Source organism: Colossoma macropomum, unplaced genomic scaffold (assembly GCF_904425465.1).
Source record: "Colossoma macropomum unplaced genomic scaffold, Colossoma_macropomum, whole genome shotgun sequence".
NCBI lineage: Eukaryota > Metazoa > Chordata > Actinopteri > Characiformes > Serrasalmidae > Colossoma > Colossoma macropomum.
This window is the reverse complement of record NW_023494795.1, coordinates 24,452,042-24,524,130: the sequence shown is the minus strand read 5'-3', so window position 1 is coordinate 24,524,130 and position 72,089 is coordinate 24,452,042. Positions and strand designations below refer to the sequence as shown.

The window sequence follows — 72,089 nt, the reverse complement described above, 5'->3', positions numbered from 1 at the left end:
CTTAACTGAACAATAACTACACCATGCATGATCTCCAAAATATTTTATTGGAAAAGATTAAAAAAAGTCTCAATTTAAAAAGATACAAAAATATTATGACTGCAAAAATGTCCATAAGGTTTCTTTTTACTAAAAAGAAAGCAGTAGAATTTAAAATGCACATTATTGCCCTGTAACTTGCAGTGCTGATTCTTTGAGGAGGTAAATTTTAATCTATTTTATATTTAATTTAATTCTGTAATTGAGTTTGAGTAATTGTGACAGCCCTATAGAGCAGTAAGTAAATAAAAGACTGGCTCACAGTTTGCAAATTAAAGCAATCATGTACCATTATAGTAAATAATAATAATAAATAGCTAAATAGTAATAGTAATAGTAAATAGCTGCATATTTAAAGATAATACTGTAACGATTTCAATACAGTATTGAAAAATAAAATAATAAAAAAGAATATTTGGAACAGCGTAACAAGATTTAAAACCATATCACTGATACGCCCCTTTGGTCTCTTCCAAGCGACTTTTCCTTAATGGAAACCACCATCAATGATCAAAACTAGGCGTTTGAGTGCATCCAGAGCAAAGTGGGAGGGGAGAGGAAGGGGCTTACGCTATGCACACACAGTGTTGAGTTGTAACCAAATGTAAGTATTTGGAATCTGTATTCAAAATACAGAAATAAAGTATCTGTATTCAGTCCAACCTGTTTTGAAAAGACCCAGTGTTCTCAGTGTTCTGCCCAACTGTGTTCACACACTCATGCTTAAATGTCACTTGTAGCAATTGTGATTTTTAAGTTTTAAAAATCAAAATTTAAGTTTGTTAAGAGTGCATTTAAATTTGAGCATAATAGTTTAACAACCTGGAGAGAAAATGCCTGCTTTACGGTTAAATAACCAATACTTATCAATATCTTCTATAATACCAATAATATGAATTGAAATAGAAAATAACTATTGGATGTACTTATTTTACATGCACATTGGTATAAACAAATGCTGGAGTCACTATTTATACAATATTCTACCGTCTAAAAAACACCAAAACATTTTGATTATTTAACATTTTATTCTTTTCATTCAGCGTAATTTTAACTTTGGTCTGTAGGGGGAGTAGGATTCACTCGCGGTTCACCTAACAGCTACTGCTATTGGGTCACGAGCTGACATGCTGTAATTTTACTGGCTCCCTACCAAAACATATGTATGAATAAGGGCATGTAAATGAGTTGTAAATGAAGTACTGGTAGGCCGGGGCTTGATTTCATGCACAGAAGTTGATTTTTCATTTGTGCTTGTTTTGTATGAAAGCTTTCAGACACAGAATTGTTTGAACGTCATTAACGGCGGTCAAATCTGTGCTCTTTGTTTACACCATTTTGATGACAAAGGGCCAGTGCGTCTTCTTTTTTGCAGATGTGTTGATTTTCTCTATAGGAAGTCTAAACAGACATATGAACCCAGTTCTTTTTTTAAAGCTAGGCATAATACCAGCAGTGACTGTCAACTCTCTGAAAAATCTTCGTTCCTGAGATGAAATGAAAGAGCGAGCCCTTCCTTTTTACACTTCACTCTTCACACTGTGCAGAAGTGCAGCATGAAAGAACCCAGACTGACCCGAGAAAGAAAAGTTTTCTAGCTGTTTAATGCTGTGGCTGAACTCCCAGGCGACTGGATGAGGATAGAACAGGAAAGGGCAGGTTCACATGAAATGTCCCCTGGCACTCTCCAAATGCCATTCTAAACAGTGGAGAGGTTACATCTGCAGCTTCACAGTATCACACTACTGTTCAACCTCTTCACAGATTAAAAAGCCTGTAAAAACTGCAGCACTCCCATAAACTGATTTCTAACCAATTTGGCTGTGTCCCTACAGAAAAAAAGAATATTCAATCATAAAATTAATATTAGCCCACCTGGACTGTCATCTGTCTCCTCTGTTTGAATCCTCTAAACTCACTGACCTCAGCTGTTGCTGTGAATTTAGCAGATGTAAAGCTAATATTTTGCATTTATTATTACTAGACCCATAAAATTTGGCACTTGTAGTCTGGGGCTCTTTAGAGAGAGAAGTATAAAAAAGGAGCACTTCTGTTTTTGAGAATAACAATCCTGATTTGGTACTGAATTGGACTTCATATAAGATGATAACTGTAAATTAGGCCTGAGCACCACAATACTGCACCAATGGTATTGTTTTCCCCATATCACTTTTTATGTCGTCTCATGCTTCAAATTATTTTTGTTAACAGATTGTGCTACAAGATATACATTACTGTTCAAAAGATTGTAATCATATTAATAATTAAGTGATTTTCATTTATTTCATTTCTAGTCAAAACAGCCATTAAGTAGAACTTAAGCAGAAAACATATTTAACAAAAAACCTCCACAACTAAATATCAGTTGCCTCAGCAACTAAATATAACATCACATTTTTCAGTATTTAGTGTGTCCACTCTTTGCCTTTAATACGGCTTCCATTCTTTTCAGGAGACCTGATTTCTGAAATCTGCAGGGACATTTTTCTAAACTTCTGAAGTTCAGTTTTAGAAGTTGGCTGCATTTTCTGCTTCTCTTCATGGATTGTGGATCCAAGTATTCCCAAACATATTCAGGGATGTTGAGGTCTGGACTCTGGGCTGGTCAGTCCATTCTTCCGAAAACAACAGCAGCTTCTTTGGTTTGCAAATGTTGTCCTTTCTTGTCTATTTCCTTGCCTCATTAACAGTTTCAGCTACACATCCTTTCATACTTATAGCGTTTAGTTGTCATCTCACAGTGAAAGGATGGACAGAAACACATGTGGATGTTTTCAGATCTGAAGTAAGAGTGGAGCTTGATTTTCTCCTCTCTCTCAAAGATGAAAGCGTTAAGTGCTGTTTATCTGATGGGAACAGTTTTGGTGGTCTATTTACTCTATTTTCTTTTGACTTGCCTCTTCCTTATGCAAGTGGATTATCTTATATCTAATCACATCAGAAATATCTCATTTATTCATTTTAGATGTGCTTGAGAAAGAAATCTAAAGGTAGCTAAGGTGAGTTTGGGTTTGCGTGTGTGAATGTTAGAGTCTCTTTGAAGGGGAACATATTGTCAGTGACTCCTTTGGGAACAGCTTTTGTTGGGAGGACACAGCTGTAACTGGCTGGCTTTAATATTGGAAGGATAGAAGAGGTAGAATGGCAGTAGGGGCACAAAAGCAGTGGGAATTAAATAAATGAAAGGCTAGTCTCTGACTGTTGAACAATTTAAGAAAGCTTTTTAAATACAGACTCATTGTACTTTTTATATACAATAACTTCTACATTGTAGATTTAAAATACATTGCTTTCCCACACACTCATCACTGCTGTCCACAGACCCTCCACAGTGGTTGGATTTTTCTTCTCCAGACAACTCTTTATGTAGCCTCTCAATGTCATAATGAGTTTTAAATTGTGCTATATTTCACCTAAAGAACTGTGTGGCATCTTGCATTGTCTTGTTGGAATATGCATCATTTGTTGTGGTTTTCCTCCTTTAAGCTGCTCAGTCACTGTGTGACATACGCCCAAGTGAGCACTTCCTTTTGACTGTCAGTGTATTGTAACCTAGACACCAAAAAGTATTTTAGATGCTTAATATTTTGAGTATATTTTGGAATAACAAAAAGAAATAATACACTATAATTATACATTTACAACTGTCAAGTTGTATGAGTCAAGATTTGATCACCACTTTCGAAATATGAGGCAGTCCAGATTCTCAGTGTTATGCAGCTTCCTCAGGCATTGCAGAATCATCCACAACTCCATCATTATTCTAGACATATTTTAATATTTGAAACTTGTGAAGTTGGTTAGAATATTAAAACAATTTTAAACCTTCATCTGCAACCAAATTGCTTTTATATTGCTGCTATATTGGTTTACTTGTTGTACAATTTACAGGGTTTTTCCTAAGACTCTACTAGCTTATGAGAACAATGTTCAACACTAGTGTAAGCTCATTACAAATAACATCAGTTCTTTGCATCTTATAGTCTGTATATCTATGGTATTTTGTTCTGTAAGCCTGAGACCAAATCCCCTGGCAAAACACAACTTCAGAATAGGCACTGGTCCTCAAAGCCCAGAGATTAGTAGATTAATGTGGGAGATGAACATGCCTGTCCAGGTGCAATTTACATCATCACCCCACAGAAAAAAAAGACCTGAAAATATCCCATCACTGGCTCTCATTCGAATAATCTAGAGTTTCCGGTCTGAGAACATGGCAAAAGGAAACAAATATTATAATGTGCAACAACCATAAAAGGCCCATATCTTAAATGTTTCTTGGATTGTATTTTTTCCCAGAAAAAAAAACACACGTGCACATGGTGGTTTTATGTACCCAAAACAATCCTAATTCATTCTTACCTGACCGTTTTCTAATCTCTTACACAGTTTGTTTTTATTACTGTCTTTTTGACTTATAGTCTTATGCAGAGCTTTGAACACCCCTGGACAAATTACACGTTTTGTTGATTTTCTTAATGAAAATAGATTAACACGTCTTCTACTGAGAACATGCTTAAATATGGCATCTGCAAATTTTAGTGCACAATTTCTATTTTTGCTGACTTTAACATTAGAAAAACATAAAACATGAAATATAAAATGTATAACTTCTGCACAGGCCACATTTTATGTTTTTTTGCCCATATATGTTAAATTCTGCAAATTACAACACATACCAACAATAATTATGCATCACATTGTGCAGAAATGTGTTCTCTGTAGAAGATGTGTACTTATTCTCACTTAGAAAATCAACAAAACAGGTGACCGGGGCGCACACACTTTTGCATACAACTGTATGTACACAAAGGAGCTCTGTTCTGATTGGCTGCCCTGTATTATGTCTTCAAAAAGCAGCCCAGTATGAAACACTCCTTGTAACATCAATGAGAGTGGGTGGGGCTAAACTCCTGTAGGCTGAATAGGTGGATATCTGTAAATGTGTTGGTTTTTGTGACATCACAAAATGAATTCAAAGCTTTGTTTCTATATGTAGACTGTATGAACTGGGGAGTGAATGGTACATTTTAAAAGGGCCCATATCCTTCATTTTTCTTGCACTTATTTCTCCCTCTGAGGTCCACTTACAGCGTTAAGTGTGATTTTTATGTACCAAAAATAGTCATAAGTAATTTTCACATTTTTACATGACTGTTCTCCAACCTGTGTTTGGCCCTCAGAATTAAACATGGCACTTTTGTTACTGTGCCTTTAAGAATGTTATATGTAAATGAGCTCTGTTCTGATTGGCTGCCCTGTAAGGTGCCTTAGAAAAAAAGCAGTCTGGGCTTAAACACTATAACATCAGCATGAATGGGCAGATATATGTAAATGTGTTGGTTTTGTGGCATCAAAGAAACAATGAATTCAAAACAGGCAGTTTTTGCAGCTTAGTTTACATATATGGAATTGAACAAGGTTTATTTATTACAAAGATATGAGTAAAATTTAGTTTTCCATACTACATCATAGTACATAGTACATACATATATACCATTTACATACTACATTAAACTCTTTAATTTTAATGAAGTGAGGAAAATTTGACTTTCCATGATATGGGCCCTTCAATTTGATGTTTTAAAATGGCATATGAGGAGTGCATGGAAAATTGCTATTTTCTCTTCTAGTCACATTCTTTCTTCCTCTTTTAGGAATGTCGATGTGAAAATTTCTAAGCACTGCATTCTGGATCTCACCATGAATACAAATTAATGAATGAATAAGGGTTTATGACTCCAGGAAATCATGTTCAGAGATTATGAGATCCTCAGGCTGAGATTGCCTGCTGAGAATAAATGTATGTGAAGAGATGAATGTATAGGTCTGTGAATTTAAGCCTTACAAGCCTTTTTACACCTCCACTCGTCGTCTCCTCACCCTTAAAGAGCTGAGCATGGAATGGCTTGACTTTTCTTGTGCTCTATCTTGTGTTACAAAATTGAAATGCCTGAAACAAAAATCTGAAATAAACTAATCTTGTGTTATTTCATTCGAATGCGTAACACCACTCTGCAAATGGAACCAGAGGCAGGGAAGATACCAGCAAACTGAAATGAAATGCCATCAAAAGAGCTGATGAGCTGGGATGAACCATAAGCATGGCAATGCAGGATAGAATACGAACGTTAGGCAAAGGGATTGAATTCGATGATGCGTGTGATTTGAGTCAAGGTCATCCACAAAGATGAGCCCTGGTGACGCACAAAGATTTAATCTCATCAAATAACCCAAAAAGCCATTCATGATTACTATCAGCTCTCCTCAGGCAGGACAAACAGGTTTACTAAGTCTGCTTTTGGTATTTGTGTCCTGTAAAAAGGTATGCACTTTTGGTCACCTTCTTGACATGCAGTATGTTTTTTTTTACCACAATTCAAGATTGACAGTGATAACTCAGTGAATCTCATGTGCATTCTGGAATAAATGATCAAAATATGCACTCTGTTCATGCAAATTATATATTTTTTTTCCTCTCTGTTGTTGGAGGTCACATGTTCATGATGTGATATATTATGTCAATAATAACCTCAAATCAATTACTTGTTTTCTCACGATCTGCTGCGTCAAAATGATAAGTTATTATTCTTGGTGAAAGTATAATTTTTCAAGATAATTATTTCAGGAGTCACTGGTTTGAGAAAAATAAGTCATTGTATCAAACAAACTCTCATAAACACATATGCAAAACTTTAGTAGATGTGTCTCAAGACTGCATACAGCAACAGGTGGAATCTGTAGGTCTAGACTGGTTTGATCTATGTTTATGTTAAGAAATACAGAAAGGTATGTTTTGTGTGGTTATTTTTTGGCTATAGACTGAATACTGTGTCTTTGTAAATCTGATTCACATTCCTGTCATTAGTCAGTGGTAAGGCCAAATTTTATACACACACACACACACACACACACATACATATATATATATATATATATATATATATATATATATACACACACCATCTTAGACTCTTGGGTAAATGCATTTTTGTAGTTTAACAGTAGCTTACTTGCAAAAAAGTGAAAAAAAAAACATTACAAACAAATCCGAACAACATATAAATAAGCCTATGTCAATATTGCTTTCAAACAAAACTGGTGCTAAATGCTGTATCACATCTGAATTTCTACAAGACTGAAGTTAGCTGCTAATCTAGATTTTACATTACATCTTAAACGGAGCAGCAGTTACATTCTTTGTCCCATACACTTGTGCCTCCAACCGTCAAACACTGTTGGAATTTGTAAGACAGTACATTCACGCCATCAGTATCAGCTGATCTGTGGCTTGTTGCACAGACAAGCCTGGGAGACTGAGATATTGACCGAGTCAGGTGACTCTTGATCCAGGCCTCGTTGCTCTTGTGACTATGTTAGAATAAGGATAAACCCAAAAGACTGGCCATTCTTTTATATCTGCTGCCTTAAAAATGGTTTACTTCAGATGTAACAGATTATACAGAAGGAGGTGATTAAAGGTTTGCTGCAATTTCATTTGAAACATGACAAAACATCCCTGACTCAGCCATGCAGTTAAACTGGCTAACACTAGTGTGGTTTGCACTGTATGTACTCTGTGTTATCTGTGGCATACTGGTATAGCAGTTATGACAAAACTCATACTAAATTTTCATGTATACTAGATACTAGATGTTGCAATTTTTATTTTTACATCAACAAGCTTATTTTCTCTGTTAACTCTGCCTTGATTGCCAATGCATGTCTAAATATTGCTGCCAACATGAATTTGCATGTTCGTAGTATGTGACTAAACCCAGCACTCTCAAACATGACAGATTTCTGAACATTTATGGTGATTACACATTCTACGCAGCATGTTTTGCATGGAGTTTTGTGTCAAAGGCAGATGGCATGGGAATTTGCCATGTGATATTTTAAGGCTTGTTTGTGGTTGTCTTGTTCAACTGTACCATTTGCTGTTGTTCTACTGGTCTCATCTGAAAACCTTTAAAAAGAAGGCTTTACATAGTCATACGCAATGGAGAAACTAAAACAACTAAGACATCATTGTAAATTCATAATTTATAAATTTACACATTGGTCAGACAAAATGGACTTGGAACCTCACAGAGATCCATTTACAAGGCAGACAGTTAACACAGTGTTGCCTTTTAAAATATTTATTATCGATTTCTTGCAGAAGTAGTGCTGCTAATAGCAGAGTGGTAACATCATTATCCCATATTCAATTCCAAACAGAGGAGATCCGTGCTTAACAAATAAAGCCTCAATTAAGTATATGAAAGGCTTAGTAGAAAATAACCTAATTACAACTGTAAAAGCTGCAAAGATGCAACAACCCCAAAAAGTGGAAAAAGAAAATATTCACAATGAACATAACAGTGTAGAATTTCAATTGAAGCTGGGCTCTTCATGTCACATGGAGCGCTAGTGGTCAGTAAGTCCATAATCGTGATGTCATCATGTACACTGTCCTGTCCATCTCCTCTGACAAGTGGACTCTGAGGTTCAGGTACAATCTCTTTGCAGGCTGAGAGAGGAAAAAAAAAAGAAACTCTGGAAGAAAGCTCAAAACTCTGAGCCTTACAGTGCCTGAACTTAAATGGGTATTCCTTTTAAGACATCTGTCATGACCTTCATGTAATGCATCCACTGTGTTGTGACTAGGAGTGCAACAATACAACGTATCATACTGTTCAATATGAGCCTCTCAATGCAATACACATGGGTATCACACAATGCAGATTGGAACAAATAAAGCACTCCCTTTAATACTGATATTGCATGAAGTTTATTACAAATGAAACAGCAAGCCCACAATGAGGGCAGACTCTCAAGTCCTATAAAATATCACTTCCTCTTTACCTCAAAATTGAGAGCAGGGAGGAAAAGCACATTCCTATGCCTATATTAGCCTGTGGATTGTGCATTATTCTAAAATATTATACTTCTATCATGTTGAATGCTCTAATCAACTGAAAATATTATTATAAGGCAGATTGTCTGGCACTCTTTTGTGCTCTATAAAATATTACTGAATTAAAACTATATCATACTGAATTGGATCAAATTCTGAATCTTGTGAACCCAGTAGTTTCTTCAGCTTGTGCCACAGTGCAAGCATGCTTTGTGTTGCATATCCCCATGAGGCTGTGTACATAAGCAGAATAAACTACACCTTTTAAAACTTTCTAACAGGACCTCAGATTCATATTTGTTTCTAATTTGCTCCACAAGACAAATGTTGACCAAGAACTAGCAATGCATATCAGAGATAAGGCTTGTTCATGATTTGGAAGACATTTTCCACTGGGGACATGGAAAACAACACAGAGATTATGCAACTGACTGTCCCTTATCTGCACTCCTATAAATAAACATGCCAAAAGGGCTCTTTGCTATAAAAGAAACACTTCCTTAAAAAAACATTAAATTGTTTTTTTGTAATCGTGATGTGCAGGTGTTAAGAATCTTTTATTTTTATTTTTAAGGGACCCCCACATAATGTAAAGACTCTTTTTGTTGGTTATAGCTCCATAATACCACCATGCTGTTGTCTCTGGCAAACAGCAAGCAGTGTACAGGAATACAGGTAACACATTAGTACTGTATGCATCCGGACAAAACTGCAATGTTTGTTGCTTCTAAAGAGTGTTGCATTTTGGCTGTTAGAGCAAAACTTTATAATAAACTGTTTTGGACTAGTATAGGACAGATACATTATTCAAAGCCCTTTATCCAGCTATAGATCAAGTAAACCCATCATTTACTTTGACTTCACTTTCAAGTGTAAACTTTTACATTTCAGTGGTCAAGAGAGTGTGACAGAAGGATGAAAAATGCCATGTATATTTTCAACCAACACATAAGAGGTGACCATTCTTTAAGCTCTAATTCTTCCCAAAAAATATCAGAATCAGTTTCATCTACATAAATTCAATAGAGAGGAAAGACAGCAGAAGAAAATGACAGCTAATCAGAAATGAGATGAATAATAAAGTAAACTAATGGAGACGACATGGGTAATTGACAGGAGAAAAGCTTTGGGCCATCACTGTAAAGCAGTGCTCAAAGCCAAAGATGAACCAAAGCACCAAAGAGACCAGACCGGTAAGTTCGTGACAGAGAGTGGGAGGAGAACTGGACCTTTCATCAATCAGGGTCGGCCTGTGCTTCTCCATAAAAGAGCAGACACCCACATGCCTGACAAAAAAGGTCTGTCTTTAGGATATTACATTAAGAAGACACAGCAAAGAGCAGATAAAACACTGCAGGAGCACATCGGCCATGAACACAGACACACCACTGCTTCCCTTGGAACATGTAATTAGAGATAATAGAGGGTAAGAAATTTAATTAGCTGGGTGTGCCGGAAAAGTGAGGATAAATATCCAGTGGATGCTTCAGATAAGACTGCTTCACATTAAAGAAAAATAATCTTGTAAATGGTATTTTGCTTAGAGGGAAGATTTTCAATAATAAACAAATACAAAAATATACGTCCATGCAACCACTGAATTGTGAGAAAAAAAGACCAATTACATCTTTATATTATTTTGTACAGAACCGTTCTCTTCACCTCATAGAGACTTAGAAACACCACATCCCCTCACTCCAGTATTAAGGTGTGTTTGTGTAGAGTTAATAACCCTAATTGCCTCAGGATAAGTGCTGTATTAAAACATTGTTTTAGCAGCAGTGTACCTGCCTCTTTACAGCTGCATGACATCACTGATGAAAACCTTGTATCTCCAAACTGCTAACTTTACAGGAAGGAAAAATGTTCTTAACTTGTAATGGAAGTTAATGTAACAAGATTTTTCCAAGTAACTGCGGATCATTTCTGTTTGTCTATTCTTGAACTTCAAACACAATGCAAAGATTTCAAATTATGCAAAAAAAGTACAAAACAACAAAAATGGAGATACAAGGTTTTTGCATGACAAAAACGATACACTGTGCCTTCTTAGGAACCACCACTACAACATGTGCACATTTGTTCACACACCTTAAAACACACCATTTCCCCACATACAGCTCTGTGCAAAAGTCAAAGACCACCCTTCATGTGTTTAACCCCGAGTCTTAATGGCCATACAGTATTCATTTTTCAAGTGAAAAAAATTAAGTTTCTAAAACTAGAATTTAAAAAGTGATTAAAAGAAATAGAGAAAACGGGGCTCTGACAACAGTGCAAAACCCGGTAGAGCACCAACAGTACTTAAACAGTACTTAAAGCTTTAATCTTTGAGAGAAGAAAAAAAAAACAAGTCTTGCTTTAGATCTATCTGAAAAAGACAGTTATTTTTATATTATTTTAATATATTTAGTTGTTGAGACTTCTGTGTGATTTTCTGATAAATATATATTTTTTTCCTAGACATGTTAAAAATGAATAATGTGTACTTAATGGCTGTTTTCAGTACAAATTAAATAAATGAAAGGTGGTCTCTGACTTTTGCACAGTACTGTACTTTGTAACCAGAGGACCTAAACCTGGGCACATAAAAGTCTTATGTAAAAAGGGATGTTAATACAAATTCAAAGTAGTATTTAAAGAGACAATATAAAACTATAAAAATATCACTTACTTATCTGATATGACGGCATTCAATGATTTATTATGTATGAATGTTGAAAGTTCATCGAAAGAACTAAAGAATTTGAAAAAAATCATAATAGAACTCAAACTGATTTGTTGGACTGGAGCATCTTCGTTGCAGTAACTGTTGTCAACGTTGGCTTATTTCCATATTGACCATAATTAGGTGTATATATAGGAAATCAGTCTCCTCAGAGGTGGGGATACACACTACCACATGTGCAGTGTTTGACCAATATTCTCAAGCTCCTGTTCAGTGATTATTACTGATCTTAACTCATTGCTTTATGTGTAAAACCAAAGACTGCTTCTATGGTCTTACTTACTAAAGCAATAAGCCACACGAGGCTTTGCGTTACTGTGATTTTATCATGGGGTAAGGGTGTTCTTAGGCACGACGTGAAGTGGCTTTTATAAAATGGTGGCCAATGTAAAATATGATAAAATACACAATTTTTCAGAAAATAATCAACATAAACAAGTATTCCACCAAGAAATGTAGCTCCTTTAGAGTACAGTATGTTGCCAAGCAACCATGGACTGCTGAATGAGGAGAAGAACTCAGTTGCCCATCACTGTGTACTGCGGTCATTTCATGAACTTTTTAACTTTTTGCCATATAACAACGAACATATAACATATGATACAACATATGATAACACAACACTGTGTAATGCAAAAAGATTTGCTTTATAAGTACTTTTTAGTCACCAAATTACCACAGCGAGTCTTATATAGCACCAATCCAACAGCGCCCCTTTTCTCACGCTGTGGCTCAATCTCAAATGGCTCCCTGCTTCCTACATAGTGCACTAGGTATTTAAATAATGGATCCTGCACCCCAACACTGCTATTTATGGCTAAAAAAATCGTCATTTGGGCCACATCCATACTCAATAAATAGTGCACTATTTGGCTGTAGAGGCTAGACTTTCTAAACTTCCATAGCTAGCACACTATTTAGGGAGTACAGAGCCATTTGGGATTCAGCCTGGGTTTGATGCTACTTCTGACTGAAACACAGACATCTGTGTGTAATCCATTAAAGAGCCATTCTTTAGACCTTTATACTGCCGTTTTACAGTGAATCATATTGTAAGTACTTTAATTCAAGCCTGTGATATTAATGATAGAGTTGTTTAGGCTGTTAGCTATCTTTTAGCCTGTTAGCTAGTTAGCTAGCTAGCTGACCAGCCTTGTTCTAGTTGTCAGCCCCTCAGTTTAAACAAAATGGTCCATGCGAATAGCATTTGTCAAAGATTATTCCATTAACAGCAGTAATACAGAGTTCAGTTGCTCTCAGGTGGTCACAGGGGTTTGTTTATTATGTGTTTTACAACTACTTTGAATGCAGCTCAGCCAATCAGATGTTAAGACCAGAACTATCTGTTTTATAAAGCATATTAAGCACTTCAATACAAAAGATTCATCGTCATATAGTACGGTCACTATTACGGTTACGACTTCTGCAAACTATCTTTTATCTTTTTTAATCTAGTTATCTTTACCGAACAGAGGTGACAGAAAACAGTGTTGGGGTGCTCCTATATTCAGCCAAAAACAACTGTTTCTGATGCTCTAGAATAACCTGTTTCCTGTCTAGTCTAGAATCCAGAATCACATTATCTGATTTTACTCTCCAACTGTAGTACAACCTGAACTACAAGATCAAGAATAGTTACAGAAAGGCTGATAAATGGCTCTTGCATCCTGCTGTTTACAAATGCACATCATTTGAACACACAGGCAATAATCTGATTCATCTTTCTGTCGCTTTTCCCTCAGGCACTAACATCTGTCCAGCACCTATTCATCACTTTTATTACCATGACATTTATTTGAATTTAGTCTGAATTAAAAAGATCCTTTGCATAATGACAGTGCAATCTAGAGTAAAAAATAAATGTGAGTAAACTAATCACTTATAAATCAAGAGACCATTTCATATAATAACAATCACAATAACAAAGTACACTGTCTAATCCTGTAAATAAACCTACAAGACATCTAAAATGAATTAAATGGCCATTTCATGATTACTGTTCATAACAATAGTCTTTGCTTGTGAATGAGGGACACAGACCAGAATGAAACGATGCCACCAAGTGGACAATCATGAAACAGCATTATTACTTGCAATCAAACACGTACCAAACCTGTGTTTCCCCTCACACAGGCTATACTTGAGTGGCCCTCCCAAGATTATTGACAGCCACCCAAGTATATTTTGTCCTATTTTAACAATTTCTAAAATACTTTTTATCAACATGAATATAAAAACAGAAAAAGACAATGGGCACACTTCAGCTGCTTGTATTTTGACTTCCTGAAGTTTCGTTCTGCACACATAGTACAGAGCTTACATTACAAAATTACAAGATAATGCAACTTATTTTTTTCCCCAAACCATACATGCCTTGCAAACCATACATGCAATTGAGTAGGAAGAATATATATATATATATATATATATATATATATATATATATATATACACACATATATTTTATCATTATTGGCACTCTCCATGGAAATGAGCTCTCAAATGAACTATCAGTTTATTAAATAAGCTGCATGTTTTTTATTTTTAAATAAAGTTTTCTTTAGTAACACGATGTTTTTTGAAGACGAAATGAATTTAAAAACAATGGCACCCCCACTTTTAATTTTTGGTGAAGCCTCCCCTAGGGAGGATAACAGCACTGAACAACACAAGTGGAGAACACTTGTTGAGGGAACTTGGACCTCTCCTTAATGCTATGCAGAACATTTACAGTTCCTTTATATTTTTGAGTCTTCACTTCTTTTCCAACCTCTTCAGTAAACACCACAGGTTTTTAACAAGGTTCAAATCTGGAGACAACATTGCAAATGCAACCATTTCTGTGTGGATTTTGATGTGCGTTTGGGGTCATAATATTACTGAAAGACAAAAAATGTCTTTGGTTTTATTTAAAATATTCTTTAGCTGTGCTAATAATTTTGTCCCACATGTATTGTTTATTTCATACAGTTGTTTTTGTGGGGTGACAATAATTCTGAAGTTGGCTGTATCACAATACCATCCACCTCAATGCTCCTTCCACAAGTTTATTTCAGACTTGAGCAAAACACTGTTGGCAATACTGCACTAAAGCAATGGCTGGTAGCGGAATATTGAAGAAATAAGAGATTCGTGGTGATTATATTAGCAGTACTACAGACATAACTACACTGTGAAGTACACTAGTGTTTAAAGGTCTGGAATCATTTGGTATGTTAATAAGAACTGTTATTTTATTCAATTTCAGCTTCTACATTGTAGATTGAAATACTTTAGGCTGTTATTTTATTCATTTTTATTTCATCCAGCAGGTATTATAAGGTGTTTTATTTAATATTTTGGGAACACCAAGAAGTTATTTATTGCTAAATTATATAGTGTAATTAAACTAAATGCCAATTCCTTGATATGTTATCTCTCTTAGGTTTGATCACTATGTTTCAAATGTAAGACATTCTGGAGGAACTTAATTCTCAATGTTGTTCAGCTTTCTCAGTCATTTTAGAATCATCTACAGCTCTGGTCATCATTCTGGATTCATCTAACGTTGCTGCCGTTTTTCAGTTGTAGAGTAGTAGCATCCTAATGGAAGCATTTCATGCATTTATTTGTGACCTTATTATTTATTTTACTGAAAACAGTGATATCTAACTTTCGAATAATGATTCCAACCTTTTGAATGCCAACGTGCATGTTTTGCTTTATAGGGTTTCATTTTTCTTTCCCACACTCACCACACATGTGAGAGTTAAGTCTTAGTAATTATATAGTAATTATTTAGTGTGTGAGCCAGCTGAGCTAGCTTACAGTTTATGGATTTCAAATAATATGAATTAAAATGTTATAGATAGTGGTTGTCTTAGTTAAAGTGTACTTTTTTTTAGAAAATACATTGACAAACCATTTAAGTTGTATGGTTAATTTGGTACACTAATATTATTAAAATGAACAGGCTAAAGAAACAAAGCATGTTCATTTCATAATTAAATCCAATATATATAATTGAATATACCCACTTCACACATTTAAAATCAACCCATATTTTGCCAAGATTCAGACTTGGCACCCAGCTCAGGCTTTCTCTCGTAGTGACCTACAAGACTTTTTTATCTATCAATCAAGTGTTGATTTCTGCTGTTGCCACAACTGAAAATTTTGCCAAAAACAGAACCATGTTAAGTGAACCATCTCTTTAAAAACGCAAAAACCTTTAGATTGAGTTACACCTGTTTGGCAGTGGACAGTGACTCACTATGACACAAACATGAACACTAGTATTTTTACTACTGAACAAGGTTTCCTGTAATTGTTTCAAAATGCATCAACCTCCACTAACAAGTACTTTCTAGCAGAAGGTCTCATTCAACTGATCTTTTCCCTTAGCAAATAACCCTTTACTCTTTAAACAGAGGGTGCCTCTGAGCATGTGAGGCTAGAAAGTTTGCCAACATCATCACTCTCTTTCAGTGTGGTAGATGTATGCCTGTATGCGTCACACTGACCACCACAAGAGCTTTCCAGGGATTCCAAGGTGGTTTTGAAAGCCACGGGGTCGTTAGCTATACAGGAAAGCAGCGCAGCTGCAAGAACGCTGCGGTACTAAAGAGCTGCTGATTAACTGTGCAGCTGAGAGGAGCAGACAGATGCCATCCTGTCCTCTAGATTATTTTGTCTGTTTTCAGACACTGGGTAAAGATGAAAAGTGCACGTGATGCATACTTGGTCTGATTTGATTTAGGATGTTTAGAATCATTTTGAATATGCCACTTCAGTAAAAATTTTAAAGGCCAATCCTCAATGAAAGTGTTTCTTGCGCGGTTTAGTCATCCTTTCGATGGAACAAATCCACCTTCATTTTAACCAAGTGTTTCAATCTTCACACATCTTATGGCCATCAAACTGCAGCCCATTCTATTCTGCTTGAATTCTTTTGTTTCCCACTTGAGTGCATGAGTGCAGTGTAAACTCCACTAGCATCCAATAAAATCGCATGCTCCCACTTACTACTGAGTTGTGAACTATATTTAAAATCATACTCCACTACAAAATCTCTGTAGGCTACTATAATGATAATATCTAGGCCTTTTACCTGACACCAAACAATCAGAAGTTTGTGCCATATGAAATCTGCAGTAAAACTGTTTGACCCCTTTTCACATTTGCCATAAGTTGCTATTTGGAAATGGCCATTAGGAGGGCTGCAGAAACGGGTTAATAAGAAAAGAAGAGCTGAAGTCTAGTGGAACTGAGCTACATTGGACAGATGGTCACTTATTTTTCATTGTCAATGCACTTGTGTCACTGATGAACAACAACTACTACTACTACCATCCTGATTTCTAAATATTGGGAGTTAAAGATCCTACCGTTAATCCAGTATCTGAAGAAATGAATACCCTCCTCTGTTTACCCCGTCTACATTTCCCAGTGCCAGGCTGCGTTCGTCTCCTGCTTTGGGTGGCATGACAAGCATCTCTCTGCAATAAGAACAAAAATTGAGTGTGTAGTGCTAAGCTGATGACCGCCAGGTCCCAAACTATTACAGCACATACAACAATGTAAGATGAAAAAGAAAGAATCATTTTAAAAACTCTCTGTATCAGTTAACGTGATGTTAATAAAACAAAGCTTACTCAGCCAGGACTTTTGCTACCATCTTACTACTGTACTATGAGAATACCTTGAGAATCTTTTGTGCACTTAAGGAGAAACATTCTCAGCAAGAACAACTTATCATGTTACATAAGTGCTTCCTTGGAATTAAAAATGGTTAGATGTTCTAACCACTCACTACTACACTGCTTTAAGTGAAAAAATATGAATATTACCCCATCAACAACTTTCCCAACGTGAAGTTACTGTAAACATTATGAAGCCCAATTATAGAGGAATACTGATTTTTTAATAATGTCTGACAGGACACAACACAATATTGTCAGCAATTTCTCAGGGAAAACAGAAACACAACTCAATTCCTGCCTACCTCTGGCATTTAACCATATAGTTAGGATTTTATAATGGTGTACATATAACACAACACTTTGACTTCCGACTGTATGACTGCAGTAAGTGCTTTGCTATGTGTGGAAGAAATAAATGTAATTTTCTGCTAGTGTGAACAGAACCAAAATCTCTGCTCATGGCACTGACCTGTGGGCGCCTAAGGATGGAGCTGCTGAGCTGTTTCTTTTGGCTTGGCAGGGCAGCGCCTGCTTCCTCAGCTCTCTTCTTGTCTTCTTCCACCTCCTTTAGAGGCCACAATACAAGAATGAAGCCCAAAATTGTCATAGCAAGAGCAAAACAAGAAAAATATTAGACCACTATTTAACAAGTGTTCACAGATCAATGCTCAATTTTTAAACAAAGCTGCTTTTTATAAAATGCACAAATCCAAAACTAAAATCTCACTACAGTGAGCACAAAACCTAAAAGTGCACTCGTAAAACAAGCAAAACTGCAGTGTTTTAGTCACACTGTCCTTTGACCTCTATAGACAAGCCAGAACAGCATCCTTACTCTAAATTCTTGTGGATGTGGATCTAGTACACTAATGCAGTGGGAAAAAGCAGTGTCATTTTAGAATTTAGTATTCTTTTCTGCAAAACATGTTTATGTCAGTAAAGGCCTTAAATACACCTCATATGACTGTCTTATTGATGCATTAATCAAAGATTCCTTTACAAAGAATAAAAACCAACCCCTTATCAGTTAACATGTCCAATTCATCTGCTGATGGGTATTCCAATGATTTTATCTACTCTGTCTTGGTAGATACTTACTAAAAATCTTGCCAGCAGCAGCTTGTTCTTCACCTTCATTAGGTCAAAATGATCTTGCTCTATAGTTATAGTGAGCAAGTCCTTTGGGGTCTGTAACAGGGAAGGAAGTATATTTAAAGCATGTTTTAAACATAACTTACGTATGAACTAACTAAACAACCAACCAGCCAGTCAGAGAAATCACAAAACTGGTTTTGGTGAATGGGTGGCTAAGACCGTCACTGCTGTATACGGCAGTAAACTGTAAATATAGTTGTAAATATTGAACATGCATGTAGTGTGGAGTATAGTTTAGGCAATTAAAATGCATTTGACTGGCAAAAGTCTGAGTTAATGACCAGCATCCAGCGCCAATTACACAGAGCCAAGATATCAGAATTCCCTTTCAAGCCGCAATAAAAAAAGAAGCAGTCAAGCTCTGAGGATTGTAAATGGAGAATACGGTCTCCATTCACTGAGCCCATTTGGCTTAAAGGGGAATTCCACCAATTTTTCTAAATTTCTGCATAATTCAGTGCTTAAGATAAACACAAAGTCATTTAAAATTGTTTTTTTGTGAAACAATTAATTTGTAGAGAAACTTACCTACTCAGATTTCTTTACAGTGGTGGTGACAGGAACCGGGTGTCCCGATGTCTAGAATGCAAATATAGCCATTTTATTTAGGCTACTATCCGAAGCCACCAGTAAACCTACAGAAGTCATCTGAGTTTATATATGTAATGCTGATGATGGTAAAATAATGGCTATTTTACCTTAGAACACCCTTCATGTACACCTCTACCATGAATGGATTCAAATAAATTGATTAAAATACGTTTTAGACCAAATACTTTATCACAAAATTACCATAAAAAGTGTCTCAGACATCAGGCTTCATAATCTTTCATAATCTTTTCATATTATAGATTCTGTGAAGGAGCTTTTAGAGGCATTAAACACTTCGGATATCTGGTTCCCATCACCACCACTGAGAACAATTCTGACTCAGTTTCTCTAGAACGAAGCATTTCACACCAAACCACTCTGAATGATTTTGTTGACACGTTAACTATTATGCAGAATTGAGAGTTGACATTTAAGCTGAATCTCAATGCAGAGATCCCTTGGTTTCCATACGAAAACCACTTAAATCCCCTCATTCTTGCCTGTTTTCTACCAGCCTAGCTGACTTCCGTCACCTCTACAGAAGGGAGTCCTCCGTCCAAACCAACGGCATTAGCCTCTTCAGCGTTTTCGGCACAGAAACAGTCTCCAAAGCTGCAGTCTGCATCATGCATCACCACGTCCTCCTCAAAACTAGAGTTTTTCTGATTTATCATACATACACATGGTTTTCGCTGAGGGTAGGCTTCTGCTACGAAAGACAAACGGTCAGGCTAACGCTATCGTTAACTGGATAGCATTGTAGTCAACTTAAAAGTGGAGTGCGTGAGTTTATTCTCAAGTCAAACATCTGATAATGCACCATAGTTAACCCTTAATAATAAAACATAACTAACTAATAAGGGTATTTTTAAATTATCAAATCTCTCCTACTGCACTGTTTCTTGTGGGGCTGGTAAGCTAACGTGAGTTAGCGCGTAGATTAGCTAGCTAATGCTAGTTAGCTAAGAAGCAAAACATAAGGTTACATCCCAAATTAACTTCAAATACATCAAATGATTACATTATTAGTCCCATAGAACAGTAGCTTCCATATGAGCCCTGTCAACTAGCTACCTTTCTTTCGGCTAGCCATTTTAGAGAACTGGAGCCAAGACGATATGGTCAAATTTAAGTTAGCTACAGAGAAGTTAACGCTAGAGAAGCTATCAGACTAGGTTCCTAAGTAACGTTAAAGCGGTTAACCCCTTGAACCCCGGACACATTGCTGTTCTGAACCCTAAAACTTATAATAAAGATTAAATATGAATATAAAAGCAATGATATATACGTATTACTTAATTTCGTATTGCCTGAATTCTATTAATTATTTGATAACTACTATAAAACATGTATGTTATGCAGTTATGAGAATGGGCCACCACTTTCTCTAAGGATAGTATGAGGAACACTATTCCTTGATTAATAAATCTCTATCAAATACTTATTTGCAGAATTGTTCACACAGAAAACGCGGCAAAACTCCCTCTATTATAGTGTCGTTTTCATGGACAGGGATTAAGCCTTTTACATTTTCCTTTCAGAGTGCTGTACTGTCCTGGACTAGGCTTAATCCCTGGCTGGGAAACTGACACATAGAGTCTATACCCAGATAGCAAGCATATATCAGTCTGCTGGCATAAAAGGCTGGCACCCAGGCCACCCAGGTTATTGTCCTGCATACAAGGTCTAATTAGTTTTTAATCTCATCAAATACATTGTTCATGCACATAGTTTGTTTTCCAAAATAAAAGGCTAAGACAAATATTACAAACTACTGAAAGAAAAATCATTCATGACTAGGCCTGGGCTGCCAGCTTCGCCATAAGCAGGCCCACAGTGGCCCACTGTCCTCTTAATGTCTGGGTAGTCACTTGTAAATATTGCAGAATGTAACATCATTTAACATTATTCATCTCTAATGTTGAACTTTTGATTATTAGTCTAGGTCTGGACAGTGTCAACTTTAGATCACAAGCATATACAGCGCTTGAAATTAAACCACTGTTAGCTCATGTAACTACCGCAGCTGTAGCAAGTCTAAACAACCTCCACTCAGCTACATATGGGAGTGAATGTCACGTGTTAATTTGCCTAATAATGTCTGATGATTTACATTATCACGAATCATGCTTTTTGTTCCTCATGTAATACTCTGTTATTTTTCTTCTTGTCAAATCTTCATCATAAACATTTGACTACTACTGCTATTCCTGTTTAATACTACTAATAATGTTTAGAATAAAGAAAACAAACATACTGAGAGTTACAACTTACTTTATCTCAAATCTTTCTCATCTGAACAGCACACTTGAAAGTTAAATACATTTTTAATAACAGATGTGGTTATAAGAAAACCACCACTAAACTTAACAGTTCACATTTACCAAAGGAAAATGCAATGGATCTGCAGTATGTTATACATGCCTAATGGCTGGAATTACTTGTGTGTCAGTAATGTCCAGATTAAAAAAAAAAACACACAATTCTTTAATTTGTGTGGTCAATATGTAATAATAATAATAAAAATGCATGTGAACATGTGAACCTGACTTATATGGGTCATTCTAACGAAGTGGTTCAAAACTAATTGTAAAAATGCATAAATAGGCAACTGAGACATTTTACAAAGGGTAAAACTTAGAACAGCAATGCATATATCATATATATATATATATATATATATATATATATAAACAGAATATGATCATTGCATCATGCCTAACCCCTAAATCACAAACTTTTGCCAATTTTTAAAAGTTTTTTTCTCCTAATATACATTTTTAATTTATACTGACATTAAATGGAAATGCAATAACCATATGCTGTCTGTAATTTTCACGTCACTACAGAAACACACACAGATAACCTCTGAAATTTATTAACGTTTGGCTACACCCATATACAAGCAAACCAATGAGAAATATTAAACTTTTCCTCTTTTACCTGAGTAGATGTTGTTTAACATCTAAATCTTTATTTTATCTTTGTTTTAAATCAAAGTGTTTCAAAGTCAGAGGATTTATATGTGCTTTCTTTAAGTGTCACTTAGTCACCTTTCATGTCTTACAAAATACAATGCTATGTACACATTTGAAGCAAAATTAACTTGGATTGTCACAAACAGTCACAACAGAAAACAGACATGTCACTACCAAAACAAAATGCCTCCTCTGCATTGATATATGGGTTTTAGAAGTGACTTTTAGTTGTATTTTCTTATAAAGTCAAATATGCCCAAAAGTACAGCCGGTTACCTTTTTTTCCCCTAAATTTAACTGAAAATAACATGACTATTCATCAAATTTCAGAAAGAAACAGAATTGATATCTATGTTACATAATTTGATGCTGAAAAATACGAAATATGAAATGTGTTTTTAAAGCTTGATAAACAGAACACTATGATTTACTGCTGTTTTTCTGTGAGGTTTTGGTAATGAGAAATGTAGAGAAATACGTGAAAGTAAAATTCTGAAATACATATTTTAAACGTTTACTCTGTGAACTTATCAATAGTAGTTAAAAGTGCAACACAAAGTTAAAGGGATTTTATGAGGATGACACTTTTTAACATTTTTACAACCCCCTTTTGAACAACTTCTGTAGAATGACCAATTTACAGTGGAAAATCAGTGAACAAGTTAATGACAGATATCGCAAATCAAGACATGAAACAGCAAATATTTGCCATTTTGGACTACCTGTTGTCTGTCCAACCATGAAAATGCTTCCTGCTCAGAATATTAGATCATAGTTTAATCAGACTGTTTAATGGATGGTCCTCTAGGGCAAAAGCATGATCCACCTGGATTTTGGCCACTATGAACATTAGCAACATGGGACCACTCCCTTAAAATGCTTCACAGGACACTTTAGCAAAAACAGAGACTTCCCAATCACTAGTCTTTAATGTTGTAATCTCATAATGTGCATCAAGGCAAAATGACATTTTTACAACATTTTGAACTCATGTCAAGATTTTCTTGAAGGGTTCTACTGCCTAGTGAAGAAATGAAATGTGAAACAGCTTATACCACACCAAAACCTATGAGTAACCTCAAAACAAGTTCTCTCAAAATAAAATTTAAAAAAAAAAAAGGATAACAATGTGTCATTGTGTACCATGCAGTAAGTCTATTGAGACTGTCTGTGCCCCCACTGTGAACTGATAGGACCAAATCTACTTTAACATATAATATGTAAGACTTTGTTAAGATATTTCAAACCTTTCAAAAAGTTTACACTGCTAATGTAAACAGCCAACCGAAAACTTCAATCTTTCAACCGTCACTGTTAGTTTATCGCAGCAGTATAAACATTTTAAATGCTTGAAATTATACATATATACTTTGCGTTTGTGTGGTACATGAATTATTGTCAAAAATCCTCCAAACAGATATGCTTTAAATAATAAGAATAAAAACAGCAGATAACGTCTAATGACAGCACTTATCAGCTCTTGCTGAATTCTGACAGAATAAATTTATTTATAATACCAAGCTCAAGTTGCATAGTTAATACATTAAATTCCACATTAAGTTTAAGAGAAATGAGACTGATGACAAAAAAAGACCTAGCTGGTTAGAAGGGTCAGCTGAAGAGTGTTTCAAGACTGATTTGTATTAAATGCAGTATTTTAGTGTTCTGTTGCAAAAAGGGCCTTCACAATACCCTGTAATGCTATATAGCCTTTTTCTCACAACCTCAAAGATGTAGGCTTCTTGAGCACCTACACCTGAAAAGTATTCTTCCAAGGCTATTATGAATCAAAATAACAATAAAAAGTATTATTTTGTCACAGAAAATGTAGAGCACCAAAAAGATCCGTGTTGGCAAATTAGAAAAGCTCTGTTGAACTTAAGATAAGCAGGCACGCAGAGCTTGGCATATCAAATGAGGATGGACAAATTGCTAATGTCTAAATTGTAGAAATTTTGATCTGATTAGTTTGTTAAGTAAAACATAATATACTGTCTTTCATAGATTATATGTAGAGTGCTTAACTGAGATTCAACAAATGGCAGTATGCCTAAAGTTTGAGGCACTGAATCCCACAAACGAAAGCTGACCAAAACACCTGGATTATGCATACCATTAAAAGTGCAGTTTTACAGGTTATTATTTGGTGTCTAAGTGCATAGATTTCTTCTCACATTGATATAGAATGGCTTATTTAAAATTTTTACATGACACACACTCTCTTTCTCTCTCGCTGTCTCTCACTGTCTCTTGGTGTGCTTCATGTTGTAGTGGCTCCGCATGTCTTTGCGGAGGCGGAATTTCTCCCCGCACACACCGCAGATGTACAAGTGAACATCCATGTGCTTTTCCAGGTGTTCCCCGCTAGGAAAGATTTGAAAGCACACCTGGCAGATGGTCTCTCCGGCCGACAGGTGGGAGATCATGTGGCGCACATGATCGTGCTTGAGGAAAGTGCCCTGATCACAGACGGGACAGACATAGCGAGCCATACCTTTGTGCATGTCAGTGTGCAGCCGAAGCTGACGCTCTCGTAGGAACTGCTTGCCGCAGGTCTGGCAGGTGAACTGTTTCTCCTTGGTGTGCACCGTGTAGTGCTCCCGCAGGTGGCACCGCTGGTAAAAGCCTTTGCCGCAGATGGCGCAGAAGTGCTTGCGACGATGGTCCGGCTCACCGCTGTCCTCCATCATTGCAGGTCGGAAGGGCTCCTGTTCAGGACAGGCCAACGTGTGCTCCACAGCCTGGCTTTCACTTTCAAAAATTAAGCCACAGAGGGGACAACGGAAGCCCAAGTCAGCACCTTCCAGCAAGCCCTCCTCCATAGCCTGCCCTTCTTCAGGCAGAGGGGAGTCTTCACCTGGTGAGTCTGTCTCCGCACACTGAGGCTCCCCGCAGCGCTCAGCATGCTCCTGCAGCTGCCTGCCCTTGATAAGCACCTGGCCACATCTTCCGCAGGCACATATATGTCCCATGTGGTTGGAAATGTAATGAGAAGACTGGTCCTCCTCGGTCAGCAAGGCTCCACACAGCTCACATGGAGTGCACTCCCCATCCTGCTTTTCCTCTTTGATCCTGTGCACCTTGTCTTCTGGCCCAGTCTCCTTGCTGTGGCCCTCCAGCGCACTGGCGCCATCATCCATGGCGGACACTCCTGCCTCTTCTTCACTGTCGAATCTCACATGGTCTGCAACATTAGCTTTGAACATCCTGCGGCGTACCTTGCAGCTCCCTACGCTATGGTTGCCAACCTGGACCACTTTGATGTTTTCCATCTCTGTATCTGAGTCTTCTTCCTGCTCTACTTTGATGGTTATATTCCTAGACAAGGAAGGATCAGTGTCCATTCCTGTGGCAACAGACCTGATCACAGACTCTGGGTCCGACTTGTGTTCAAGCCAGTCTTCTTCTCCCTTGCAAACCGCTCTGTGTTCCTCCCCTCCCTCAGAGGCAGAACTCTCAGCTTTGCTGGAGTCATTGTCAGCTGCCTTGCTGGCTCTAGGTGTCTGGTAAGCCTTGCGGTTGGTGCATGTGAGGATATGCTCGATGAGCAGCTTCTCACAACTGAAGACAAAGCCACAGTCGTCACATGTGTAAGTGCGGCCAAACCGGGGCCGTTCTTTTAAGGTAGAGCTTCGGCCTGAGGTCCTCTTTCGCAAGTCACAAGGCTGCTCCACCAGATTCTCGGAGAGTGATGGAGCAAGCGTGAGGACCACATCTTCAACAGGCCTCACAGTCGAGATGTTAATGTTTTGACGAGTAGTTGTATTTGCAAGCTTAGACACACGCTCAGTGTCCGCCGGACTCGGCCTCCGCTGCTCAAACATGCGTACACCAAACATCATTTTGCCTCCCACTGCACTGGATGAGGATGACGAGCTAGATGACGAGGAGGAGGCCGAAGAGGAGGGAGTAAGGTTAGATGTTCGGATGTCTCTAAGATCCTCCAGAGAATCAGGGATGTAGTACATCTGCAGATAAACCATGGAGGACTTCAGTTCCTCAAATTCAAAGTGGCCTACCATGATACGGCCGAGGTACATTAGCTGCAAGATGAGGTCAAAGCATTCTGCACTGATCTGCATGTTGCTGAGATCAAGGCGTGCTGTCCCCTGCTGGTCTCGGATAAACATCATCCTGAAGTAGGAGCTGCAGGCTGCCAGCACAGCTTTGTGGGCCCTGAAGTAAATATCACCAATGGCAATGCAGCAGTCACACAGGAAGCCCCACTCTCGTTGGTTGTTGAGCTGCTGCAAGACATGATCACTGTGGCTTGGCCTTGCCATCACCCTGTGGAGAACTAAAAAAAACAATAGAAAAAAAGAAAAACAGCACTTCATCATTATGCAAAGGCTTGTTTTGTATTAAGCAATGAAACTGTTTATGTATGCAGTAGCTGTAAACATAGCATCCAAATGACAAAACAGGAACAGACTGTACAATATGCACTTTTTACCCTCCATAAACAGAACATCTCCTCATGCCAATTCAGCCTGTACTTCAGTCCACTGAATTTTTTTTAGTTAAATTACAAAAACAGTACCACATATCTACCCATTCAGTTTATTATTATACATGTTAGAATTACCAAAGTGTTAAACAAATCAAGGTAAGGTTATTAAACGTTTGATTTAAACTTCAATCAGGTGCTCAGACCTTTAACAGGTACCAAAATCCTTGGGAAGCAAAGTTGCTACCGAATGTGCCTGTTCAAAAATTGCTTATCTGATTATGTGAAAACAGTTTACAATTGTGGTAAACAGGAAGCCACAATAATCAGAAATCTGCCTTTAACTATACATGGTCAAAGATAGTTATTATGGGTATTTTGTTATTACTTGTGGTTGCTTTGCTATTTTAATAGGTATTCTGCACAACCTTCGTTGTGCTGTGTAATCACGAACATTTTGCCACATTGGTTAAAAGTGATTTTAAATAGTGTCACTTTCGGAGGTTCATATGTTTCCCACATAAATTGCATTATGGGTTGGTTGGTTTGTTCTAGAAGGATTTCATATGGATACTTCGAGAATGAATATGCACATTTTCTTTCTTTTCTTAAAAAAAGCCTTAAAATCCATGATGTCCCAGAACTGTTGATTTAATGCTCTCCTCTATGTTAAATGCAAACCCTTACTAGACTTCTGAAGGAATGGTTTGGCAAAAATCAGTTTTACACAACTTTCCACTTACACCAGATGTAACTGATCAGCCAAGACATTTTTGTTCTGGCCAAATTATGCCTCTTTAGTGCTGTAGCTATGAGACTACAAACACTAAAAGAAGTCAAGTCACCCAAGTCTTTTCTGTAACTACATCAACATCTCTCAACCCATTCAAACTGCATCCAACATGGGGAAAACCATTTTAGACAACAGGTGTTGTGCTGAATTCTGCTTCCCCTTCGAGTGCACACATGTCACACATGCATAAGGATGCCACAGACTGCGTTTGCGAACTGCATATATATGTTTAGAAATGGAAACAACAGAAATGGCAAATGTAATCTAGTGTCCTTACGTCTGCATAATGTGTGTGAATGTGAAGGGGTGGCAGATTGTACTGTTCACAGTAAGTCATACTGTGTCCTACACAACACTGATAAGTCCACACATCCTTAATGAAGACCTTTTGAGGTTGAGAGAAGTTTGAGGGATGTATGCACAGAAAAGATTTGGGCAACTATAGCGTGAGCAACGTTAGCCTCGTAGCTCCAGCGCTAAACTAAAGAAGGAAGATTTAATGTATAAATTTATCTTGGCAAATAATGTGTAAATGTAATTATATATGTGTATATATCTACATTTCTCTTTCTCATTCACACACACACATTATATATATATATATATATATATATATATATATATATATATATATATATATATATATATATGAGAGAGAGAGAGAAAGATAAATAATTTATTAATATGTAAGATAACATTTTATAAGATGTGGAAATTATATTTATATATCTTAGAAAATCTATATAAACTTCACACAAGGTTTATTGGTCTAATGTATAGTAGTAACTTTTATTAGATAAAGTTAAATACATGTATATACATATATATTTACATATAGACTTTATTTATATGTTATTTATACAAAGTCTATATAATGAGTACACAAGCTTCAACAGCTTTCATTTTTTCCATTACCTCAAACTCGTAAACTCTGTCAGTGGCTAAAACGCATTTACCAGTATGTACTAGATCTGTACTTTCCCTTTGTTGTGCTGTAACTGAGGTGTAAGTCCCGCCCCTGCGCTCTCATTGGGCCGTTCCTGGGCCAGACTCATGCGGGCGTTGTGGCTGTCAATCATTCCGCACTGAAAAAAACTGAAAACCAAACTCTCCGCGTCCGAAAGTGGGCCGAGAGATCGGACCGGACCTCTCGGCTTCGGAAGCGAGAACGGGCGCTAATCGAGAGCAGACAAGCCGCGGAGCCGGAGCTCTATCTGCCCTTCTTTCTCCCTCCGTGTCTCTCTCCCGCAAGCCCGCCGCCCCCACGCTGCTTCCCCGCACGTACTGGGAGGAGGAAGAGCTCATTCTCTCCTCAGCTAAAGCTAATGTTTACACTCGGAGAAGGCCAAAAATACTCACCCAGGTTAACGTGCTCCGACCGATGGCGAGCGAAAAAGTGGAGTTGGGACGCGGAGCCGCGGGCTTTCGCCGCTTCCTTGGCCTGAAACGCGCGAGGAAAGTTGGGACGACGGGGAGAGCTAATCGCCCCCTCGTTTTTTTGCAGCAGCAGAAGGAGCAGGAGGGATGAAAGAACTTCCGCACAGCCGCTTCGCGAGTTTGCGCACGCAAACGCACACGCAAATGCAAGAGGGAAAAAAAAGAAAAGAAAAAAAAAACGCAGCCCGCCCTAACACGGCCATGCGGCCAGGGGCAGCCAGTGAAAATGCAACCATACATGAAATATATGCGCGAGTGAGGAGGGAACGGCAGAGCTGGCTGTTTCTTTCAACCAAATGGAGAATAACAATAAACGAGCATTAGACAAGAGTGTCTTATCGCAGGAGAAACATTAAACACTTTAAGGTTGTCCACGAGATTGCGTTAAAAATAACTTTGTTGTTTATGACTTTAGGATTGTTTTCAGTTCATCCACTCAACTTGTGTTGATTCGTCGCTGCATTTTTGGTGAAGTCTTACGTGCAGAGCAACATTAACCAGCAGAACGACGCGAAGTAACATTTTTTTTTTCGCATTTGTGCTTGTGCTGCAGCTGCTAATGTACATCGTGGTCACGTGACGGAGCCTGAGCAGAGCCCCGTGTCAGACGCATAGGAAGCAGCACAAGCGCTTTTCTGCAGCAGCACGTACGAAATAAAAAGCGCTTTCACGCACATAGGCGGTAAGATTGCGTTTTCTTCAGCGTCTTTCGTCTTTCCGTGAACGCATGCATGCTTTATATGTGGAGATGCATGGGAGGCGAGCCCCGTTTCTTCGAGAACTGCCATCATCGACTGCGTAGAGCAGACGTGTGAAAAATGAATGTGATGCTGTCTTGAGCGAAAGGCTGGTGGTGGGAGGCAAAGCGAGCACGTTCCAGAAGCACGAGTGCCTGTCTGTCTGATATTTGACGCTAACAGTTGTCGCAACTCATTGGGGGATAAATAAGTGCTTTTATGTAACACCAGTCAGGCTTTGTCTCAGTTCAGCTGTATTTATAAGAAACTCGGGCTGGCCAAGCCGCTCCACTTCACCACAAACAATGCATGTGTCCATGGTTTAGAGGAAGAGGCCTCCACCACGCAAGTGTGACTCACAGAAACAGTCCACGAAGCATGTCACTTAGATAACACTTGGTGTAAGTTGCCAATGCGCCTGAAATTGCGCTAATTCCAGTGCTGCGCCTTTGCGTGTAAACAGACGCATGTAACATGTGAGGCCAGGCGCAGACGTGTAGCTTCAGTAGACGTCAGAGTCGCCGGGACAATCCCATCCAGATGTAAACATCTGGCCTAGGTTTCCCCAAAAATGTGCAAAAAGCTGTTCCCATTTCCTCCGATAGAGGTCGCCCATTGTCCCATCTTGAATACACAGGTATATGATGAAAGCCCACCGTTTCTATGCAAGAGCAGTGCTATCTCCCCTTAATTTCCTACCTCACGACACATCTTTTTCTGTGTTTTGTGTTTGCTTGTGCAGGGTATTAGGTTAACAGAGGGGGCATCATGGATGTGTCCAGCCACAGTCTATTCCTCCTGCAGCAACTGAATGTCCAAAGGGAGTTTGGGTTCCTGTGCGACTGCACTGTGGCCATTGGCAACGTGTACTTCAAGGCCCATCGAGCAGTGCTGGCTGCCTTCTCCAACTACTTCAAGATGATCTTCATCCATCAGTCCAGGTTAGTCACCCTTCTTGATGTGCCTTTTGACGTAAGCTTTTAAGAGTAAGCACGTTTGCAAGATAAATAATACGTCAGTGGATTGTAGGTAATACGTTTTGTGCATTAGCAAGAGAATTGTAAGATAATTCAACTGTATTTTAGCAACATGACCTACAGGACTGGGCAAAAGTCAGGAACCACCCAGAAAAGGAAATAGACAAAAAAGAAGACATTTTGTAATAAAACACCAAAACTTGACATCTGAGATGTGGAGTAAGGTTTTTTGGATTGCTGAGTCTAAATTTGTAATTGGGATTTTTTGTATTTTGAGACACAGAAAATGCAACCAACTTCTAAGACTGAACTTTGGAGGTGATGAAAAATATTCCTGCAGATTTCTTTGAAAAAACTGAGAGCAAGTCTCTTGAAAACAATGGAAGTCGTAATAAAGGCAAAGTGTGGACACATTAAATACTACATGTGTCACTGCACAATCACAAAAAAATGATATGTTTAGTTGTTGAGGCATCTATGTTTTTCTTTTTCTAGATGCTAACAAGTTAATAATCTATACTTAATGGCCGTTTTGACTGCAATTCAATGTAGGGATGGGCAGTACTGTACATATGCTTTATGACCGGTTGCCTTAAAGATAAACAGTATAAATATATATTCAAAATATGCTGTATAAAACAGAATATTAGCTAAGCATATGCCAATTGTTTCCCAATGTTCAGTGAGTGTATTAAGATCCAGCCAACAGACATCCAGCCAGACGTCTTCAGCTACCTGTTGCACATCATGTACACAGGCATGGGCCCTAAGCAGCCTGTGGATCAGAGCAGATTGCAGGACGGCATCAAGTTCCTTCACGCATACCAGCTGTGCCGCAAGACAGGTGAGGGCGGACCCGACGCCTCCTCTGACCCCATCCGTTTGTCCAACCTTTACGGCATCCAGATCTCCTCCCAACTGACCGCCAAAGAGTCTTCGGGCCTGAAGGCGGCCAGTAGCTCGCGGGACACTGAGGATGGGCGCTCCAGTGCCCGGGCTGACCGCTCTCATGGCGGCAGGCCCACTCTGGCTCTGGGCCTGGAGGGCCTTCCGTTGGAGCGCTCGTCCCGAGGCCTTCGCACTGTTTCCTCTGTGGCATCAGGGGACGATTCAAACTCCCTTTCAACCAGGATCAAGCAGGAGAGGGTGGAAGAGGAGGAGCAGGAGGAAGGGGAGGAGAACCATCAGGCACCCGGCTCTCTCCCCTCAGCCCAGGGTAGCCCTTGTCCGGCAGCTCTCTTCAAGGATGGTCCTTTGGCACTGCTGTGTCCACGTTGTGGCGAACGCTGCTTGTCGCCTGAGGGCTTGCAGGAGCATCTTTTCACCCATGCAGCCTGCACGCTGGAGCCCTCAATCAGCAGTCTGATGGAGGGAGGACCCTCTGAGGACGGAGGTGGAGATGCCAGGGGATCGGAAGAGAGACGGGCTCAGAAGGAGCGAGTGGACGGGGGCACTCTAGAGGAGGCCTTACGACAAAGTCAGGCGCTGGCCGACGAGTTGGCAGCCGAGTTGAGGCGGGGGGGCAGCAGCCCAACAGCAGGTTTCACCCGCAAGAGGAAAATGGCCTGTGCAGTCTGCAACTTGCGCTTTTCCCACAAGAGCCAGTTGCAGGAGCACATGTTTGCCCACGTGGGCAAGCCTCTACGCTATCATCGCTATGGTCGCTTCTGCGGCCAGCTCCTCCATGGCTGCGAGGGACCACCGGACATCACGGCAACGGCTACAGCAGCCGAGGAGACTGTCCGGGACGCTCAGGACAATGGCAGCTCCTGCTACTCGCTGGACTCTGAGGTGTCTCAGGAGAGCGTAGATGCTGTGACTGTGGAGTGACACATGGATTCTTCATTGACATGCAGTCTCCATTCAGCTTTGACCTCAGACACTGTCTCGTCTCATGTAACTCCTGTTAGTACATTTCAGTTCAAGAACTGCTGTTGACACTCTGTTGACAAGTTCAATGTTAGTGTATAGTCTGTTGTGGCTTGTGGCTGTAACTGAGCAACGCTGGACCGAGGAGCTAGATGTTGTGTTTCGTTCAGTAATACTGTATTTTCTAAAACTGTAATGACTGATACCTGCACATCAAACTAAACCAGCGCAGACAGTGAATTTGAAATAGGTTTCTAATGAAAGTCAGATTGCTGTTGTAATGACTACATAAGTACAGAATCGTTTTCTTAATGTTGTGTAGCCGGTAGATTGAATTCACATTCATGATCAATCCACTCTAAAAGATATGAGATTAATCCTCTGTGAAATCTGGTTCAGTGCCTTAAAATTATTTGCCAAGCAACGCTAAAAGCACTAAAAGCACTTAAAGTGTTGCCCAACCAAATCCGGCCTGTGGTGAATCACAAAAATAGCATCCTTTCCCTCATTCATTGTATGGTATGTTGGTGTTACCACCTAAGTACAGTGCCTGATTTTGTGAAATGCTCTAAGAACTGGACTAATGTAATGGAAGAATGGTGCTTTCTGCTTAAATGATTCTCTAAAAACCTGCCAAAGGTTATATTGTATGGAACTGAAAGTAGTGAAAAACACTTTACTTGGTACCTCACCACATAAACAATCTTGCATAATTGGTATTATGTGTTTATGCCACTAGAAGTGAAAATGTCTCTCTATAATAATGTCAAGGTTCAAAGGCTGCTGCAGTAACATCACTGACTTTGTCACCTAAAACCACGCCATCTTAAAGGTCACCTGTCATCAGCACTGGGGAAAAAAAAAGTGTGTTACGTTCTGAGAGCTGACCTTTATGTCTCTAATGGAATAGTAAATAGCCAATGATGAAGAGGATTCACTTTCTACTTGTGTCTGGAAAGTCCACAGGCCAGATTTGAGTTGTATTTTTTGAACACTCGAGAAGAGGTCAGTGTACTGTGATGAGAAGTTTAAACCAGTGAAAAGCTAACGTCTGTGACACTTGTGTGACTCGTAGAGTGCATTTTGAATAGTCTCATTATGACTTTTATTTATCAGCACTGAGTAATGTTGTGTAATACTGTGTTCTGATTATTTTTTTAAATAAATGGCATTTTCAGTGAACTGCATTTAAATTCACTGCATTAGAAAACCATTAGTTTAAACAACAAACACCTTTCTTTTTGTACATTTCTGTATATATTTAATCACTGAGATGTCATTCAGTGGTTTGATTTGAAATTGCAGGGAAAGTGGTTCTTTATAGTGATGGTTATGGAAACCAGAGGTTTCAATGTCTGCAGTGCAAATATAGCCATTTTGTTGATTCAAAACGACCTACATGTGAACATACGTCTTCTGACTTTTTACATCTGATGATGATGGTAAAATAGTGTTTAAATTTTTTCTAGAATGGAGCATTTCACATAAAACCATGCTAAATAACTTTGCTTACATCTTAATGATTTAATCATGAAGAAATTGTGAAAATCAGTGGAGTTCCCCTTTAATCGCAGTACCTCCAAAAGTCTCCCCACTTTAAAGTTATGGCTTTTCACCTTTTACCACTAGAGGGCAGCATTTGCTTATGCGGTCAAGCATTTTTCAAAATGTCAAGGGTAGAATCCTAAACAGGAGTTATTTACAAATCACAAACACAGTCTGCTCACATAATAATCCAGAAAATCCAGTCAGTCAGTCTTAAATGATCTTAGGCAGGGGAGTTCAAGGAGTTCAAGGAGTTAGGCCTATCCTTAAGAGGAGCATTAGAGCATGAAGCATTTTACTATATGGTCTACATTTAAATATGAACATGGTTCACAGGAAGATAAATGATTCTTTGCCTGTCTGCTCTCACCACATATTTCCATTTATTTAAACAAAGCCTTTGAATGATTCTTGTGGGTTTACCATCCACACGAATGACAATCAGACTAAGATCATATGAGACATCTTATTTTGTGCTGCTTTACACAACAGAAGATTCCCAGGAGTTAAAAGTGTGGTTGTGTAGCTGCTAACTAATACGTGGGTTATCCATTGCTATAGAAACTAGGCTTATGTCGCAGTGATATGAAAGATAATGTCACATTCTGGCTAAAAATATGAACTGTGGGAGAAATAATGAAATAAAGCACTCGTGAATTGCACGTTTTAGGCAGATTGCGCCTAATTCCAGCACATGTGAACGCCCACAATGTTGAGTAAGCTACATGGAATGTAATGGACAGGACAAAATTTGAATCACAACAATATATTCATATTGCAATAACATCATATTTATTACATCAACATCACAATCTGGAAAATCATTCCATTATAATACAGGCCGATATGCATGATAGTTCACATTAGTAGTAATTTAACAGATGTTGTTCTCTCATAAACAGCGTAACCATGAATGATTCAAATGCAGTCAATACAATGCTAACTCATCTAACACTGATGACTCATGGTTTCATCCAACCATGAGGCTAGATTCACGCTCCAATGATAAGATCATACAAAATGTGTTCTTTGCTGCATGCTAGGAGTAGGTTTTGTACAGAACTGCGCAAAACTCAGAGGCCACTCTTCATGTCTTTAATGTCCAGTCAAAACAGCCATTAAATACAAGTTATTCATTTTTCATAAGTTATTTCTGAAGAGATTATTAGAGATATAAGATTATTAACTTGCATAATAAGTGAAAATAAGTAGGAGTTATTAAAAGATACAGAGAAAACAGAACAACCATGCAAGACCTGGTAGACCACCATAACTGTCACCATCAGATAAACAGCACTTAAAGCTTTCATCTTTGAGAGAGAGGAGAAAATTAAGCTCCACTCTTGCTTCAGATTTGAAAACATCCACAGATGTTTCTGTCCGTCCTTCAACTTTGAGAGGACAACTCAACACCAAAAGTCTGAAAGGATGTGTAGCTGTCAAGAAGCTGTTACTGAGAAAAAAATACAAAGAAACTGTCGGAAGGGCGATTGACTGACCACCCCAGAGCCCAGTCCACAAGACACTGAATGTGTTTGGGATTACTTGCATTGTGAGAAGCAGAAAATGCAACCAATTTCTAAGACTGAACTTTAGAGGTGTGTAAAAATATCCCTGCAGATTTCCTTGAAAAACTGAAAGTAAGTCTCCTGAAAAGAATGGAAGCTGTAGTAAAGACAAAGTGGGCACACTAAATACTGAAAAAAGTTGATATGTTTAGTTGTTGAGGCATCTATGTTTTTTGCCTTTTCTTCTAAATGCTAAAAAGTTAACAATTCATACTTAATGGCTGTTTTAAGTGCAATTAAATGAAAGTGTGGACAGTACTGTACATATGCTTTATGACCAGTTGCCTTAAACATAAACATAAGTATATTGTCATAAAAAGACAAAAAGTGGGCATGCTAAATGCTGAAAAATGTCATGTTATAAGTAGTTGTTCAGGCTTCTGCATAATGTCCTGTTTAACATCAGTTTTCTGCTTGTTTTTTTTTCCCTAACGCTGAAAAATGAATTAGGTACTTACTGGCTGTGTTGACTACAACCTAAATAGATCAGAGATGGTCTCTGATTTTGCACAGTACTGTATATCATGCATGGTCCTGATCTATCTGATTACTCTGCAGCTCAGCTGAAAGCTGTTCCATAGCACCAGTAATGGCTGCATGGACCAAGGAGAAAGCCGTCTGCACCAGTAACATCTCTGAAAATTGACTACTGTTGCCACTGTGGTCCAAAGTCTGTAACGTGTTTTTCACCGTTCTGTTAACTTTAAATCTGTGACAGGACCCATTCACTGAGAGAAGTGGTGACAGTGTATTATACTGTAGAGTGTTGTTCTCCATAGGTTCTTCGATTTCTTCATCTGATGAGTGAACATCTTCAATTTTAATGATTGGCTTGCATTTCGCAATCTTATCTAGATCGTTTAGGACTACCACATTTCTAGTACTAATATCTGGGGAGGCCTCAGGGACTTTAATTTCTGAATTACACTCATGAACATGTGTTGTGGTGGTTTCAGTGTCTGAGAGACCACCAGGCTCCAGTAATCTGTGTATTCGTGTCCTCTTCATCCTTTACGTTTGAGAGGTGGTGTTTGTGTACATCCTGCGCAGGACAGCATACTTCATCAACCTGCTCATGACTAAAGTCAGCACTCACTTCTGCACTCAGGGTAACTTCATCTGTACCCTCTTCCTTGTGATCTAGATCTTTCCCTGGACAGCTTTCCTCATGGATCCTTGCCATGTCCTCGTGAATCTCACTTGATCCTTTCAGCTGCTCAGCCACAGCATTATCTTCAGATGGCTCGGGAGCACAGTAATCAGGCTGATCAACGGCAGAGTTGGATCTTTCGGAGGTTATTTCAATAAAAGTATCATGATCTTGACCTGCGCTGCCCTTTTCTTGCTTCTGATTGCTGCTGGATGTTGTTGAAAGTCTCTTGAAAATGGGCCACATTCTAACACGGAACTTTCTTTTTCCTTTTCTTGAGCCTTCCTTCTTAAGCAAGCCTGCTTTGCACCCTTCAGTCACATTAAAGGAGTCAGCTGAAAGGGTCAGGAGTTCATGTGTAGTATCCTTAGCGACTTCAAGGCTAATGTGTGCTCTTTGTGTTGCATTGTCTTCTGCATCTTCCACAGATTTAGTATCTAATTGCTTTCTCCTTCGAACACACATCAAAGCCGGGGAGAACATCCTTCTAATTGTTGCTTTAGCTCTGCTTCTCCTCAGCCCACTCTTGCCATGTTGTCCTTTGACCCTGCTCTCTTCTGGCTTTGACACTGCTTCCAGAGACTCTTCTTGGGGATCTGTGCAAGTTTCTTGTTCTTCTACAGCAAAGGCAATTTGAGGGCTTTGACACGTAACCTGGTGCGATTCACATCCTGCATCACTGTTGCCTTGGTGCTCTTCTGCCGTGCCGTTATTTTTGTCTCGCCGTTGCTTTCTCAAAGCTTGAGCATCTGACTTCTTCTCATCCTGAACTGGCGATTTGGTTTTGCCCAGTAGAAGTCTGGGTGGGCCTGTTAGTTTTCTTTTCAGGCCTGCCTTCTCTTGGAATTCTGCGCAGCCGATCTCCTCTGTTTCCATCTTTCGTGGAAATAAGGGCAGTTTGCAGAAAAGATGGAAGAGTTATTTAGGTGTGGTGTCTTCCATTGTTATGGAAGGTCAGATCTTCAAAAGTGCTGTAAAGCAAAGATATCAAGACAGTCATACTGAATGGAAGGTTGTTAGTACTGGCTCTTGGTCTCTACAGAATATGACAAAATAATAACAGATTTTACACAGGGTGAATTATATTTAAAGAATAATTTCTTAGCAATGCAGTGTTAGAAATACGGTCATATGCAAAAGTTTGTGCACCCCTGGTCAAACTGTGCTATGTTGATTTTCTAAGTGAAAATAAGTTAACACATCTTACTCTAACCTTGTACGGAGAACACACATTTTAATGCAAAATTACTGTTTAAATATAAAATATGGCCTGTGCATGTTTATATTTTATGTTTTAAGTGTTAAACTTAGCAAATAAATAGAAATTGTACATTAATCTTTTGAGAAAAATGCCATATTTGTGCTTGCTCCTCGTAGATGATGTGTGAAATTAAACAAAACATAATTTGAAAGGGGGTGTTCAAAATTGCACATGACTGCAAAATCTTTTTTTTTTTTAACTGTTGCATTTGCTCCGTGCCTTAAAAAGCATTGCAATGAAAAACGGGTTTGAGTTGAATGCAGTTATGACAATTAGGGATGCACGATGATTTCAGAATGATATCAGTATTGGCAGATAATTGCTTTAAAAAATTCCATTTAAGAGTGGAATATTTAGGTGATGCTGGGCTACTGCACAAAAATGTTTACTGCATTTGTAACCCTACAGAAATTAATGTTACATTTTTCTGTAATGCTCATCCAGGTGGATTTTGTCCCAGTTTCTAGATTTTAGAATTTATCGTTCATGAATTGGCATCTGTACTGGTGTCAGCAGATATGAGAAATATTGGATATTATAATAATATTGTCATCGGTCAATAACTCCTACATTGGTCCATCCCAAACTATGATGCCTCTTTACTATTACTGCAGTGATGCTAACTGAAGTCATACTTTCCAGATTTACTAAATCTTACCACTCGCAATAAACGATCAAAAACTATTTCACATCAATGAAAAAAATCTCCATAATGTGACTGTCACTACAGTGTCATTACATTCAAAGTCTGCACTCTGATCTGTTAAGCAGGTGTGTAAGATTTCAGCAGAGGTTAATTTTTAAACTAAATGTATTAAAAGTAGGATAATGCAAAAGCTGATAAACCACATAATTTAACTGACATTTCTTAAATATGAGGTGGTGTAGATTTTGTTCTTTTGTCAAAAGAATAGAACAAAATGTTGCATTTGTGATGCGAATTTGTTAAACCACTACTGATGCAAATCAGATAAAAAATTAGTTTTTATGAGAGAAATGTTTTTACCAATGTAAAAAATGTAGAAGAGTTTTTACCAATGTAAAAAAGGTTAAAAAAATAAAAATATTATTCATATGTAAGTAAATATGATAATCATCAAAGATCACAGCAAATTTTGAACAAAAACCAAGAAAAAAAACACAATTATGGCAAATAACAATTAAGCACAAATGTTGTTTCTATTGCAAATAACTGAGCTGTTTTTCAAATGTATGATTAAAATCTCAGAACATGTCTCTATATAACCCCTAAAAATGATGTCCATTGCTAAAAGTGAAAAAAACACAAGTGTTTTGCGTGCAACTACTTATGGAATACCCAAACTGTTTAATAAAACATTTTACTAACTTCATCAACCCACTGTGAGTAATAAGTGCATAGGCCTGTTCCTTCCACTGATATGGATGAAAACAGGTAAATAGAGAGGATACAATTTTCCATCTAACGCCATGTCTATGGTGTTAGATGGTTACTTCCCAAACCTCATGTGTTTATGTGGCTGTCCTTTTCTAATGTGAAAATAGGCATAAGACAAATATGCGTTATACAATTACAGATTTTTTTTGTTAAAGATGTTTGCTTGTACACTTTTTTTTTTTTGATCAGTGACTGCATGAGCTTTTTTCTAATCACAGTCTGCTGCCTCCTATTTTAAGAATGAAGCGACTGGCTATAAATCAAACTGCAAGCTAAGTTCTTGCCTGCATTCACTAGACAAGAGAAAGTATTTTGCAAGCATCAGAGCACTTCTCTTACTGTTTTACTTAAGGAAACAGGCTGCATTTTAAAAGGATAAAGATAAGCACAAGCATTAGAAACTGTAATTAGGCGTACCTGTCTACAGCAGGGTGTCTGCCAGTGTTTTCCTCCGGCTGGGAAAGAAAGCGAGGTGCGCGGTGGATGAGGAAGCTCTGTTTGCGAGAACACTTGCAGCTCTGCCACCAGCTGAACGGTCTCACACGCTCTAGCTTGGAGGGATGCTGTTTCCTAGAGGGCCAGGCTCTCATCAGTTTCCATAGCAACCAAGTGATTGACAGTTTATGATCTGTGGCATCCAGCTATGCAATGATGCAAGAGCTATACTAGCTCAGAGACGGCTCTGTGGCTGACGTGACCACGAGAGAGGGTCATTAGCAGCCTGCAAGTTTTGTTTTTTAGCATTCTAAAATGAATCCAGGAAAAAAGAAGAATACATTGCCTGCACTCACATTCTGTTATCATGCTTACTTGCTTATTTTAAAGTAAATATTGATCAATCGTTACCATCTACAGTAATAAATGCATGAAACACAGCAAAATGTTTACCTAAACATAGAAGCTAATGTTTTTCTTTTGTATATAATCATTACGGATGCACAATCACATTAGAACCATGTCTTAGATAATTGCTTAAAAATTGATCAACTTCAGACAAATGTTTACACCTGACCAATGTTTCAAACCAATGAGGTATTGATTGTACTCTGGAAGAGCAGAATGTTTACATGACACTGGGCTACTATGCAAATATATTTGCATTTTATTCATTTTAGTGTATTTGTAACCCTCTAGAAACAAATGCAATGCTAATCCAGAGAGATGTAGTTTAATTTCAACATTTTGTGAATGATTATGTACCAGTATGAGCAGAAGTATACTTGAAAAAAATGGATATCAGCATTAGCTCACAATTCCCATATTGATGCATCACTAATAACTATGTACACTATACATCCAAAAGTATCCAGACAACCCTTCTAATTAGTCAGTTCAGCTACTTTAAGGTGCACCCATTGCTGACACATGTTCAACTCCTTGCACACTGCTCATAATCTTTATAGAAAAGCACTGGCAAAAGAATTTGATGCTCTGGAGCAGCTGGACATGAGCCTAAGAGCTCCATGCCCAATGCCATGCACCAACTAGAGGGTTATAAAGCACCCCAGCATCGGGCTGTGGAACTGTGGAACTGTGGAACTGGGTTCTCTGGAGTGATTGAGCTTTTAGGAAGAGTTCGAGTGGCATTTGTGATCCAGAACTATTCCTCCAACATCAGTTCCTGACCTCAGTAGTGGTTGAATACAATCAAATGCTCATAGCAATGTGCCAACCTCTACTGTAAAGCCTTCCCAGAACAGTAGAGACTATCACTGCAGCAAAAGTGTGACAAACGCCCCATTAATGCCCTTGATTTCAGAAGAAACATTGAATAAGCAGGTGTCTACAAACTTTTGGACATATAGCAAATGTGTCATAGGCAGACCCAAGTACACAGACCATAGAACACTGTGGAAATCAATTTTAGCTTTTATCTGATTTTATTTAGTATATAATCAATGGACAAATTTAGCTGGACATGACAAGAGGCTTGAAACTTGACACAGATCCTGAGGGGTTATAAAGATAAAAATCTCCATTTAACTTGGCTGTCAAATAAGCTACTCATCATTAGGATACAGCATGGTTTAAAGGAAGTCTGACTAGGAACAGTGATGTTTGCAATTGAATGCAAATAGAATCGCACTTTAGACATTAGCTACCAGTGTCATTTTATCTGCTCACCATTGCTGGACCTGCTACACAGTATGTGCCCTCAGGGCTCTTAATAGCAGGCTGAGCTTTTTAGCATTCAGGTCATGTTGTTCTCACACTGTGGCTGGAACAGGAACTGCACGCTTTCTCAACCTTTCTTTCTTTTCTCTCTTTTTTGTTTCTATGTACCCACATTATGTGGCTGTAAGTACTAAATAAAGTAATTTGATAATTTCAGGACTGTTGGTGAAGGTCTAAGTGAGGTATGGCTGCCTTCAAAATAATCCTGTAAGCCAGTTTTGCAAGGATGTGTTATTGGCTACGTTAAGAGAGATGTTTAGTATAGTCAGTTCTATAGTAATTGGCACTCTTGGTAAAGAAAAGTAAAGAAATGGCATGAGTCTTTGTGGTTAATAAGCTCAGATATCTAACCTCTAATTAAAGTAGTTGAGTGAAACAAAAAAAAAAACACAAAAACACGTGTCACAATTATTGACACCACTAGAAGTTCTTATGAACATTCTTATGAAGTGTAATTGAAGCAGGTTCCCATTTATATATCACTTTTCTAAGTCCACCTGTTCAGGAACTCCTCATCCATGACTACTTGTTTCACTGGAGTATAAATGAGGTAACACAGAGGCCCTTAGTTGTTCATCCATGTGGGGAAGATTAGAGAATACAGTACTGAAATGAGAGAAAAGTGTGCTATTCTTCCTCTTCACTTCCATGCCAACAAATGATTTGGAAGGCGTACCAGAATAAAAATGTAAGCACCTGGAAATTGCTATAAAGCACTGGAACTATTGCTTGGTTTATTGGTCAGATGAGACAAAATTAGAGCTTTTTGGCAACAAACACTCAAGGTGGGTCTGATGTAGAAAGATGGTTGTATAGAAAAGAACTTAATCCTCATTGTTAAGTGTGATGGAGTATTTGTGATGTTTTTGGCTTCAAAGGCCCCGGGAACCTTGTTAGCATACATGACTCCATAAAGTAGCAGGAGTTTTTAATGAAGATTTGGTTGCTTTGGTCTGGATGTAGGTGACATCAATATTCAGCCACTCTTGCATCAGAGAATTGCGCATTTCCCTGGTATCTTACTCGTTGTTCCAGGTAGTCCTACAGATTTTCAAGAGGATTCAAATCTGGGAACTTTGTGGGCCAGTCCAGATGTGCGAATGCTCCTGAATGTTCATCATGCCAATCAGTCACATTTGCAGCCCTGTGATCGCAAGAATTGTCATCTTGGAATACAGGGATAGGAATGTTAAGTTCCTCTGTAAGATGACGACCAGGCAAAACCTGGTTGTCCAGCAGCTCAGTGTAGGCACTGTGGTTCATATTTACTGCCACCTCAACCAAAGGACCCATTTCCGTATATTTAAAACACCCTCACATCACAGAGTTTCCTCCAGCTTGAACCACACCTTGCACGCAGTCCTCATTAAATGTTTCCTGAGCTCTCAGATGAACACAACGCCTAGCAACATACAGGCAAAAACTAGATTCATCTGACCGATTTTCTGTGTCTCTTCGCCCACTGTAACCGGGCGACTTTGTGAGCAAAGCCTGTTGCGTTCCACTCTGCTCCATATGTCCATGGTATGCAGTTCCCTGTGGAGTGCTCTTTCAGAAAATGGTTGCGAAGGACTTGTGTTGACTTCTAGATTCTAGAAGCAATTCTTGCCTGGAAGCGAAGCAATTTTTATTCACAAGCCGTGAAACACAATGGCGGCCCCTGCCCATCTGTTTCGTCTTTCGGCCACAATTCTGATGAGAATTTCCTGTGGACTGGGATTTTTTACATGCTGGTGGACTCGTATGACCGTACACTACCATACACCTAAACATTCAGCTATTTCCTTCACACTATGGCCATGGGCACACCCAAATGCAATCAATCCTTTTTGCCAATCATTAACATCTGCTTTGCAGCATCATTATCTACACATCGAACAAATGACATTCACTGTACTGTACCACCTTTTCTCAATCTATGAATCCTGTCACACACTGTGCAGGAATAGCCCGATCATCCTTGTACAACACCATCTGCATATGTGTGTGTGTGTGTGTGTATATATATATATATATATATGTTTTTGTTTTGTTTTGTTTTTTGATTTCGCTCATTTTTCAGTATGAGATTGAGCCAATTTTTAAGGTCATTTTACGGCCCCTTTTCTCTTTTACAGAGGGTGGTAACAACTATGGAGCTAACTAATGTCATACTTTTGGCGTTTAAATCTCAGCATCCCCTACACGCAGTGCTATTTCAGGCTTCAAGACTGACTGCATTTTCAATGTTCAGTGACACAAGATCCCTGAGGCATGCAGAAAAAACTCAAATGTGCCCTGAACCGCCCTCCTGAAAGACAGCGCATAAACCTCCCAGGGCTGACTGGGGAACTGTTCCTAGACTACTCAGTCCTACTACTGCAGACATGACCTTTCCACTTGTCCCCAGAAAATTCAGCATTATTTCCCGAATAAAGGAAATGAAATCACTAGTGTAAAAAACTGAAATCCAGAACACTGTACTGTATGTATTTATCATATTGCATAAACCACCGGCTTTAGAGAAACACTGTATGTAATGAATGAACATAACACTGAATCACTAAAATAATTAGTGGATCAGAGCTATTAGATGCATGGAGGTATTACTCATTTACAGTTGAGGTGCAACCCATCTCACAGAATGAGGAAAATCGCTCAGCCCAGTAAATATTACATGATGGCCAAAGCCAAAAGTGCCTAGTCTCCCCTGAACGAAAATTACATTTCAGAATAAACGTCAGAGTGAAAGATGGAACTAGGAAACGTATTCTCTTTCCGCAACACTCCTACGCCTGCCTGGGTAAACAGCCCTACTTTATTAAATAAGCACAAAACTAGGTGTCCAGAGAGCACATTAATCAAAAGTTATTAAAAACGTGCAGGAGCACACACAGATGACATTTTCTTGGAAAAAGGTCAACTTTAATTTTACATGGACCAGTACAGGCACAGACACATCAAATACAATCGTGCGGACTGCAACTACAGTCTTCATACAGGGTCACAAAAAGACTTCATATTTAAACTGGATACTGTCACACTGACTTCAGGTGCAACCTTAAAGGAAAACAGCAGACACAAAGTATAAAAGTTTCAGTGGAAACATCAATTATAAGTTTAAAGCAAATGGACAACCTTAAAACAATCACAACATATGTCTGCTGATATGAGTTTTATTAGTATTCTCAGATTTAGGCTTAAAGCTCAAATACCTATATTTGCAAAGACTACACTAAAAGCTGTAATGTACTGGACTATTCAAAAGCCAGAGACCACCATTCATGTATTTCATTTCTAGTCAAAAAGTACAACTTATTCATTTTTCAAAGGATATTTCTGAGGAGATCAGATGTACGATAATCCACTTGCACAAGGGGAAAGGAAAATAAGTTAATAAAAAATTAGTTTCCAAAACTGTAGTGCAAAAAATGAATAAAAGATTAAGAGAAAATAAGGCTCCTAAACACTGTGCAAGACTTGGTTGACCGCCAAAACTGTCCCTATAAGATAAACAAAAGAAAGCTTTAAAGCTTTCATCTTTGAGAGAAAATCAAGCTCCACTCTTGCTTCAGATCAGAAAAAATGTCTCTGCCCATCCTTCCACTGTGATAGGACAGCTCAGTGCTATGGGTCTGAAATGATGTGTAGCTGTCAAGAAGCCATTACTAAGAAAGGAAAGAAGATAGAAAATGAAAAATCTGCAAATCAAACAAAGCAGCTGGCGTTCTCAGAACAATGGACTGATCAGCCCAGAGTTCAGACCTCAACATCACTGAATGTGTTTGGGAATACTTGGATCATGAGAAGCAGAAAATGCAACCAACCAATTTTGGAGGTCTGGAAAAATATCCCAGCATAGGTCTTTTAAAACACCCAAAGCAAGTCCCCTGAAAAGAACGAAAGCTGTAATAAAGGTAAAATGTGGACACTAAATAATTAAAAATGTGATATATGTAGGTGCTGAGATGCAGGTGTTGCAGGAAAACATACGACTGTCGCTTCTCATCTTGGTCAGCAAGGATCAGGGAAGTAAAAATATATCCAGGATAATAAATAAAATTATATCATTTGTAGTACTGAGATTTTCATGAAGACCAGTGCATGTAGACAGTGTTTCAGGCATATTGTGCAATAAGATGTTACACTAACATTTGGGGTCCTAACTCCTGCAGAATTCGACATTGCGCTCTTCACCTAATGATCATATTTTTAGACTCCTCACATTCAGAGCTGCAGTGTTTTGTGATAGACAGGTTGGATAATACAGAGAAGCAGTTAATGATGAATGCATTTTTCAGAGGAAGCACAAAGACTATTCTTAGAGTGGTCTTTTTTCAAGGAAGAGAATAAACACAGATTCTAATATGTCTGAACAGAGAAGACGTGAAAGGTTATCCCTACTACCACAGATAGGATTTCCCTTATATTCTGTGTTGTATGGGGGCTCGTTGGGGTTGCGTATTAAGAGTTTATCATAGTCTGCCCTCAGGGTATTGATACAGTGATTGGCTTCAATAAAAGCAGCACTGAGTGGCACTGACATGTATTATTGACCAATTGTTTTTATCAGATAAAACACTTTTATTTACCAATACTTAAAAACACATTATGTTGTATGCATAAGCAAGTGAGATTATTAACCTTATTACAAATCTGTCTTATTAACCGGCCAACTTACCCAGTACAGTGCAGCTACTGGCTGTTACTATACAGGTCATTGTTGCCATGAAAACAGGGCCATGCGGGATCTTCAGAGCAGTCATTTTTCTGTTACACAGTTTACAGAAAGCAGTTATAATTTAGTAATCACGGAAGACACAGGCAAATGGCATCTATGAACTTAGAGCTTGATTTTGGGAAAGATTAATGAAATCTTCCTGTACTCAGCAGAAGAAAAATTGTCAACACCATCTGCTATGTTCAACATACTAGCACAGATCAACCACTGATGCATGTATCTCTTAAAGACTGGCCAGTGCTTAGAGAAATCACAAATACAAAGGTGTGATCAATAAAACACACAAATGTGCTAAGGTCACTTGGACCAATAGTAGCTGAGCTGTCGAGGTGCTCATGCTCTGCGCAGACCTGCAACCTAGCAACGCGTCTGGATAAAAATATCCACTACATACGTGACCAATCTGAGCCACATTCTCTCAGTCTCATCAACACTGTTGACTCATCCCACTGACAGACTGGCTAAAGGAGCTGATTGGAATTGACCCTCACTCCTATTATTGGCTGCAGTATCTATGATAAATTAAGGAGGATTCATTTGTTTTTTTGTCGATGTGGTGTGTCAGTGATTTGTCATGAATAACAAATAAATAACACCTAACTAAATGACAATAGCAGCAGCATATAACAGAACCTGGGTTTATCATACTAGTCTAATAACTAATAACAAGTAAGTACTTCAACTCCATATGACTATACAATACAATACTATAATATACTATAAATATAAAAGCAAATATACTATATCAACTACATATCACTACACATCACATATACAGTACTGTGCAAAAGTCCACTCTTCAAACATTTCAATTCCAGTTAAGCTTAGTTAAGGTTAGTATTAGCAATTAATTTCCATTCCAAATATATTTTTGAGGAGATTAGATAAAATAATCCACTTTTATAAAGAAGAGGAAACCCAAAGAAAATTAGGTGAAACAACAGATAAACAGTCAGATAAACAGTACTTAAAGCTTTCATCTTTGAGAGAGAGGAGAAAATTAAGCTCCACTCTTGCTTCAAATCTAAAAAAATCCACAGATGTTTCTGTCCATCGTTCCACTATGAGATAACAACTAAACGCTATGAGTCTGAAAGGATGTGTAGCTGTCAAGAAGCCCTTACTGATAAAAAGAAATAGACAAAAAGAAGAGAATGCGGAAAGAAACCTAAGCTGTTGGTGGGCACGATAAATACTAAAAACACTAATAACCTACTTTTGTGTAATTTTCTGCAAAATGTATGATTTCTGCTTTTTTTCCCTGGTGCTAAATAAATGAATAACTTTTACTGAATTAAATACATTTCCAGGCTAAGAGCATGGTGGTTGAAGTCCCATTTTCTCTGTATCTTTTAATAATTTATCAACTTCAGTTTTGAAAACTCCAGTTTATTCACTTACTTTCCTTTGACCTCCCCCTTCTTTATGCAAATAGATTATCTTATATACAATCTCCTTAGAAATATCTCCTGAAAAATTCATAACTGACTGGAACTTAAATGAATGACGGGTGGTGTCTGAAAGGTCTCACACAATAATAGTAATGACAGATGGCCTTTAGGTATTTAGGAATACTGAAGTAAATGAAAACTTACTGTAACTGCCAGAAGGGAGAGAAAGCCTGCTCCCACAAAGGCCTGGATGTCTGCAATCGGCAAGGTAAAGTCCGTAGGCACCACTTTCATCTCTGGATCATTACCCAAGGATGACTGGGTCTTCATTATGCACACTGGAAAATTCCCAAAGCCCTTTAGGAAAAGAATAATAAAAATGAATTAACAAATTATAAAGTTAGATGGATTTTTAAAAAGGTTAAAAATAATTAAAAATCAGTGTCATTACACTCCTACTCTATTCCCTACTTGTTGTCATAGAAGAACACCATAGGTTCACTTAAGTTTATTTAAATCATCCTCTGATTACATATGTTGATAACTGTGATCTTTACAGTGAAAAGTGCTGCATTACATGCTATCAATTGCTCACAGTGTCTATTATAGTGTCTTTTGGTGAAGACTCACCTGTTTCATGTAAAGTGCCAGTTTCTCTTTGGCTTTTGGTGAGAGCTCCACGTCCTTAGCACCATAAATCTTCTGCGCCACCCTCTGAATCTTCTTTATGATTGGCAGCTACAAGATCACATTAACCTCAGTTAATCTCAAATTCTGCAAGCAATCCATCTGTTATGGTGCTGTATATCATTGCTGCTGCAATTTAAGTGAGTTACGTGCAGTGAACACAAGTGAGTTATGTCCAGTTTCCCTGGGGGTTATATTTAGGCCTTGTCTATGAGGATTGTGTGCATGATATAAATATAAGCTGATAATGAAACAGCTCTATGTAAGAGGTGCTAATTGATTCTCCGAGGGACACATGATAAGGCAGTGCTGTTCAGTTAAGGACGTATACAAATAAGACTGAAAAGATTAATAATCACTTAAAAGGCTCCCTGCCATGAGTGATCATTAGTAAATGCTTTGCATACTATTAAAGATCTTTAAAAGGTAGACTCTCAGTCCGTAAGAGTGCACAACTATGTTCCAGAAGTACACCTTAAAACTCCAACTCAAGCTCATTATACTGTTCTTAACAATGACACAATTAGATATGCCAATCATGCTGTTGCTTTGCAGTGTTGCAACAGACTTCATCACATTTTCTTTTTCAAGCATACGTTCCACCACTAGCACTCATTTTACCTCCAGGTCATACAGGTAATGAAATGGGCTTGGTAGCTCTGCTGCTTTCTGAACAGCTTGTGCCAGGGCAAGTGCTCCAGCTCCCCCATCAGACCAGTTAGTGCAGAGCACTGCATCAAATGCCCCAGCCTGCCTCGCCTGGCTACACACCAGCTCCAGCTCAGCCTTTGTGTCAGAACTACGGGCAAAGGATAAAGACATTTAAACAACATTTTCACAATTCCACACTTTTCATATTCCCATGCATTTCATTTGGCAAATCAATTAGCATATCTATTTTGTTCACATCAGAAGTAATTTAAAAACAATTGATTAGAGACACTTAGCTTTAGTTCACTATATTTCCAGAGGGTCAAAAGCTTACATATATCAAGTTGACTGTCCAAAGTATCCACATCCATCATTAAGAGAGAGTTCTACATTGCCATGACCTGAAAGGCTCCAATTCCAAGACCGGTACAAAAAATGACACACTGATGTTTGCAGGTGATCACCGAGACAAACTATAAAAAAGACCTAGCATTTTGAAGGAGTTTTCTCCAATCAGATTAAACAAAGATTTAACTGTTTGGCCGTGACGATCAGAGCTATGTATGGAGGGAACAGGGTGAGAACACCATCCCAACTGTGAAGCATGGGGTGGCAGCATCATGTTGTGGATGTGTTTTGATAAAAAAGGAAATGGTGCACTTCAGAAAACAGGCATTATGAGGAAGGAGGATTATCTAGAAATACTAAAGCAACACCTCAAGACATCTGCTACATAGTTGCTTGGTCACAGCTGGGTCTTCCAGCTGGACAGTCCACCTAAGCATTCCTTCAAGTTGTGACAAAATGGCTTAAAAAGTAAACAACAAGATAAAAGTACTGGAGTGGCCATCACAAAGCCCTGACCTCAATCTCATAGAACATGTGTGGACAGAACTAAAAAAGCATGTCTGAGCAAGAAGGCCCACAATCCTGACTGAGCTACACACTTCTGTCAGAAGAAATAAGCCAATATACTGGCACAGTATTGTGAGAAGCTTGTGGAAGCCTTTCCTCAGCGTTTGATTTGTCCAGCAATCACAAAGCAATACCACCAAATTCTAGTATGTACATTTAAACTTCTCTTATATTTGCTATTACTTTGTAATGACCTTGTATGCAAATACAGTGTATACAATGGAGTTTAGAAGTCTTTAGCCAGATTGTATGTAGAGTTTTATACTGAACTGCACGAACAGTCTAAAGCACACAATCCAGGAAACAGCACATCCAGGAAACTATAAAGCCCATAAATTTTTTATTGTTAGTACGTAAAAAGAAAAGTCAGGCAAAACATTTGATGTGTAACCTGAAGGTGTTGACAGCCACCACGACTGGCAAACCATATGCTCTGGCATTCTCCACTTGTCCCTTCAGATGAGCACAACCTTTCTCCAGCAACTTCAGGTTCTACAGGACAGAATAAAGCCATTATTTCGTACCACCCACCCGTATGCTCCATCACTTTACTCACACCTACTGCAGGATATGAATACTTCATTCTCAATACTGATCCACCATAAATCGTTAAGTCTCTTGAGATTGCAACATTTTTTATTAAAAAAATAATAAAAGAAGAGGCAAACACACACATGCAAATGTGCACAAAAAAGGTTTTTCTCTTAGATCCATCTTTATTTCTATTGCTTTCTGTGTAACTCTGGCTAAATAATACTGTACGTAGGAGATGTGGAGGCTGGATGCATGAGTTTTAGTCCAAGTTTACAGCAACAGGAGTCAACAAGCAAATGAAGGGAACAGGAGTATCCAAACAACAACAACAACACAACAACAACATTTAGGTGAAACACAGAAAAGTCATAATTGGGAAGCACAGTAACAAATACAAATACAATGGATCAACAGACAGACTAACAGAGGTAACCAGCAATGCTACATAAAAGGCAAAGGGGGAGGGGGCATAGTCTACATTTTCACAAACAGGTAGTCTTAGCTTCAGACACTTCACCCACATATAAATGGAGTGTTTGATATCTTTTACATGATAAGCTAGTATGTAAAGAAAAGACAGGAGTGGGGACTGGAAGGGGAACAGCCTGGCTGGTGACATTTTGACAAATACTACTCATAATACATCTATATATTAACTTTTTCAAAATATTATTGTTTTCACGAGGAGTCACCATATATCCCTAAAACATCTACAGAGCTAAACACACACCTAGCTCGGCTCTGAAACAAGATCAACACAACAATGAACTCTTGCATCACTTGAGCTTACCTCCTCTGAATACTGTTTAGGCAATGGAAAGCCTGCTGTGACCTACAAGCAAGAAAAATAATTACACTCACTGTCTTTTCCATCTCTGAAACACATTCACTGAGCCATGAAGCCCAGGAGACTTCTCCACTTCTCCATGGATGGAAAAGTACAGTACATTATTAACACATTCACACATGTGACTTTGTGGAGAAGTGAGGAGTGTGTGGGAGGACTAGGCAGCTTAATTATGCTGTCATGCCTTTAATGATGTAAGGATTCTTCTCACATGCATGGAAATGGTGTGATCTCACACCTCTGCTAAAGGTGATTAAAGTCATTCTTACTTTGGACAGGCTATAAATGTCTCTGTGGCTTAGACTCACCCCAGGGCCACCCCCATGCATCTTGAGGGCACGGACAGTAGCCACCAACACCACCACATCTGGCTGCAGGCCTGACGAGCGGCACTTGATGTTGAAGAATTTCTCCATGTCAGTGTCAGCACTGTGCACAGTCTCCGTGACTGAAGCAATATGACAGAGAAGAGCATTAATATTGCGTGTTCTTACAATTCAAGCTACTTTTGGACATTTGCCTACAAACACTATTTACTATTTACTGTTATTTTATATTTTAACACTAATTCTTATGTAAAAATGACAACATTTGATTATTACAAAATAAACTGTTTAGAGTTTAATCAGTTTTAGTGCTGACAGGAATTGAGTGACAGAATATGCCTCACCCACAAAGCCCTGTGGGCCCACCAATTTTAGAGCTATTTTGTCTGTCACGACGGACGCATTGCCATAGGCGATATCAGCAGATGGGCTAGTGTGAACAAACACTGGGGTCCCCTGAGAGAACAAGATTGAAAGTGAGATAGACATACAGTGAGAGTAAAGTATGTCACGTAACTAGCTATCATTTTCGGTTTAAATGAATGATTTTGAAGGAGTTATGCAAGAACTGAACTTGGGAGGGAAGAACATACCTAAAAAAAACAGCTCCATCTAACATCCAGCCACATAAGGTAAACACACCTGACTATTTCTTCTGGTTTTGACGATTCATGCTAATAACTAACTTACTATACCTCTCTTCCTTCTTGTAGTGTGTAAGGTCCTTTCCACCATTATTTTATCTCAAATTTCCTTGGATGTCCTTGTACATCCAAAATCTGTTTAAAAATAGTCAGTTTGTCAGAGATGTGTTAATAGTGACAATGGCTGTCCAAAATCTATTTTAAGCAGGCAGCTCGTTGGTGACCCATTAATAATGTCAATGGATGTCCTTAAATCCATTTTAAAAATGATTGTCGGTAGTTTCCCGAGCCAGATTTCTGCCTATCATCACAGTATGGTGTGTCTTGCCCCTTAGCATGGCCAAGAACCATCTACTTTGATACGAAAAGGGTAGTTTGACTGACATGCAAAATAACCAAATGCAGACCGTAGGTCCAAATACAGAACATGCTGATGAAATTTGGAATTTCCTAATTTCCTAAACTAATAGTGGAAATGACATTATTTTGGACATCTTTTCAATTAATTTTTTATCCAAAATAACTAGGTGACTCTGTTGGTTGACTTCAGAAATCAATGGTATTAATGGGGAATGCTGTTCCCCCTTTACTTCAGTAACAGCCTCTACTCTTCTGGGAATGTTTTATACTAAATGTTGGAACATTGCAGTGAGAATTTGATTGCATTCCCCCACAAGAGCATTAATGAGACCAGGTACTGATGTTGGATGATTAGCTTTGGAAGATAAATGCCACTCCAACGCATCCAAAAGGTACTGGATGGTGCTCCATCACTCCATCACTACACAGCCCAATGCTGCAGGGTTTTATACCCCTCTACCTGATGCTTGGCATTGAGCACGGGGCGGGGTGCTGGAGCCTATCCCAGCGCTCACTGGGCAGAAGGCAGGAAACACCCTGGATGGGTCACCAGTCCATCATAGGGCAGACACACAGACATACACATTCACACACACAAGTAGGGGCAATTTAGTATCTCCACCTGGCTTGACTGCATGTCTTTGGACTGTGGAGGAAGTGCTAACTATTATTTTTTACTGTTATAGTTCACTATTGTTTTTATCCATCCTAATGATGAAATATATACTGTATGATAGACATGTCTGCACTCTATAGAAAAGCACTGCTAATAGAATGGGATGCTCCAGAGCAGCCACACATGTACCTACGGTCACCATACCCTATACCAAGTGTCAGCCAGAGGAGTACAAAGCTCCTCAGCATTGGACTGTAAAGCAGTGGCCCTGTGTTCTCTGGAGTGATGGAGCTAGTGGAGTTGGAGTAGCGTTTGCGATCTAGAAGTAATCATCAGATGTGTCTTTACATCTAGTGTAAAGCCATCTTAGTAAAGTAGAGGCTGGTACTGCAGCAAAGGGGGGGAAACCGTTAATAGCCTTCACTTCAGAAGAAATACTGGATGACCAGGTGTCTCCTAACTATTAGACATTTGATATATATATGCATAAGGAAACATTAGATGTCATGTCGTAATCTCATGGAGGAAAGTGAACCTTTTATCATACCTCCAAAGTCTGCATCAAGCAAGGCTTCAGGGCATTGTTCAACAGCAGGGCTAGGGCACCACTAACACCCTGTGAAAACAAAAATAATGGGACATAGCTCATACACTCACACATACTGGTGAATTAAACATGCATTCGGCTTTCAGCAGACAAATATTTTCACATCACACGCACTGACCAGGTCCTCTGTGGTAATGAGCTCTTCAGATCTGCTGATAGCCACCACCATCTTGGCCAGTCTGTTCTGAAGGTCCTCTGCACTGCTGCTCAGAGACAGTATGGCCATGATCTCATTCTTCAGGGAGGCAAAATCCTGCCACACATGTTCATTCCATCTTCACATAGCAATTACTTCTTTTTCAAATAATGTCCTGCACAATCAGTACATCTGAAACTCAATCAACTCACTGTATAAACAGTGAGAGAACATATTGGTGGCATTTGGACAGAAACAGGCAAAAAGCAATAAATGGCATTACAATGATAATTACTCTAGTACTGATACATACCGTTCTGGCATTAATGTCTGGGTTAACGTCCAATCGGATGAAACGTCTTATCTCTTGTTCAGTCAGGGTCAAGGGATCAGATTTCTCAATGCCTAGTTTCTGCAGACAGGTTATAAAGCCCTCTATCAGTTTTCTGACATGGCATTTTAAGTAGACATATTTTTAAAGGTATGGAATAATACTGTATTTTAAGAAACATTTTTGCAATCTTAAGTTTAGCAAGTTTACACAAAGATGCAAGTGGATAGATTTAAAACCTAGTGTTTAAAACAGGAAATTAAATAAATAGGGCTGACCTGAATAATTTGAACACCCAAGCGTTCATTACATTGGTATTCAAGTCTATGTTTGGTATTCGGAACAATACATTTCATCAGCAAGAGCAAAGATACCTGAGAATTCATGTTTAGAAACTCTTTAAGTTATCAAATGATAAGAAAAATGCTCAGTGCTCATTTTGCAATAAGAAATTGGTATGGAGGCATGACAAGTTTTATTAATCATCTGAAATATGTAAATATGGTGATACAGTCCCTGGTGAGGGTGATGCTAAAATTGGGGAGTTCAAAGCCTCAAACTGTTTGTTGTGGTGAGTTCTAGCTGTGGATTGAGGAGGGGAACACTGGCACTACTGCTTTCACTTCTCCCTGGGTAGTCCTTCCTGTGTAGCTCCAAAAGCTCCTCATTTCTCTGCTCAACTCAGCCTGCGTGTCACCCTTACTGGTGCTTTCCATGACAAAAAAAACAGTGAACTAGCCAAATAAAATAACTCAGTAAAGTCAATAAAAGCAACTAACTAAAACTAAATTCATGATGGTGATAAATAGAACAGTAATTCTAATTCATAAGACTTACAGTGTCTAAGTGATTCTGAGGGTGACAATCGTAGCATCTGTAGCAACATACAGTGTGCAAGCAGCTGGGCTTCAGCCTGACTATTAATACAACGTTGCCATCGCTAGATAAATTGTGAACAGCAGTAAGATTTATACATTAAATTATGGTTAATTATTAAATATAAATATTATTGCTTTCAGAAGTGATTTTAAGAAGTATTTGTGTACTTGTTTGGAAATACCAGCAAGCCTGTAAAATGCTATTGGAGCCAGCCCCAGTCAAAAAATCTCACTCACACTGACAGCAGTCTTCTTTGAAAAAGCACTGCCAACAAAATGATTGTGTTGATCAGAGTTGAAAACATTTTACCTTACCTGTAGCCTACTGAGCTGGGAAGGTGAAAAGGATCGATGACCATCTCTGAATGGCACCAGGAGGTCAAATAAAACCTGCAGGAAAAGGGCTTTTCAGTACAAGCATGAACACCCACACTCACACTAATCCACACTAGAGCTCATCTTACCTTGTCAGAGTACTTGGTCTGGTAGTGACAGTATGCTTTGATAGTGTCCACCACCAGGCTGCTGGCAGCAGAAACAGCCTCGCTGTCACCTGAGGGCTGAAGACTGACCTGGGAAACATGTAGAGAGGAAGCAAATACTAATAACACAAGCAGAATGTAGGAGGGAAATCACATTTTGTGATCCGTCATGTAAGAGATGACTATACCTCCTCCATCGGTATGATTTGCGAATATCCACCTCCAACAGCACAACCTGTGTATAATGCAGTTCACAGTATGTCATGCAAAGCTTGTATTGAACTTTCACTATTATGTCCAAAAGTTTGTAGACACCTGCTCATCCAACATTTCTTCAGATATCAAAGGTATTAATCAGGAGTTTGTTCCCACTTTGCTGCAGTAACAGCCTCTACTCTTATGGGAAGACTTTCAACTAGATGTTGGAACACTGATGAGAGGATTTGATTGCATTCAGTCACGAGAGCATTAGTGGGGTCAGGTACTGATGTTGCATGATAAGTTCTGGATCACAAATGCCACTCAAACTCATCCTAAAGGTACTGGATAGAGCTCCATCAATTCCACGGCTTCACAGCGCAATGCTAAGGGGCTTTATACCCTCTAGCTGATGCTTGGCATTGGGTATGTTCACCTTAGGCTCATGTGTGGTTCCTCTAGAGCATCTTGTTCTACTGACATTGCTTTTCTATGGAGATTATACAAGCTATGAGCACAATGGAACTTAGTTAGCAAGAGTTAGTAATAGGTGCACCTGAAATTAGCTGAATTCTTTATTAAAAGTGGTGTCTGGATACTTCTGGACATATAGTGTACTTAAAACTAATATAGCACAAACTCAAACTTCTGCAGCTCTACATAATTAAAGCATCAGACGGTACATTTTCACTTATGGGCTTAAGCTGCCATTTGTGTAAAAATCCTCATGTAAATACATTTTGAACACCAATATCAGGGAGACTAAGGCTTTCTTAGACATTGGGAATTTAACACTCTTACCTTTGATACCAAAACTGGATTGTGGGGATGGCTGTTGTACAGAGGCAAAAGCATTGATGTCCAGGTGGGCTCCTAAAGCTTGTGCCAACCCGAGTGTGATGGTGCTCTGGCCTTCACCAAGTTGAGTAGGCGTAATTCTGACCACGCAAGCAAAGATGGTATTTAGTTAAAGAAGTTCAGTTTGTGATATAGCCTGTACAGATATGCTGTCAAACATACTCATTTCAGTGTATTTACATTGTTTTCAGAAAAAATGGCTTCAAGGCATACAGCTAATGTAAAAAAATAGAGCATTTATGACTGTAATGAGGATTTCTGGGTGCTGGTTAAGACTAGTCCAGCTATAAAACAGCAAAATTTGAATTTTCACTACAATAAACCTGGCTCACATTAGTCCCTCTGTATGGTGTGGACTATTAATGAGCTTTAATATACAATATGTCGAAACTGTTATGTGAAGAAGTCTGAAAATGAACTCAAATTACCCAGTGACCAGCACATATTTCCCATTAGGTTGTTTATCCAAGCGTTTTAGGACTTCCACTCGCACTTTTAGCCTGCTCCTGCCGTACGGCTCTACCTCCTTTGAGAGGAGGCCCACTTCTTTGGCAAGCTGACCAATCGGATTTCTTGGGTATAAGCGAGAGATTTGGACATCACTGTAAAAGACCGCAAGGCGGGAATAAGTTTAAAAACAGGATGAACTGCAGTTCCAAAATGCATAAGACTTTTTGATGAGCTGTTTTAACAAATCAAAATGTTTTATAATGTTTCAGTGTTATTCACAAGCTGTTTTATAAATCATATTACTTAAAATATATATACATTTAAAATATACATTAAATGTATGTAGTTGTGCTTAATGTGTTGAGTCCTTCTTTTTGTGTAAGTAAATTTAAGCATGTAATTTGTAGACATACTGTTATTACACTATATTAAAGATACTACTGGGTGTACTGATCCACTTCAGTGCTATTCATTTATACTGCAACAAAAATGTATTTTAAATAAGATCTTAATATCACAAAATACACTTAAATACATTCAACAAATAAAACGTTGAATGTGTTCAAAGTGTACTTATATTAAAAATAATTAAGTATACATTTAAACATATGAAGAATAACTAAACACAACATGTTGTTAACTCTTGTTCATTTAAAGTTAACTTAGGCAATGTTGACACAAATTCTCCTACACTTGAAACATATTTTAGATGTAAAATTCTTAGTTGTACTGATACCCTCATATTTGATTGCTAGTTAGTTTATTATACTGAAACTAAAATGCACTAAAGCATATTTTAAAAGTCATTGCTTTAACAGATACAGATAAATAATACACTTAATTTGATGACAATTTAGTATGCTTCTATTTTAGTATGCTTCAGTATGTTAAGAAGTGTTTCTATAACTTCATTTATCTACTTTTTAAAGAATACAAAAATGTATATTTTTTAGATGTATTTCCATAAAATGCATGCAATTAACTATTGTGCTATTAGTGTTCTAAGCATATCAAGGGCTATAAACTAGAAGAAAACTTCCTCCCTGAATGTTAAGACATTTTGCATGCAACTGTACCTTGGCTGGGGTTTAAGCGGCTTTAGCTTTGTGTAGGAAATATTCCACTTCCCAGGCTTGTACATCTGCAGAAATCGCTTAGCACTCTTGACTGTATTCTGGTGATGACAAGAGTTATTTTTATCATAAAGTTAGGGTGAGGTAACATATGAATTTATATGACATGTAATTTTCATAATTGATCTAACCAATAAACATATCAACAGTAGTGCATTTTTCTCACAATTATATCCATTTCATCCAAGGACAAATTAGTATGAGTAAAAGTAAGTTTTTTATCATGAAGCAGCAGGAAAAGGTGGCTCATCATGTGGCCTTTTGTAAAGCACACATCAAGACACAACGACCTGGCTGACTTCACCGTTCGAGAAGATCAGGTGTCATACTAACATGAAACACCAGAATTTTTGCTAGTACATATCTTTGTGTACACAGAACTTCTTAGTGTAAAAAACCAGGTCATCTCTTTCTTGGTTTTCTACCTCCATCAGCATGACAACAGTCATCGGCCCCACTCCTCCAGGAACAGGGGTGATGTACCCCGCGCGCTCCTTAGCTGACAGGTATTGTACGTCCCCAACTACCCGTTTCCCCCCCGGCTTCCTGCTGTCTGTGGAGAGTAAAAACATGAGCTGAAGTTCCTGACAGACTCCATTAGGAACCTAATGTTCAAAAAGAGGCCCTGAAGAAAAAGAAATACCTGGGATATGATTGATGCCACAGTCAATGACCACTGCACCCTTTTTAACCCATTCTCCTTTCACTAGTTCTGCTTTGCCAGCCCCCACAACCAAGATGTCTGCCCTTCCCACCTGAAGAGACAATGTGAATATAGTGAGTTCTTCTCTTAATTTTCTTCATGCAGAAGGAATGTGCTCAGTTACATTTTGCATTTAATACCACAAAGTGCAAAATACTGCTTTATAATTTTAAATGACCAGTATAGATGTCAGCTTTGCTGTTGTAATATGAGATTATATGGTTAAGAAGCATATATCACCCTGCTTATGTAGGTGTGAAAAAAAAGACAGTACGAGGCATTACTTGTGCAGCGAGGTCTGAAGTCTTGGAGTGACAGCTGGTCACAGTGGCATGGTTCCACAGGAGCAGATCGTGCATGGGAGCTCCAACAATCTTACTGCGTCCAATCACCACCACATTCTTGCCAGACACTGACACACCTGCACATTAAACAGAGCTCTTACTCATCAACTGGACTCTCTTCAAGTAATCCAAAGCAAAAGCCCTAAAAACATATGTTAGATTTGGCAGATGTTCTTATCCAGAGCGACTTATCATAAAATCACATATTAGATATAGGCAAATTTAGTGTTAGGAGTCTTGCTTAATGACTTTCATTGGTGTAGCATTGTGTTTGTGCCTGAGCAGGGAACTGAACCCCAGTTTGCTGCAAGTGGGTCCACAGTATTAACTACTAGGCTACACTGCTTGCTGTCCACTGTTTTAGGAACCACTACCTTGTACTTTCTGCCCGCTTTATGAGGTCATAAAATGACAATGTAATTTGGCAGTCTGCTTATTTAAACACCATTGTTATGTCTTAAACAAGCTGATGCTCTTAAGGCATGCCATTACACTAGTCATCCACTAGCATCTAACACTAACCTAAATGTTTATATTAGACTACCTGTTTAAGAGTTATAAATAATGAATGTCATATTTACTACAGTCTCACCAGCAATGAGTAGCAGCAAGGTAAGGCTTCTAATAAAGCTTCCAGTAAGTATATTCAAACGTGTTTAAACATGCGGATGCACCAAATTATTCATTTTAAGGGAAAATTCTACTTTAATGAAAATGAGATCATAATGTACAGATGTGATGATAAGTAAATGTGCCTGATTTGACTGACTGTCTCTCACCAGTCTGCTTGATGAGTTCCATGCAGCCATTGGGAGTACAGGGGATGAAACAGCTCCTTAGGTCTCCACGAGCCAGTTTCCCTGCATTTATACTGCTCAGACTAGAAGAGCGATACAGATAAAACCATGAGTGGTCTTGCAGTTGCATGAGGAGCTGCAAAGTAGTCCAACCACACAGTTGGCACGTTTGTCTTGTCTAAAAGATTAGGACATAAACATTATGGAGAATTAGATCCTCTCTATGTCTCCTTTCGAGCTGAGAGCTCCACAGCAGCTGCACAAGCAAAAAGGAAACATTTATAGCTACCGCAGCCTGGCCAAAAGCAATATTTACACTGCACCTCATGCTCTTTCTCGCTGGTATTCACAGATACCTGTTTGCTCTAACAGCAGTGCTTGCAAAAGCATGTTTTTTCCATTTGAAAGAAATTGAAAACCTCAAGTACTGCTGGCTGGGCACCTTCAATTTAATTCTGAGAGGCAACAGATGACAGGCTCATGTTCATGCTGGATAGGATGCTACCTGTTTTTCGGCTTGTCTGAGGTAGATGTAGTCCACTGGACTGATGCAAAAATACTTGCTTCTGCCCAAACCTTTATTTTCAGTGTTCTTAGACGAATGGTAAAACCAGCATGCTATTACCAGTTACTATTATCAGTCTACAAAAAGCAAGAATTAGGCCAAGTGGTTCTCACAGAGTGAGTGGATTAGAGAGCCAAATGAAGTGGGCTAGAAACAGGGAAGAAACGGTATGTGTGGCAGGTGGCTTGAATTTTACATTGGAACGCACTTTCCAATGTAGAGAAGAAAATGTTTCAGACCCCACTACTGTTTCTGTAACAGCCTGAAAGAGTGACACTTATTAAAAAGAGTCGACACTAACTGCATAAAAGAGGAGGCTGACCCCTGTAAGAGACCATGATAATAGATCTGTGTAATGACTGCAAATCATCTTTACAGATATATATTATTCTAAGCTATAAAATGTATGAAAGCTGTACAATGCATGGAATCATGCAGAGAAGCTTTCTGTACACAGAAGGTAAGTAAAGGTCTTGTCTAGGATGGATCAAACTTGGTCAATACAAAGCACTGGGCAGTACTCACAACTTAAAGGCTTCTGAATTGACACAATGAATTGATTTTCCTTTATGGTGCTGGGAATTTTCAGTGAAATAAAACATTGTTTTCACAGAATTGCAGTACATATCTCACCCATCCACATCTTTCTCTGGAGACACTGCATTGGTCACTTTCTCTGTGTCTATGGGGTTGATGGAGTCCAGAGGTAACTGGACAATGAGACCATGGACCGCAGGGTTATCATTTACTGCTTCTATGTTCCACAGCACCTGAACAAATCAAAATTATAGTCTATTCCCTACTTGGTGTGTTTTCATTAGAGAAGAAGAAGGGATCACTTTTTTGTTGCCAGTTGTGGCCCAGAGTCTGTTCTGCTTACCTCATCTTCTGTGGCAGTCTTTGGAAGCCTAATGTGGTTGGCATCAATTCCAATCTATAAAAGGCAGAGCAAGCATGAGAGGAAGAGTCAGCACAACATCTAAGATCAACAAGGCTACATTTATCCCCACCTACATCAGCTGCCGCCTTCAGCTTCATACTAATGTAGAGGTTTGAGTCTTCTCTGTCTCCAACCTAGGAGGCACAGAAATGAATGACTTCATTTATAATATCAAACGCAAACAAATGAACAACTCAATACAACTATTTTGACAATGAAAACTGATTAAAAAAAAAAAAAACAGATTGCCAAGGGTAGCCAAAGGATAGCGAAGGGTTATTCTGGGTCAACACTACACGCAAACATTGTAGGTCATGTTTGTCAACGTATTAAAGCAATTCATGAAGAAGCTTCTTTTTTCTATTTAAGACAAAAGAATGAATAAAGAAAAGAGAGTGGCACATTACCAAGTGGCCATCTGGAGCAAAGTAAGAGGAAAAAGAATAGAGAAGGAAGGTGGTTCATATTTTCAGAGAAGAAGAGATTATTGACTTCATTATCTTCAAAGAATAGATCAGAGAAAATGAAGAACAAGCGCCAACTGACTTGCAGTACAACTAAGCCTGGTCTAAAACCAGGCAGATGGCTCTTCATCTCTGCCACATCCTTCTTCAGACGCTCCCTCACCTGTCTTTACAAAATATAAAACAGTAAATACAACATGTAGAATTAAAACACAGAACAATATGAAAACATTACAAATAAACACACACACACACACACTCATACCATACAAACAGTACTGTGCAAACATTTTAGGCACCTGAGAAAATTTTATTTAAAAAAGTAAACTTAAATAGTTTGAGGAAACCAATATAAGTATATCAGTATACTTATATCGGTTATTATCATATATTTAATTATATATAAGTATATATGAGTATAAGCAAAATATATTTATTGTTGTATCCACTTAAGTAAATTGAGCAAACTGTACCAACTCCAGTCACTGTGTTAATCTTAGAATGATTGAGTATTTTGGACTTGTGTATATGAATATGCAATAGTTGTATTAACTCAATACAATTAAGTACTTGTAAATTAAATTTACTGCTTGGCTAAACTAGGCTATTCTTGTAACAAATTCATATTGTATTGCAGAAATATGGTGATAATAGATATTGCAGACTCCAGAGTCCAGATGTAGTTTCTGTAGCATCTGTAGTTTGCAGAGTCCAGATGTAGTTTCTGTAGCATTCAGCCACCACAGAACTGCAGTCAGCAGGTGGGAACTTGACACCTCAGCTTCCTCAACACTGATTTTCAATCAGTACTGAGTGAGAAGAATCACAAAAAATAAGAAACAAAACAGACACCCCAGAAAAAGTAGGCCAGGGAGAATGATAACACACACATGGTATGGAAAATGGTTTTGGTTTGGAAACCATGACTTTTTTCTGAACAGGCTGAACCTAGGACTAATATATGGAGTAAACAGTCATTGACATATGTGTGCATGTATAGGTAGAAGAGGGGAAAACAATCCAGCTGCATAAAATTTTCAATAATCTTCAAAAACAACCCATTATTGGCCTGTTTGTATTCGCATGTAAAGTTAACTTAAATACAAATAGTGAAAATAATACATTTCATTAAAGTTACCTTAACTCAAAATACGCTAAAAATGATAAGTTATAAGCTACTATCTCAACAATTCAATTTTGAGCTGGTTTGAATTTTTCAGATTAAGGTACTCCAGCTCTGTAGAATTTAAGTTGTGTTAACTTAATACTTTCATTAAGGTGTGCAGAAGGTTTTATAGTCTGAGCAGTAAATGTTTATTTGATCAGAAAAATACTAATTTTACAATAAATACAAATAATATCAAAATAATTAGTAGCGATTTTATGTAAATCAACGTCCAGTCCATTTTAAATGTTAAATCATGCTTGCTGCTGATGGACTTTATTAAATATATGTAATGGCTGTATATATTCATACATACATATATACATACAAATACTGCCATCACATGGATATATAAGTATATATTTTTTTCTACTGCCTTAAATGAATTTTCCTTATTTGACCCTTCAAGTCATCTGTAGGTTAAGCCTGAAGCCCAGCTGCTTACATGCTGTTGCTATGTTACTGTTGTCTTAACGCTGATGTGGCAATATCAGTAATATCACTAACGTTAGCACTACAGTACACCTTCAGTAGACACTGTTCACTGCTTTTAAAATGAAAAATAAAATCTTTCTTTGGCATCAAATTTGAAAAAATAAGACACATTAGTTACTATGAAATAATGCATATACACTGTGTAAGATTAAAGACAGACCAAAACAGCATGTTTTAGCCTTGATTTAAAACTGTTCCACAGTATGGAGCACATGCATATATTATTATACTATATGGGCAACTGAACAGCTGTGTGACCAGTAAGTGCACTTTAAAGAAACAAAATCCACTAATTAGACGGTGTGTCTGGAAACCTGCACCTTGTGACTTTAATAAACAATAACTATTTCATTTAAACAGTAGCAGGCTAAACCATGTTCAAGGATGCTCCAACTCACTGTGAGGTCTTGTTGCCTGAGATGACAGTCGCTATGGCACGATGGCTGTCCCAGCATCTTGGGGCTCTATGCCGAAGCCTCATGGCAGTGACAGAAAACATGTCCAGCTCCTGTGGAAAAGACAAGGAGAAGGAGTCAGTTAGGTTATGGCACAAACATGGGAGAACAGTATTCACTAAACCTCAGAAACCTAGCATTATTATTAAAATTCTGCCATCCAGTGGATAATTACACATTAATTCCTTAGTTAGTTATGTAAAGAATTATATTTACATTTTGTATCTACACATCTGGCTTTTTCACCAAATTTAAATTATAATAAAATCTCTCCTGTTCAACTTACATACACAAATTTGGTATTAATTTAATGTTAGATCCACACATTCACAAGGATTTCTCTTATTTCAATGATCTATTAAATAATAAATACAAATAATTAATGTGAAATTACAACATGCATTTTTTTTTCCCGACTCCTATGGATTCATTTCTAGAAAGGCGGAGGCAGCCTTTTAGGAAAAAAAGAAAATAAAAGAAGCTTAGAGCACAAATCTTGAAATGCAATGTTGCAGAAGAGGACTCTCTCAATCCCTTTAAGCACCTTCACACAGAGAGCTCCCTCAGTGTTCTGCAGTGGAATAGCTGAAATACAGCTGACAGCTGAGTGAGGAGAGCCAGCAAAGCCACTCTTTCTTCCCTACACAACTGTCTCCTCCTCCTGTGTCAGAGAAGACTGCCAGCCCACTGACCAGTGTCTTATCTCTGGCTTTTTCCACAGCATACCAGCTTGCTTCGGACAGCCTGGGAAAGCAGTAAATAAAAGACTTCTGTTCAGGCCCAGGCAGCTCACACGCCCTCGTGGTTGGGGCAGAAAAAGGGGGAAAAAAGCTCTGCAGAAAGACTGCCACCACTGGAGTGGGGGAAGTGGGCCGTTCCACTGCCTGGTTCACTCTCAGCCAATCACAGAACTCTTCAGCTATGCGGGTGGAATTCCTTGATCTTTGGAGTGCTCTTTATTCCTTTATCTCCCTAGTCCTTTCCGTGAGCTGTTCCTCTCTTCAAGAAATGTCTACGTGCAAGGGGTGGGGCAGAAGAGCTGGGAGGAACTTGGCTTAACTGTGTTCCAGTGGAACGAGCAGGCTCACACTGCAGGTTCGCCCATGTGAACCCTGGTGAAAAGTCCCACCCTCTCTGCTCCCTCAGCCAACAAATGAAAGCTGACCTCCCGCAAATCCTTGGCTGCTATCCAAACACTGGGGGAGTTTCTCTTTTCCTACACTATGGCTGAAACTACTGCTGGAGGTGATGAGCTAATGGACTACATTTTGTATAAAAGTCAGTGAATGATCCAGCTATCATTTAGTGTCACTCTGAAAAGTATTAACACATTCTTTATAATCAACTTTGTACACAGATCTACCTGCACTAATTGAATTGTTTAGGAATGTTTAGTGTCTGAAGTTTGCTTGTTTAGGTTTGTACTTGAAAGTATGAAGCTAATGGTGTTAAAAATGTAATGCAAGTCTTTATCAGCCAAAATCTTTGGGCTATAAACTTCTATTAAATGAACCTTGTATCTCCACTACAAGACTAAAGAAGTAAACGTCTGGCACTAAACAGGTCTTGGCCAATTCACTACACTTGGAGTGTAAGAAATTGTGCAAATTCTACTCATCTGTTTATTTTGAGGGAGAACTGGACAGTTGCATGTAATTGCGTTTCTTTCAACTGTTATTTGAACACATATCAGAATATGTGAAGTATATTGTACTAAAATCCCAAAGCTGTTTAAATCTTTTGAATACACTAGCTGCTTTCAAAATCAAATATGTTCTGTGAGTTTGAAATAAGACATGATGTTTGACAAACCTTTGCAGAAAGCAAATAGTCAGAGCTGGCTAATCCTCACCACATGAGCTAGGAAGTTTTTGGCCTCTTGCGGCTTCTAGTGGTGTAAATCTGCATTATTCTGAATTGCTTACTTCTGTACTGCTTTCATTTAAAAATCAGCAAGGGTGAGAAAAGGATACACTTATGTGAAAGTTTGGGCAGTGTCAAAATCTCACCAATTAAAAGTAAAAATATGGACCCAAAAACATACTTAATTGAAAGTCAATCAGTAAAAAAAATATGTATATATATATTTTATATATAAAAAGTGACCATTGTAAAAAATTAATTCAAAATTTGGTAACACTTCACTTGAACCTTGCTGCATAACACAGACTGTCTGTTATAAATCATGGCAGATGTCATATGCTGTCATGAGTTGTCATGACAGAGTATGTTCAGTGCAATAACTGAGTCATGTTGCCATTAACAATAATTGTCATGACTGATACTGTAACGTTTGATGTTATGACAGCTTACCTTACCTGCTAATTTTTGCTGTGAGGTAGTGCTCATAAGAGTACATGGCACCTTTATATTGATGTTGTTGGAACAAACCCTTGTATCTCCAAAATGATAACTTTACAGGAGCAGAAAAAACATACTTTATTTTCAGTGTAAGTCAATGGAACCAGACTTTTTTCCAAGTCATTTTAGGCCATTTCTTTTGGTCCATTCATCAAGAAATTTACAAACAATGTAAAGAGCAACAGGCGTTTTCAAATTATGTCAAAAACTGAAAAACTGCCAGGTTTTAGTCTGACAGCAGCACTAAGCTTGTAATAGCAACTGATATTAACCTACATACACATTTATAAAGGCTTAGCCCAAAATCTGTCATAAAGGTTGCTTTTGTAAACTTTGTCAATTTTACATATAACATCTATGTTAGGTGACAACAATAACACCTGACTTTCAGTTTAGTGCATATCACAGTGATATAATTATGTTTACATGGCTAAATCATGTAACTTGCTTTATCTAAGGGCAATTAATAATTAACAGTAATGGTAACACAACACTGTTATATTACTGGACAAAACAACTCTTGATGCCAATGTTATGTAGCAAAGTTCAAGTTTCACCCAAAGTGGTAGTGTGCAGTGCAGTGCTGAGTGTGCAGTGGCTAATCAGCGGTACCAGTCCTTTCACAAAGACAAACTGCCATTATTGTGAACATTATTACACATTTTACACTGATATGAATTAAATTGGATGTTTTAATAAAAACAATACATTCAAAAGCATGGGAGCTCATCTGACTGGCAAGACATAAATATAAAAATCTCCTGACCCTTCAAATTTGTAACAAGTACTTTGAAGGTGTTGATGAAAATGTAAAGTACACATCTTCCTAAGTATAGTAACAAAGTCCAAGTATTTTTCACCTCTGAAAATTATCAATATACTAATACTGAAGCAAATATACATGCAAAACATTACAGTACATTTCTGCTGGCTTCAAGACAGTGCAACTCCATATTGGTGTTTGATGGTGTTAGCAAACTTCAACTAAGAACTTATACACCCAAACTAGACACTTATAATATGACTCATCACGACAGTTATGCTGTAACAGAGACTGCAAAAATCCAAGTTACTTGAAATTTGATCACTGAATAATAACTTTATGAATGCATACACCTCTCATTTGAGGCTATTCAAGCATGTGCACTTTACATTCACAGTTAATTAGCCATGCTATATACAAAACATGTATAATGTTGTTCTAGTCATATGTAATCAGATGTGTCTTGGAGGCCTATTTAATACTGAAGACGTTTTACTAAATCCACTAGGTGGCGATATAAATCTACAAATGTCCTCTGTGCAAGTCTTCAGATTGACTCAAAGTTTGGCAGAGTGGTGTTAAAGAGTCCATATACTATTTTTTTTTCTTGTACTTAATTATTCCCACCAAAGTTCATTTAAGATGTCCATGTGGGTTTATGTACCATCAGCAGTTGTAATGAATTGTTCATGACCTTTTTTCTCTTCTTATTCCTTAGAATTAAACTGTTTTTGTTACTGTGCCTTAAAGACATATATATATAGTATATGTAAACAAGCTCTATTCTGATTTGTTGCTCTGTATTGTGCCTCAGTCAAACACCATTCCAGACTGAAGCACTCTTTATAAGTCCAGTGTGAACGGGCAAACCTAAATTATTTAAGTGAATCTTTGCAAATGTTGCTTTTTGTGACATCACAAGCACAAAGAGTTCAAAATGTGCTGTTTTTACAGCTTAGTTTCCATATATAGACTGCATAGACTGAGGAGTATGTCCTGAAACAATGTTTACATATTACACTCTTTTATTTTAGAATAAAGTGCAATGTTTTTTTGTGATACTGGTCTTTTAAGATTTGTCAGTTGTGTGCTACGGCATAATTAGTCTAATGAATGTCAAAGACTAAAGTTAAACACACAATTTAACTCCCAAGAGCAGCTTTATATTCTAAGTTTCTTAACAATGATCTGCTAAAGCTGCTAAATACTCTAAACGTTGATTAATTCTTGCTACATTTTACATTAACAGTATCCAAACAGCACATTCACATAACAAAAAACAGATGTAGCTCTGACTGATAACAGAGATCCGACAAAGGTCACTTACGAGCCATTTTGTCACAGGATTATAGCTCCAATAAGAAGAGCGGTGTACCTGGCTAGGTGCCATCCCTCAGCATTACCACTCTCTGCCCAGGCTGTGAGGACTCTGCAGAACACCATTAGAGCCCTGTAAGCATTAAAAGCATTAGGATTATTTCCTGCTCAATGGACATTAGCGGGTAATTGCTCTGGTCTGACTGATCTTGTTAGCCAAATGATATAAGCCTGACTTCCTCCTGGTGCCGAGGAGAAAACATTTGTAGAGGTGGACAAATGGAGTTCAATGATGCATCATTTGCACACATTGGAAGAACCAGCGCTCTTACATCATACCCAGAGAAATACAAGGGAGAGGACCGGGACCCAATAACAGTTGTGTGATCGCAGCCAGAACGCACTCAGGACATCAGCACAGGGTCAAATTAAAATCTTGAATTTTACAGACAGAAAAACATAATATTAAAGCCAAAATAATTTCTAATCCAACATGTCTGCTCTACATAGCACAGATAATTTTTAAAAGTTAACCTCATTCCCTGTAAGAAAGCATTCAGTAAAAACAGAAAATGTACTGGCAGAAAGTTACCAGTAAATTGTCCATAAAGTCAATTATTTTAACTATTTTAATAGAACATTTTGTTAAATATCAATATATATTTATCGCATACAGAAGACAATTCACTCACTCCATAAATGTACAGTTTTATGTGTAGAAATTATATGTATTTTCTTACATGCAACACAGAACATTCTGTTTATGTGAATATACACCGACCAGCCACTTAATTAAAACCACCTGCTTGTTTCTACACTCATTGTCAATTTTATCAGCTCCACTCTCCATATAGGTATACTATGTAGTTCTATGATTACGGACTGAAGTACATCTGTTAGTCTGCATACTTTGTTAGACCCCTTTCACTCTGTACTTCAATGGTCAGGGTCACCATAGAGCAGGTATTATTTGGGTGGTGGATCATTCTCAGTACTGCAGTAACACTGACGTGGTGGTATTGTTTGCTAGTTTGTGTTGCAGCTGGTAAAAGTGGAACAGACACAGCAGTGCTGCTGGAGTTTTTAAACACTGTGTCCACTCACTGTCCACTCTATCAGATGCACCTACCTTGTTGGTCCTGCTTATAGATGTAAAGTCAGAGACAGTAGCTCATCTGTCGCTGCACAGCTTGTATTAGTCATCATCTGGTCCTTCATCAGTGGTCACTGGATGCTACCCACAGGATAGTGTTGGCCGGATATGTTTGGTTGGTGGACTATTCTCAGTCCAGCAGTGATACTGAGGTGTTTAAAAACTCTAGCAGCACAGCTGTGTCTGATCCACTCGTACCAGCACAACACACACTAACACACCACCACCACGTCAGTGCCACTGCAATGCTGAGAAGGACCCAACACCCAAACAATGCTCTTTGGTGGCCCTGTGTGGGTCCTGACCATTGAAGAGCAGGGGGAAAGGAGGCTAACAATGTATGCAGAGAAACACATGGACTACAGTCAACTATAAAGTGCCTCTATATTTAAATGGAGCTGATAAAAGAGACAATAAGTGTAGAAACAAGGAGGCGGTTTTAATCAAGTGGCTGGTCTGTGTATATTCTGCACTCACCACAAACATTTCTTTCAAATAGAAATGAAATTTATTTACTTACTTAAAGAAAAACTGATTACTGAAGGTCCAATCTTCACTTTTCAGTAGACCCTTTTCACACTTCTGCTTTCGACGCAGCAGAAGTCATTATAGTAGGGAAAAAGTAACAGATGCTGCTCATAAGTCTTCCTCGGAAGGTCCGACTTACGACTTCGGAGGTCTTAAGTACGACTTGATTTGTGTTCAAGTGGTTTTGGTCATAAATAAGAAAGTTACACTGGAAATAATGTTTTCGGTTTACTTTTATTTTTGTGTCATTAAAGAGAGTCTGTATTTTGCATTACTGCAACAACGTGAAGAGCAGAGACTGACGAGAAGAGGAACATTTTAAAGCAGTTAGATGCATCATACGGAGCCCTGCTGGTGACGTCCCGAATAAACAAAAATAATGGTCAAGCTGTGGTCAAGGCTTAATTATCTCATTGCCATGCCTTACTAACTCATGACCACGACTTAATTACTTAGTTCCCACGCCTTACCAAGTCGACGCATTATGTTTATTTATAGGGGATGTCACCAGCAGGGCTCCGTAGTATCACATAACGTGCTTATATCTGTATTTCCATGTGTGGATGGTTTCAGCCTGCAGTGTTAATGTTGTGGCTGTGAATAACTGAAATACGGCCAGTTTATCAGCGGCTATCATTGTTTTTTTGTTGACAATCAGGGCTCATTGAAAAATCTTGCTTGACTATGACCTTGAAGTTAAGGATCTTATGTCAAGTTACCCAACGAAGTTGGCTAAAGTTAGCGTAGCTGCTGCTTAAGGTGGAACGGAAATTTGCTGGCACTAGTACATGACTGCTGCACCGTTTAAGGTGGGACGGAAAATACGAAAAATACGCTGGCGGTCAGGAAGCCGACTGGTGCTAACGCTAACGTTTACTGTGGAAAAGCGTCAAAACATACCAAACAACGCAAACGCCGCACAGAATCCTGCGGCCACACAATTCACTGGATAATCTGGATAAGACAGATTTTAACTTTATTTATAGATAATGTAGCTTAGTCTCTCTCCTGACCTCAAACAACTCTTTACTTTCTTTAAATCCGTACCACTCGCCCTCCAGTCTACTTTTAATGTAGACCCAGTCAAGCTTGCTCATCACTTAAAGTGTAAACTGCTCCACGAAACGAACGTCTTTCGTGGAAAATTAGGAAGCTATAGTTGCTAATAAACACATAAAATGAGTGAGTCATCGTCATTCTCTTCACAGTCATCGGTAAACAACGCCGCCGCTGCTGTAATGTTCTCCCGACTATGTTCCGCTGCATCGAACGTGCAACTGTGTCTATTTACAAAAAGGCGCCAAAATAAGGCAACTAAACTCAGAGAACTTTGTCTTCCGGGTTTTTCAAACGCTAGAGGGAGTCCAAAATGAACGGGTCAAGAGGGAGCATTTGAGTATAAATGGTTAAACATTTTTAATATAAAAGAATATATTCATTTCCTGAACACAGAACAGCATAAAACATTTTAACACTGCTGTTATATTTTTAAGCACTTTTGAATTTCAGTTATAAAAGTTTAAAAAGGCGCCTCATATGCGTCCATGACGTCAGTGAACAACCCATCAGCTCACAGTAGCAGTAATGCTAGCGCCCTGTTGCCCAAAACGTTTTTGCTGCAGAAAAAAATGAAACATATAGGTAAGATTTCTTTGCTTTTTTTAGTTAAATACAGCCTCCTGCTTACTAAAATTAAAGGAAAGTTCTGGACAAGTGATTAGAAACTGTTTTAACTTTTTCATTTTTAGCCGTTTTACTCCATTCGCCCCATTCATTTAGGAACTCACTCACGGGTCATGTAGTCATGTTTTTTTTAATAATAGGG

The 72,089-nt window shown here is 38.3% G+C and overlaps 3 protein-coding genes across 11 annotated transcripts; 1 reads left to right on the top strand and 2 right to left on the bottom strand.

Moving 5' to 3' along the window:
- Window positions 1–21,353: 21,353 nt before the first annotated feature.
- zbtb1 (zinc finger and BTB domain containing 1) lies at window positions 21,354–28,825 on the bottom strand. The gene is made up of 2 exons (XM_036581965.1): window positions 28,674–28,825; window positions 21,354–26,371 (listed from the first exon to the last, which is right to left on the bottom strand). Exon 2 carries the CDS (start codon window positions 26,355–26,357, stop codon window positions 24,315–24,317), a length of 2,043 nt encoding a protein of 680 aa, XP_036437858.1. The 5' UTR covers window positions 26,358–26,371; window positions 28,674–28,825; the 3' UTR covers window positions 21,354–24,314.
- Window positions 28,826–28,839: 14 nt separating this feature from the next.
- zbtb25 (zinc finger and BTB domain containing 25) lies at window positions 28,840–33,516 on the top strand. 3 transcript variants are annotated; one of them, XM_036581968.1, is made up of 4 exons: window positions 28,840–29,117; window positions 29,305–30,125; window positions 30,231–30,429; window positions 31,149–33,516. In XM_036581968.1, exons 3-4 carry the CDS (start codon window positions 30,257–30,259, stop codon window positions 32,293–32,295), a joined length of 1,320 nt encoding a protein of 439 aa, XP_036437861.1. In that variant the 5' UTR covers window positions 28,840–29,117; window positions 29,305–30,125; window positions 30,231–30,256; the 3' UTR covers window positions 32,296–33,516. The 3 variants fall into 3 exon arrangements, with proteins under 3 accessions (XP_036437861.1, XP_036437860.1, XP_036437859.1); XM_036581967.1 differs by having other exon boundaries at window positions 28,840–29,433; XM_036581966.1 differs by having other exon boundaries at window positions 28,840–30,125.
- Window positions 33,517–37,369: 3,853 nt separating this feature from the next.
- Window positions 37,370–65,251, bottom strand: mthfd1a (methylenetetrahydrofolate dehydrogenase (NADP+ dependent) 1a, methenyltetrahydrofolate cyclohydrolase, formyltetrahydrofolate synthetase). Of its 7 annotated transcripts, XR_005007811.1 has the most exons (29): window positions 64,687–65,251; window positions 64,086–64,195; window positions 62,110–62,194; window positions 61,638–61,697; window positions 61,504–61,557; window positions 61,257–61,393; window positions 60,041–60,141; window positions 59,202–59,338; window positions 58,858–58,969; window positions 58,640–58,767; window positions 58,158–58,255; window positions 57,060–57,233; window positions 56,575–56,711; window positions 55,764–55,810; window positions 55,558–55,665; window positions 55,409–55,483; window positions 54,198–54,296; window positions 53,867–54,001; window positions 53,689–53,757; window positions 51,866–51,977; window positions 51,504–51,643; window positions 51,139–51,180; window positions 50,206–50,306; window positions 48,870–49,047; window positions 48,192–48,299; window positions 47,766–47,918; window positions 46,111–46,199; window positions 39,693–39,845; window positions 37,370–37,568 (listed from the first exon to the last, which is right to left on the bottom strand). XR_005007811.1 is itself a non-coding variant. In XM_036581958.1 (28 exons), the coding sequence occupies exons 2-27, from the start codon at window positions 64,184–64,186 to the stop codon at window positions 46,125–46,127; spliced, it is 2,766 nt and encodes a 921-aa protein (XP_036437851.1). In that variant the 5' UTR covers window positions 64,187–64,195; window positions 64,687–65,251; the 3' UTR covers window positions 44,328–44,489; window positions 46,111–46,124. The 7 variants fall into 7 exon arrangements, 6 of the variants coding, with proteins under 6 accessions (XP_036437851.1, XP_036437853.1, XP_036437852.1 ...); XM_036581958.1 differs by lacking the exons at window positions 37,370–37,568; window positions 39,693–39,845 and adding an exon at window positions 44,328–44,489; XM_036581960.1 differs by lacking the exons at window positions 37,370–37,568; window positions 39,693–39,845 and adding an exon at window positions 44,328–44,489 and having other exon boundaries at window positions 61,634–61,697; window positions 62,110–64,195; window positions 64,687–65,250.
- Between the last annotated feature and the right edge of the window lie 6,838 nt (window positions 65,252–72,089).

What these genes read in the sequence shown, in the direction of transcription:
- zbtb1 (XM_036581965.1), bottom strand. Translation starts at nt 26,357, where the DNA reads ATGGCAAGGCCAAGCCACAGTGATCATGTCTTGCAGCAGCTCAACAAC.
- zbtb25 (XM_036581968.1), top strand. Translation starts at nt 30,257, where the DNA reads ATGGATGTGTCCAGCCACAGTCTATTCCTCCTGCAGCAACTGAATGTC. An exon ending in ATCTTCATCCATCAGTCCAG is followed by an intron (nt 30,430 to 31,148) that starts GTTAGTCACCCT and finishes CCCAATGTTCAG; the next exon opens with TGAGTGTATTAAGATCCAGC.
- mthfd1a (XM_036581958.1), bottom strand. Translation starts at nt 64,186, where the DNA reads ATGTTTTCTGTCACTGCCATGAGGCTTCGGCATAGAGCCCCAAGATGC. An exon ending in TCATTACCACAGAGGACCTG is followed by an intron (nt 53,758 to 53,866) that starts GTCAGTGCGTGT and finishes TTGTTTTCACAG; the next exon opens with GGTGTTAGTGGTGCCCTAGC. An exon ending in GCTTGATGCAGACTTTGGAG is followed by an intron (nt 51,978 to 53,688) that starts GTATGATAAAAG and finishes TTGTTCTCTCAG; the next exon opens with GGGACCCCAGTGTTTGTTCA.